This window comes from Trichogramma pretiosum, unplaced genomic scaffold (assembly GCF_000599845.2).
Source record: "Trichogramma pretiosum strain Unisexual culture from Peru unplaced genomic scaffold, Tpre_2.0 scaffold23, whole genome shotgun sequence".
Taxonomy (NCBI): Eukaryota; Metazoa; Arthropoda; class Insecta; order Hymenoptera; family Trichogrammatidae; genus Trichogramma; species Trichogramma pretiosum.
The window spans coordinates 1,670,382-1,731,329 of NW_019641629.1; the positions used below are offsets into that span (position 1 = coordinate 1,670,382).

Consider the following 60,948-nt stretch of genomic DNA (forward strand, 5'->3'; position numbering starts at 1 on the left):
CGAGCCATTGCATCTGTTTCCGGTTCCTGCGCGGTAATTGTCGCGCTGCCGCCGCTAGTCTACCTCTCTCTCTCTCTCTTATTTGCGGATCCTCTGCGGTGCATACGAAACCAGACTACGCGATGATGATTTTCGACGCGTAAATGTATAATAATGCAGTTGTTACGCGCTTGGAGCGCCGATTGGCTTTTACCAGCGCGTACAGTAGTGCTGCGCGCGCCTTATGCGAATTATGCACTGCGCTTGTTTACACCGGAGCCCGAGCTCGAAGCACGTGTAATTAACTTATTTAGGCGTGTACCGGCGCTGCTGCTGTACGCGAATGCGCGCGAGCCGAGCGCGGACTTTATAATGTTTGCATAATGAATGTGTATATTTGCAGCCGCGCCGCTGATGCACTATACACAGCTCGTTTCTGCCGGGAGAGCAGATCGTTGGGTGGTACACACTTTATAATCGATCGTAATAATTGACGAATCATCCTTAAATTTAGAATCGAGAATAACGAATGGAGCGGGTATTTGCCCTGATTGTGACGATGAAAAAAATTTTTTTTCGTAAAATGTGCTGTGCGTCGAGAGAAGAGCTGAACACATTTCACAACGATCGACGCGATGCGCGCGCACACAACGGCAACGGCGCAGCACACATACTCGAAACATTATCGTTAAATCACAAGCGCGCGCGCTTGGTCATACGCGAGAAGGGGCCGCGCGCGCTTTATTACCGTCGCGTATCGCTCGTAATTACCGGTTATTTTATATATAAAATTTTAGATCTTTATGCGAGGCACTATACACGGCACACATACGAACATTATGTTTAACGAATGTTAAATTATATATTATTATAATATGTAATTTTTCGGACATTACAGTCTCGATGTGTATGTGTGTGTGAGGAGTTATCGAGCGACGAGCACTTTACGAGGCGAAAATAATTGTTATTTCGAAAAATAATGACTATCTATATGCGACTAATGTTAAAAAAAATAATAAATTTTTCCGTAAGCCCTCAGAGATGTAAAGAAAAATGATTTCCTCCAAACACTTGCGTTTTATTATACGCGATCAAAACAAATCGTAGCTCGTTACCAGAAGCGCTCGTAATAACTTAATATGGAGCGCTTAAAAAAAATATTCACGCCTTAGCGAATCCTTCCACAAAGTACACATTGTTCGGAAGTTTGCTCCATCTTTTTTTTTTTTTTTTGTATAAAACGAGCTCGACTCCACCCGATCGTTTGCGAGAGAATGTCGGAAAAATGTAAATGTTCTCTCCCCGGCCGGGGAGAAGGCGCTAAACAGTGACGTCGTACGCCTCGCAAACTCATAAAACAATTTTGCATACGCATACCTGCTGTATGTATCTCATCGTCCGCCTCGACGCAAGAACCAACAAATCATTTGCCGGCACGTAATCACTATTGTGCGTGTGTGTCTGTTCTGTGGGTATATAACCTTGACAACGACTCATTAGCCGACGAGACTAATGAATTAACGTTCCGCGCGTGCATTATTATAATATGCGTAAGACGCTGTTGTACGCAGGCGAAATATATTTACGAGGCAGCAGCAGTATAAGCGAGCATCACCTGGTCATGCTCTTACGGTCGTGCATATGAATCCTAATTTGTCGAAAAAAAAACCGTTGCCGTATTCGCTCTCTGTCTTCGTCGTCAATTACGGGGCACACGCGACGCGACGAACAGCACCAGCAGCAAAAGAGGAGGACAAGGAAAGAGAGAGAGAGAGAGAGAGAGAGAGAGACGAGCCCGGAATGCATATGCGCGCGCTCGTTCACGCGAGAATCAGCACTGATAATGATCGACATATACCGCGCGTATATACTATATATATAATACACACATCCATCGCTCGCTGCAGCGGCGATAAAGCGCGAGCAGCGCGAGGGCAGTGCAGCACCAGCAGCAGCAAAAAAAAAAAAAATTAAAGGGCGACGTTTGGATAAATTCACGACCGTTATTACGCCGTTTATTGTTTATCGCGACGGGCGTGGAAGCTTTACCTGTTCTTTTTTTTTTTTTTATCGCTCGACGAGCATCAAAAATGTGTGCTGCTGCTGCTGCTGCTTTATGCATGAGCTAATGACGATCCGCGCGCTGTGCCACTGCTGCATCGGGTGCGCGCACATATAGACTCGCAACTTTTTCGGCTCTCTCCCGTGTTCGAAACACGCGAAATGCATTCGCATGTATGTACAGGAAGTGCGGCAGTGTATATATACATATACCGTACCATACATGATGGGTAGCCCCGGAGTTTAATTTTTCGGCTCAGCCTGATATTTATGGCGTGTTTACTATTGACAGTGAGCCTTATCGGTGGCTTTTATCGCTTTTTGCGCGGTGCTCGGCCTGATACTTTTGCTGCTGCTGCTGTGGCACATGCATATATAAATATTATATGCATTTTCATGCTTTTTTAGCCGTATCTTGATCGACGCTGTGTGTATTATACATATTTTCAGCCGTAGCGATGCGCGCACTACCGCACTCACTTCGGGAATAGAGTAATTTTTCGTTGACGAGCCGACCGCCGTGCAGCTCGCGCATGTATAAACCTGGGGCTTCTCATTTTTTTAAATTAATTAATGTATTATAACAACTATCCCGGTAGAAATTTTCAACATTTTGGTCAGTTTTTGGTCAATAAATTTAATAAAAAAAGCTTTACATTTTTTAAGTTACCATACTTTGATTTATACAATTATTTTAACTCTGACACTAGCAGATTTACATGTAAAGCCACTCGCCATCTATCGGTGAACGTTAGTTTTAATTGCAATTAAATTTTCATACGTTTTCTGTACGATCAATGCAAAGACCAAATCAGTAAAGAAGCATTAATTATCAATAGAAATTTTTAAATTTGATTAAAATATTCAAAAGCAGTATCCCTTATATAGAATAATATAGAACTCCAAAAATAAACCCGTTTGACTTATACAATTATTTTAACTTTGTCACTAGCAGATTTACATGCAAAGGCACTCGCCATCTATCGGTGAAGGTTGACTTTAATTGCAATTGAATTTTTATATGTTTTCTGTAAGATCAATGCAAAGACCAAATCAGTAAGAAAGCATTAATTTTCAATCGAACTTTTTAAATTTGATTAAAATATTTAATATAAACATTAAACACTAAAGATAAAACGATAGAAGTGATAATTTACCCTATTTGATTTATACATTTATTTTAACTTTGAAACTTGCAGATTTACATATAAAGGCGCTCGCCACCGAGAGGTAGAAATATGTTTTAATTACGATCGAATTTTCGTAAATTATCTGTTGAAAATATTCACATTAAAGTAATATAAGAGCGAAGGAAGTTTTTTCCTTCATATGGGGAAAATAAATTGTACCAGATTTAATTGAATACTATAATTGTTTAACTTAAATCTGCAAGTGGTATAGTTAAAATAATTGTATAAGTCAAAGTATGGTTTAACGTACGTACTATTTTAGACATAAGTTAAACAAACACTTTGACTTATACAATTATTTTAACTATAACACTTGCAGCTTTTTATAAATAAATGTTACTCGCCCTCTAGTGGTGGATGCTTAAAGTATCGTATTCCAAGCGATTGAACTCTAAGTCTAAATTTCTTCGAAACAGTTAAATTATCACTCTCTGGTCATTTAAAATGCGCTCAATATTTTTAACATAGTTTTATAACAAAAATGAGCCAATCAATGTCATAATGTACATTTCATTAGCCAAGCGAAGAGCATTCTCGCGAAAATTGTCCTCTCTGGGATGCGCTCGCCCATCGCAGTAATGATATCGATAATAATGCGATTAAAAAGCCGAATCGCTTTAAGCCGATCGACTCCGAGAAGTCAGACTTTGGTCGATGTAACATATACACACGCGCGAGGATGATCGGGCGCTATTGTGCCGCTGCTCCGCAGTCACGAGTTCGACGTATTTTTCCCCGAGTACAACAGCGAGAGAATATCAGTCGATGGTCATAATATGGATCATATATAAAACACACATACATAGGTGATAGCTGCGCGGCCGATAAGCTAATATAGCGCGCGTGCGGATCGCCGAGGCCATAAATCAGCCCCCGGAATACGTATACACATACACAGAGGCTGATCCATCTTTCGGAAGGTTGACACGAAGCCTCGTGCGAATTCGTTCGCTAATCCTTTTGGATCGCGCGCGCGAGCCTCGAAGCGGTGGTGGCTCCTACGCACACGCGTACTTTTGGGCGTGTTTGTTTTATGCAATTTAAGTCTTTTATTATTCCTCGAGAGCCAAATCGAGAGAGAGAGAGAGAGAGAGAGAGAGAGAGAAAATCTCTTTAACGGATTTCGGGCGCCCACCCCAGCAGCCTCGGTAGCTTCTTAAATCACGCGCCTATAGCGATATTATGGGCAGTTTATAGAAGTCAACTTTCCCATGCTACTGGGCTGGTAATGGTGGTGGTGGTGCGCGCGAGCGCTCGAGGAATTAGGGACCCCCGGCCCGGCGCGACAATGACGGGGCAGATCCTGTACAAATGACTTTGCTGTTATGTTATAGTTGTGATATGATATATTTATGTGCGACCCGATCGAGCGAGTCACTGGTCTCATTAATACGACGGAATTTATTGGATTATTGTTCCAAGTATACAACGTTAAATATTCTACTATAAACTCACTGCAATAATTGCTATAGTGTATAGTAAAAATTTCTCTGTAGTAAATTTTATTTAAGAGTAACATATTATATGGTAATAAACATAATACGAAATAATATGATCATAGCAAATGTTGCTGTTACAAGCACGAAAAAGTACATTTTGTTTAGCAAAATTTGCTACCCACTATAGTATATTTTCCTGTGTGAGCTAGGACGAAAGCGCGACGAGCACGCAAAAGTACCAAGTCGTTTTTGACTAAAGTAAATCACTGCTCGCTATGGTGAGAAACTTTCCTGACTTTCTCGATTTCAAGTTTCTTGATAATTTACTTGAAGCTCATGAGTTTTCAAATTTTAATTTAATTGTTTATAAGTTTCATATTTTACGTCTCCGTATTTCACTGCAATGAACTTCCAATATCATGGCTAGATGTCGCTTTGCATACCCGCAAGCCCTTCTGCAAGTTTTCTATATATAAGTGTGCATTACTTGTAATGTTAGGTTTGTTAGCGTGTCATAAGTATTGATACGACACAAGTCCCGAAAAGAATAAATTACAAAATTATCATCCGAAACATGCGGCTACAAATCTCCAATTAGATCAAATCAATCAACTAATTTGAAAAAATTTTTCTACACAATTTCACATACCCTCGGAAAATGTATTAGTTTATTTCAATAAAAACTAATCTGTATAAGAAAAGTTGCTATTGAAACAAGAAATATTTCTACTCATAATATAAAAATTACTGTAATAAATAGGAAATTTTGATAGAATTCAGATAGAATTTTAAACGATTATGATAGAAAAAGTTTTTTCTATATTAAATAGTAAACATTACTAAAATGTGCCGATGTCACCTCCTTACTAGATATTATTACTATGAATTCTAACAATATTTGTTATATTTTTTCCTCCGTGTACATACGCAATTGTCAAATTTTACAGTTGCGGATTAAACAAGCTGTTTAGGTCGTGTCCGACCAGCAATTCGCACGTTCCATCATTAAGGACAACACACGAAACAGCCCTGCACGATGGCGAGGCATCGAGTGGCTCTGCGTATACATAATATCGAGAGCCGGGCGCGCGCGTGCATTAATGCACAGGCACGCTCGTCTCGACTGCTGCTGTTTATTCGCGATCACACGTATATACATACATATATAGGCACGTGGACCTACCCAAGCACAAGCGATGTAGGTACTAGAGAGACGAGAGAGAAAAAAAAGGAAGCATGAAAAGGACTCACGCTTTAATGGGCCCTGCCCTTTCATAATTCATATATGTATAATATATAATACGAATTTGATCGTCGACGTCGTTGTGTGTACTGCCACTGGTGTTGCTATTTTTCAATTCCGTCGCGCGTGTACTGCGTATATAAGAGGGTACTATACGGAGCGCCGCGCGACAGCTCCTCGAGATCTGCAGCGGGGCCATAAGGCCACCGCATTGGCTCATTGAGAACAAAAAAAAGCAGCAGCAGCAACAACGACTCACCGGCGCACCTATGTATCGTTATTGTTATTATTGTAATAATATTTTAAAACGTCTATATGCCGAGCGCACTCGAGCGCCGATATATAATATAATAAGTGCATTATATGCAGCGGTACACACGCGCCTATAGCCTGTTCATTTGCTTGCTTAAGTGTGTGTACCAATTATTATTACGTGTGTTTTCTCGAGTGCCTTTCGGTCGTGTGTTGCTCGGCTATTGTGCGCGCGATCGAGTGCATACGTGTGTGCATAGTTATTCGGTCACTATATACTTCTTTCTTTGGATAGTATAAGAAAATTAGCAGGAAAACGCCGAATCAATTTACAGGAAATTCGCGTGTACAACAGACCAATATATAAGTAATATATCGAGCTATGGGGGATACTCTCGGGGGTGCAGAGATTCCCACTGCGATCGAAAGGCTGCGGATCGTTGTCTCTTACGTTACAGTATACAAAACTCGATACACACATGCACGAGAGTCAGTGGACACGTCATGAGCGCGTTTAAATACGCATAAAAGAGAGAGAGAGATACATCGACTCGTGACCGCATCCAAGTTTGGTGAACTGTGCGGTTCATCTTTATATTACATTATGTTACAGTTACGTAATGATCTCGCCACGCATAAATAGGAAATGTACGACGTATATATACTTATTATACGCGTGCGGTCGATTAGCTCACATCCGAGAGAGCACGAACGAAGAGAGCGACTTTTAATGGACTCGAGCGTCGTCGCCCCATCGTCGATATTTAATGCACATTATATATACGCATACGCTCGACCTTTTCCCAGCCCTGCGCCGAACTTGGCCCGAAATTTTCGCGCGCGGGACACGCACACACATCTTCCTCGTTCGCATTGTTCGGAGGCGCGAGAGCGTAAGTTTGTACAAAGTCGAGAGCTTGGGAATTATATATAACATCGAAGAAAGATGAAGAAGAAGCGCGCGTGTGCGCGGGTGAGCACCGCAAATTAGCCGATAAGCTCGCGCGCGCGCGTATTGGTATCAATGAGTGCACAACACAGCCACGTGCAGTTATATCCTCGAATCTAATAGCAGATTTGAGAATTTAATCGGACGTGTACGCACTTATGTTAGACGCGCGCGCGCGCGCGTTTCTGTCGGGATACAGTGGAAATCGTGCGACTCGAGTTGAATTTTTTTTCTGCATTTTTCAAATTACAAGATATGGTCAACCATCCAGTGAAGAGTCAAGTGCACTCTATTATTTAATTAATATTATTTGAAAACGTATTTTACCAGTAAATGAATGATGCTGAACCAGTAAATGAACGTGTGATATTGTCATTTTATAATTGTATATTATGTAACCATCCATATGAAATAACCGGGTCACATTGAAGAATTTATATTAAGTAGTTTACTTTGAGTAGTTTAACTCATTAATGATTGTAAAAATCTTCCAGGAGTAATCGATTCTTGACGATTAGACTCGATGAATTCATAACCTCTGCAACGAAGATATCTTAGGATGTCTATTAAATAACTGAGTAAAATATTGATTATGCCTATTTTACCCAGTGATTGAATGATTTTATGCACTAGCGTATAATATAAATAGATTTACTAATAAAAAAATGGTTTTAATTAAAATTAAACTGTTGTTGTTAAAAGTGCTGTTACCCAAGAAAAGATGAGTGGTTGTTAAAAAAAATATTAACAAAATATTCATTATTTGATTAATTTAATGTACTAGCCATTCATTTACTGGTGATCGTTCATTCCGTTGACCTGTGGGCGACGTTGATATTTTTTTTCAAAACTGTCGTCGACTTATACAATTATTTGTACTTAACTACTTTCAGATTTACAGATCAAAGTACTCGCCATCTACCGGTCGAGAGTTAAAGTGATATTATTATACTCAAATTCGTCTCAATTTTTCGAAAAAATCAAATTTTCGTAAAATATTATCACAATATTCATTATTTAATTAATTTAATGTACTAGTCATTCATTTACTGGTGGTCGTTCATTCACTTGTCAGTTGATCCTATTTCACTGGAAATTTAATTCTTTTTTCGAATTATGGAATAAAAAAAACTTTTGATATATATTAAATAAAGCTCTAAAAGTATTTTTAACATGTTGTACTGTTGCAAATAGTCTTCTTTGAGGCGTTGGTTAGTAACTTCTTCCTTATGAAGCGAAATGTCAAATGGTACCTAATTTCTTTCTAGATGGCGCACGCCCGAATCCACGAAAATCATAAGAGAAAAGACAAAGTTTTAGAAATAAAGCAAATTGTCGTCGTCAAATGAATTTGATGTTTTTTGATTTGTATTGTGGAAATATAAACTCTTCCCCGTGAAAAAATTATCGATGCATTGTGCTTACACTTTCCTGAACATGACGGCGCTTTCAAGATCGTCTTCTTATTTTAATATCTTAACTTAACATTGAAAAGATAAATTTATGGCATTTATTTAAATTCAATCGATCGATTGGAGCACTTTCGTTTCTATAATATAATCAGACCTCGCTAAAAAAATTATTATTTCACGATCTTTTATCGCAATAAATAAAATGATCAATCAAAACTTTGTCTTATAATTTCTTCATAATTTATACGTGAATTTTTACTTTAATTTCACGACGATAACGCGCTTTTCAGCCTCGTTTGTGTGTGAATATGCATCGATCGAGTGACGGAGAGAGAGCAAAAAAGTGTAAACTTGCGTGCCCTTATTATCGATTCGTTCTAGAAATTTTTTCCAGGTTAAATTTGATCAAATTGCGTCCGTGCCGCGCTGCGAAAATGATTTTCACGACAGATAAAAATTACGCTTTATAGGACACGTTTTGATACGAGTGGCTCTTGTATATTATGTACGGGGTGGGTGGAGGCATATTAAAAACTTTTTCGCTTCCAACCTACCGCCAACAGTATGGCCTCGAAGCTTTGCTCGGAATGTACGCGCGAGCGTCTCGTGTCGTTGCTAAAGTTTAAATTGTGGAATATCATTTATTCGAGTCGTATAACTAATCGAAAAGTGCGGTGCTAACACGAGTTGTGTCGTAAATGAGGAAAAAACAAATGAAAATCTGCTTGGTGATAGTAATTCTGTTCATTCGGAGCGAGTCCGAAGCTGGTAAGCGAATGATTTTCTCGTACATCTCGTACTTACGAATTATAAATTGGATACACGATTTCAAGCCGCCACCGCCACCACTACCACCCCCGCAGCCACAGTCGCTCGCGACAAGAGAATAATCGGCGGCGTCGAGGCGGCCGACTCTTGGCATCCGTATCAGGCCTACCTGAGGCGCAATGGCTGGTCGAACAAGTGGTTCCCCGGCTGGTTCGTCTCCTGGTACCCGACCTGGTTCGCCTCGGACTACTGCTGCGGCGCGTCCATCATCAGCGAGCGTTACCTGCTCACCGCGGCTCATTGCGTATCAGTGTGAGAGCCAAAAAAAAAAACATTTATTTCCTGCGCATTTCGCGAATAATAATCATCTCTCCATCATGGTGATCTTATTTTTCTCGTGTTCAGTAACGTCAACGTCGGCGACTTTGAGGTGGTCGTAGGCACCAACGAGATCGGCGATCCCTACGCCTGGATCTACGTCGCCGAGTACTTTGCCATTCACTCGGATTACGAGGTAAATGTACTTTTATAACAACCCCTAATTGTCGAGCCCATGAACGATCGGCTTTTGTGATATAATCGTGTGATATATCCCCCCCTGCAGCGAGGCGGCCTGCCCGAAAACGACATCGCGGTGATTCGGGTCCAGGGCAGCATACAGTTCAACGACAGGGTGCAGCCGATCAGATTGCCACCCGCGGACTACGAGATCCCGGACGAGAGTCTGGTGACGGTGACGGGTTGGGGCTCCCTTCAGGTATTTTGCTGCATCGACTTTTTCCTTTTGCCAAATGCATGATTTCTAGTTAGCTTGTTTTTGTTCAAAAAGATAACAATCAAACTGTTTCGAAAAATGTAGACCAGTTTCCCACCACTTTAAGCTTCCACCGCTAGATGGCGAATACCTTGATTTTTGTAAATCTGCAAGTGGTTGAGTCAAAATAATTGTATAAGTAAGGCTGTTTTAGAGGAATTTCGCAGGGTTATAGCTCAGCATTTCTTTGCGCAGATAGAGGGTGGCATCAAGCCGAGCCGCCTGCAAATGGCTCGAATGAAGGTCCAGAATCACGAGAAGTGCACCGACATCTGGGACAGCGCCTACAACGAGTTCCTCGCCAATCCTTACAACATGGTGTCCGTGATCAAGGACGGCATGATCTGCCTCGAGCGCACCACCGCCGAGCAAATGTGCGACGTAAGCTCTAAAATTCGAAACAAAAAAAAAATTATTTTAAAATACGGTAACCGCGAGGATATAGCGAGTATTTTTTTTCGCGCCCACACACAGGGTGACTCGGGCAGTCCGGTGGTCGACGAAGACGGCTATCAGATCGGGATCATAACTTTCGGCGGCGAGTGCGGACCGTACAACGATCTGCCGGACGTCGCCATGAGGATCACGCACTACGTCGACTGGATTATGGCCAGCATGCAGATCCTCGAGTTCGCCCAAGTTTTTACCGGATAGAGAAAAAAGTCGTTCGATGCCAATCAAATGTCAGCAATAAAATCGTTCGATCGATCAAAAAACGTTGTGTTTTTTACCTACCCTGCTCGCTGTCGTTCCGCATAAATATGCCTTTTTCATACACGATTGACTGGTGCATAAATAAATTTAAATGGCAAAACGCGATAATAGACCGATAAAGCATCTGAAAGTTTTGAAGTGAATTCATTTGCTTCCACGTATACAAGATACATAGATTACATTATAAAACGCGTGTTGCAATAAAAAAGGCGCAATTTTAAAGGGAAAAAACGTTTCCCACAATCAGGAGTGCCACGATTTTGAAAAATGATTTCAGCGCTCATTTGAACGAGCCTAGTTACACACGTACATACATACATTGAACAGGAGAAACGACGTGCGCGCGTGTGCGGAGATTTGATGGGTTAATAAATAAGAAACCGAACACGGACCCGAGCCGAGTGCGCCAAAGCCAACCCTTTTCAACGCTTTAAAGTCTTTGAAAGTGTATTATGTATAAAAAGGGTTCTCTTTCTCTCTCTCTCTCTCTCTCTCTCTGCGCCTTCGCAGTCCTATAGACACACACGCGGACGGTGTGAAATGCTTCGATAGGATATTTCACGGTGGGCGATGTCGACATTATGTTTTTCTTTGCTATATAATAGTGCCACGACGGCGGCGGCTGCCGACCCCTGGTATAGGATATGTGTGCATGCTCATTTTAACGAGCTTTAAATCAATCTCTGCCCGTGTATCGCACCCACCCGACGAGAGTCCGTGTATATATACAGCAGAGAGAGAGAATATAGTTACATAAAGATGTTTTGAAACGACATTTGAAAGGATTTTTCATTGGAACTTGAGGTTTCGATTTACCCGGGCGGTGCAATTTATTCAGCGCCGCGCGTCGCGCCGCTAAGTGTCGAAAATCACACGGGATAAATTGGATGTAGCTTATGTGCTCTTGATAGATGTCTAGTTGGCTGTCTAATCGAATGAATTCGGAGGATTATTGATCTACGATTTAGTAATTTTTCGAATTATGCGGTCGATCGAAGAATGGTATCTAATTTCTCTCTAGATGGCGCACGCCCGAAACCCCGAAAAGTCACAAGAGAAAAGGCAAAGTTTTAAAAATAAAGTGCCAACAAGAGAAAAGGCAAAGTTTTAGAAATAAAGTGCCAACGTCGTATTTGTTACTCACTCGCGAGTTTGCTTTAAAAAGCTGTATAATTGAAAATGGCCGTATCGATCAGCTACCAACGATATAATAAAGAGTTTACGGGACAGAACGACTAGTGCTGCAGCCCAGCCGATAACAATTATTACTTATTGTGCACATACAGCACGATATATCATCGGGCGTTCTACAGCGCCAAAAAAAAAAAAAACAAATATACATAAGAGTCGCGTATTGTACAGTCGAGCCTTGAAATGTGCAGCAGTCAGCCAGCCCGTACTGGGCATGCCCATCAAGCACGACACTGCATATATGCGTATATATATACCGACAGGCGCGTGTCAAAGTGCACATCTCGCGCGCATTCTCATGAGTATCGTGATACACATGCACGTACACTATAAGCAAGGGCACACACACACATACATCTACGACGCGTTCGCACTGCCCATTGAAATAAATGCTAACAGCTGGGGGCGTGCATACATTTGTATCTAGAGGTCCTCGTCGTTTACGTCGACAGGAGAGCTCGAGACGTTGCAGACGCGCACACGCCTCGTCGCATATACAACTCGTCGAATTACAAGTAGCAGCAGTACACACATGTGCATCGGTGCTGATCTCTACGTACGGACGTGCGAACTTTGGCAGAATCGTGTGCGAGCTGCTATATAGCTCGTGACTCGTGACTGCCGACGTAATCCAATACTTCGCCTTCGCGACGAGGATGATTTTTCTTTTTTTTTTCGCGAAACACGTACACCTGTATCACATACAACCGTACACTTGCGCGAGCTTAGATGACGATAGGAGTAAGACGTGATTTTGTACAAGAGAGCATCTCGTCTTACCGCGAGTATAATCGTGTACTTATATGCTAATGGCTAATTCCGCTCTTCTGCGTATGTAACGTAATAATTATCCTCGGCGCACACGTATATATACAACTCAATCGACGAGTGATATCCCCAATCGAGTATATATACATCCATCCATCATCGATCGCGCGTCGCGCGAAGATCGCCCAAAATTTGCAATTCGATTTTCTACAAATTATTACGAGTAAAATTTCTTCGTCCGCGTAAGAAAGTGTGTGCGAACCGTTCGAAGCTCTCGTACTCGAAAAAACATCCGAGTCATCCGAGAGGCTCTTCTCGAAGAGACATCGTCCTTATATTATAGTTATATAGCGCAGCGAGGAGCTGTTTTTCGTCTCTCCCGATTGAGATACATCGATCATCCTACATAGAAGTACGCACGTTAACGCCAACGAGCAGCCTATTGAAGAATTTCTCGCGCGCGCGCGCGCGTCCCTCTTTTAAACGTCAGACTGTATAATACAGCGGAGAGAAGAAGCAACAACAACAACAACGAGGACGACGACGACTCCCCCGTTTTATATAATGCACACGCACGAGCTAGAGAGAGCTGTGCATTACTCGCAGATCGAGTGTGTCCGCATTGTCATTATACAACCCCTTAGCGTTTATAGCTGCCCCCCTTATACTATATAGCTATTTGGCAGCTCTCGCTTTTTTTCACTGCTGCTGCTGCTGCTGCTGCTGCGCGTCGAGTTGTCGAACTCGTCCTTATGTATACACGCACACTTACCTGCATAGCGCCTCGGCTATTATAGTCATCGTGTGTGCGCTTATACGCGTGTATTATTATATAAACGCACTCGACGCATTGTGCGTTTACGCGAGGCCTCGATTGTTTTCGATACGTTTTTCTCCGCGTGTATACACGCGTACTTACGATCACTTTTTTTTCTGCCTTTCCTCGACGCAAGTATATAACGATGCTACGCGCGTGGGCTGGGCTCTCTCTCTCTGCTCCAAGTTATTGTTACGTAGACGTATCGGCAGCAATTTCGATGCTGCACCGTAGGTATTATTATAGGCCCATCTCTCCACACAATTTCTGTAAATACACCCGTAATTCGTCGCTTTTCTGGGCAAACACTCCAACATTTTCCTTCGTTTGAAATTCGTCGAATAAGTGTAAAATGTACACACAAAAGTCTGAAATAAAGTACCTTCGGTTATACGTCCGAAATTATTCGCCAGTGCCTTCGACATAAGCGGCTAATCTGGCCAGGCTTATCTCTCTCGACTCCGCGCGCGAGTTATCGCGCTTGGTTATATACGCATCAACGCCAACCACCCTCGCCGGCAGCTCTCTTTCTCTCTCTCTCTCTCTCTCTCTCTCCATCGCGCGTTATCCCTCGATGAAAAAAAAAAAACAAACAAGGAACGAAAAAAAGAAATTTAAAATAAAAGAAGAAGACAGAGAGAAAAATAAGAGATGAGAAAGAGAGAAAAATTTGCATAAGGATCGGCTTACCTTCTCGCATTCGTCGTAATAGCGTTTCCACGAACTAATCTGCTGCTCTGCTCTGCTCGCGCTCACGAAAGAGAAAGAGAGAGAGAGAGAGAGAAAAGTGGGACGTTGTATGCATCGGGTGCTGGCGCAGAGTGCAGCTCACCTGCTCCTTCTTCTCTTGTTCGCTTCTCTTTACTTCTCAGGCGTGCGCAGCACACGGGCAGCTAACGTTTTCGATCGTAGCTATATATGTAACGCACCGAGCTCCGAAGAAAAAGCCAAATCCGAATCGAGTAAGTTATTCTAGCATCTACCAACTATTATCTTCGATCGCGAAAGACGAAAGGAAAGCGAGTTTAATTTGGCCCCGAAAGCGCAACACTCGTAAAGGACAATTACGTACACACAGCTGCGTGTGTTTATATGCTTTTTTGGCAATCCGACAGAAGACAGAAAACATAAATATGGATACACAGATCATCGCTCGTAAAACCCAACTCAACGGATCTCTCAGCGAAGAAGAGAAAAATGAATCAACGTCCCATAAATTATATATCGAGTAGTATATCGAGTATAAAAATAACGCGAGAATGCGCATTTTTACACGCGGCCATGCGGTTGAAATCTCGACATCTTGACGTTCTTCGCTCGATCGACGGATGAAAGTCTCGCGCTGGGTCGGATATAAACTCTCGATATAGTTTTATTTATCTTTTTTTTTTTTTTTTTTGGTTAGTCAGGGCCAGTAACAGCAACGCCAATCCCACAGCGTCGGACGTTTCTCTCTGTATCGAGGGGTATACTATAAGCTTTATACCGCCTCGATAAAGCTCTAGATGTTTCGAAGGGAGGTATACTACTCTATAGTGGTAGAAACGGCGCTGCTGCTGAGCGACGGCGCGAAGAAACTCGCGTGAGAGGCAAGACGCCGTTGCAGTATATATACGCTGCTAAGCTAAACGACTCGCCTACTACTACTACAAGTAGAAGTCGCCGGAAATTACCTCCACGGCTTCCATCTCCGGCTGTTGAGCTGCTGCTGCTGCTGCTGCTGCTGCTATGCTACGTCGAGTCGAGTCGAGTCGCGCGAGACTACATTAAAGTTTCAGTTCCCGAAGCTGCTGCTGCTGTTGCTCTCGACGATGATGCGCGTTTGTATATAATAACTAAGCTCGAGTCTCTCTCTCTGTCTCTCTGCGCATCAGAAGCAGCAGCTGTATACTATTCGTTTGAGCAAAATGCAATTGCGAGTCTCGGAGTCCCGCTGCACACACGCTATATTTATTCGTACCGGATTATACATAACGCGGGGCAAGACAAAGGGGGTTGCAGTACGTCGTCGCCCACGCGATCCCATCGATCGTCGTCGTCGTCGTCATCGTACAGCGAGTTTATACTCGTTGTTCGACAAACTAATTTCCAGAATTCCAAGATGAACGCGTCGCCCACGAGGATCGTCGGCTCATTGTGTCGGCTTTTAACGCTGCGTTTAGTACACATCGAATCATTGGTCAAAAAGCTCTGTACGCAGTCGCCTAGATGTTGTCGCACACATTGTAAACGTTACATTTATTTACGATATATGTATAAATTTTATACCAAGCATCTCGTCGTATTAGCGAGACGATAAATTCGCCGTCTAAGCGAAGAGCTGACTATATGTATATACGTGCACGAGTCTAGAGGCAGCGGTTGTCTTCCGCGAAAGAAGAAGCAGAAGAAGAAGGTGGTGTACGACGACGACGACGACCCTAGCTCTCGAGTCGTCGTCGTCGTCGTCGTCGTCGTCGTGCCTCGGTAATAGCCTCCGTATTCAGCTGCTGCGAGGGCAAAGTCATTTCCTCAAAGTTGATGCCGCTGCTGCTGCTGCGGGAGGGTAATAAAGCCATCTTGAGCGCGCGATGTGCCCAGCCCCGTAGTGCGCCGCGCGCGGATAGCGATCTATACGGTTGCTAGGTTACCAGGCAGCAGCAGCAGCAGCAGCAGCGCCGAGCCGTGAACGGGTTGCTCTCTACCTCTCTCGCTATCTTTCTCCTACGTTGCCCCTCCGCAAGCTCGGTCGCTAGCTGCTGCTGCTCTGTGCTCTGTATATATACGTATATACAGATCTTGGGAGCGAGCACTGCCTGCGAGATTGCGCTCTCCGCTGCCTTATCTCTCGACAGATATGACCGACATCAACGGCCAACCGAGGCAGCAGCAGCAGCAGCAGCAGCAGCTAGCAAGCTCGCAGGCAGTTGCAAGTTCCTCCTCGGAGACTCTCTCTCTCTCACTGCTGTATACTCCCAAGCTCTCGTCGTAGTCGTAGTCGTCGTGCTGCGCTCCCAACATCGATCTGCAGCAGCAGAAAGACTCGCTAAGGGTGGAGTCGATCTATGTGTTCGCCTCTCCCTCTCTCAACCCCCCCGCTCGCGCGTATATCCCGCATCTACGTAAACTATATATATATATGTATTATACGTTATACTGCGGCGGACGCGAAGCAGCGATCGTAATTCGTGTATTATTATTGCCCGACTCGGGCGCGAGATCGTCGAGGCTTTAATCCTTTATGTGGAACTTTTGCTTTATTAGTCTCGAAAGCTCGAGTATATGATTTCTGATGATTCCGATCGACGTTATTATCGATGACCAAAGTACAATATTTAGATTATTCGGACTCGCGAGCGGAAAGGAAAAAAGCACGAAAGCTCGATACAAGAATACACGTATACTTTTCATCCTCATTGGTCGCACACACGAGCACGCGGCATATATATGCCTCTCCTCCGTTCCGAATCGCCCTCCAAACGGCGGTGGCCCTTCGTATTATACGTATATATACACGCCTATATGCTACGTATCCGGTGGCTCATGGCGTAGTTGCGCTGCCCATGTGTGTATATGTGTACGTATATGTACTTGGTAGATGTAGGTAGGCAGAACAGAGCAGAGTAGAGAGCAGAGCAGGGTGAAAAAGAGAAAGACTATAACTGCCGTATATAGGCGGTGGCAACGTTTATACTACTACTGCCTGCCTGTGTGTATGTGTGTATGTATGTGTGTGTGTGTGTGTGTGTGTGTGTGTGTGTGTGTGTGTAACGAAAGGGAAGGAAAAGCCTGACTACGTGATAAGGATTTGATGTATGGGCCAGTGGCATCACCGGTCGAGGGTGTATTTTATACGGACACATTTTTTCTCCGCATTTCACTCTCGTATACGCGTTATACACATACAAGTTATATATATATATATAGCTATATACATTTCTCTCAACTTTTTTTTTTTTTTTTTTACTTCTTTTCTTCGTCGCTGCCGGAGAAAGCACTATATACGCGTGTGCTCGCGCGAGCAACAGAGAGAGAGAGAGAGAAAGAGAGATTACAGAATCGATACCGGCTTTATCCGGAACAAAGAATATACCTTTTGCACTCTCTCTCTCTGTGTGTACGTGTGTGTGAGCCGAACTGCTACCGTGTCTGCTATAACTGCCTTTGCGAGGACTGCGCGCAAATATATATATATATATATATATATAAAATTGCGTTTTATACGCGCGGTGCGCTTGCGCTACTGCGGGCACCCTGCTCGTCGACGCGCGCTTTTATGCCAATTTTCACGAGCTTTGTATATATACAAACGCAAACACGTAATTCCGATCGATGCGCGCCGCGAAAACGACTCGCTGATTATTCGCCATGGATATATATATAACGCGTGTATTGGATGCTAAGGACAGCTTCGAGCTTTATAGCCCGTTTTTAGTCATTCGATCGATTCGTCGTCGTTGTATTATAGTACAAACGTATATAGCTGAGATAAGCTACGTTTCGCGCTGGCTACCGATATCGTAACCCGGGTTGAACTTTTTTGTATACAGCATTTTCGTTTTATTCTCTTTTGACGATTTTATATATATCTCGTCCAAATAATTACCGCGTTAAAAAATGTTAAGAAAAATTGTCGTTATATTTCGTGCGCAAAGGTCACAGATAGATATATATATACGATACTCCTTCCGTTCGGAGCATCGGCTTCAAGCAGCAAAACGTATTATATACGAAGAGCTCTCGGGGCTAGAGAAAGCTCGCGCGAAAAAAGATATAGATTCGAGCCGAGGATTGGAGGGATGGTGATTTAGTAAGATGAAAAGCTATTTGCTCTCTCTCTCTCTCTCTCTCTCTCACACACACACACACATATACACAGCAGCAGCAGCAGCAGCAGAGATTCGAGTTCTCTTCTAGCCCCTTATACGGAGGAGCCGTTCTTATCTAACGCAAACCAGAGATTGCCCTCCTCCTTTTGCCTTATGCGGAAACTCCCACGCGCGCGCTCAAGCTCATGCTCGACTAAGTCAGAGAGAGAGTCGACGAGCAGCAGCATACAGCAGAGATCGCTTAGCCTTCGCGTATATATACCTTATTATTGTTATTATGATACGTGGAGATGTGTGTGTATACTTGTATATATCGGATTGCTAATGCCTCGTGCTTAACTCTACGTCAATCTGGAGACGTGTGTGTACACACGATGTTCGGGAACTTTTTCAATTACGTATATTACTCGTAGATTTTTTTATAAATTTCAAGTAAACAATGTCCGAAATTTATACACAAACTCGAGGGTCTGAATTAGCGACCTTTTCCCTCTCCCTTTCTCGCCCATAGGCCACACGTATGGAGCATAAAATAGTCATTTCTGACGTTTCACGACCATAAAGTCGGGCAGCAGGCGCACTAAATATCTATATAGGTTCGTTCGTGCGCCGGGCCCAGAGAGAATACAGAGAGTCGAGACTCGGCACGCGGATAAGACTCGCGTTTTTACGAGGGATTACAAGCTTTACGACTTACCTATATAAGCGCGGGGCAGCTCCCAACTCTTCTTCTCCTTTATATATAATATAATACACACACACAATCGCGCTGCAGCTCCTTCTCGGTTTTTATCGTCGCAGCTGAAGCGCGGGGCTGGGGCCGCCGCGCGGCGCTGCCCTTCCACCTTTTTGCCCCCGCCCTCAATTCTCCTTCTCGAATCCTCTCTTCCTTACTTTTCTTTCTCTGTCTCTGTCTCTCGTTGGCTCTCGGTATATATAGCTCGGGCGAGGATCGTTGCACCGAAGGAGCTCAGCTCTCTCGCGATTCGATTGTTTCGGTTAATGCATTTTGTCGACTCGCGTCCATCGCTCGACGATCGCGCTCGTAAAAAAATTCGACTTTGATAATTGATATCGCAGCAGGATTAAACGATATCACTCCTATTTCTCATTTAAAGCTTATACACATAGAGAGAAAGAGAGAGAGAGAGAGAGAGAGAGAGTGCCAGAGAGAGAACAAAAAGTACATAAAAATTTAATTTTTTCTCCCCCTCGAGGCCGAGGCAGCGTAAATTTTCCATCCTTCCGTGTGCGTGCTCGGCGCATAAAAGAAGTCGAGTATCAAGTTGGAGAGGAGAAATTCACGTTTAACGTAGAGAGTAGTATAGTCGTAGCGGAGTCTCGAGCGCGCGACGAACTCACGGAGTAGCTGCTGCAGGCTTTAAGCGCGCACAACCATACCCGCCGCTGCTTGTGATCTATAGAGTGCCAAGAAGAAGCAGAAGCGAGCAGGGAGATATTATATACGAGCTCTGCTTTTTTTCTCCCGTGCCCTCCGCGCAACGAACGAGAGCTTTTTTTTTTCTTTTTCCCCACCCCCCTGCCAGTTCGCCCCAAAGAATTTTCCTTTATCTCATTCTTTGAAGCAAAAAAAAAAGAAGTAGAGAGAGAATAAGGAGATAGAGGTAGAAAAGACTTGCGCTCGCTTTCTCGCATGCAAAAGGCGGGGCAGTATTCTTCAATAGTCCCTCTCTCTCTCTCTCTCTCTCTCTCTCTCTCTCTCTCTGTACACCGTGAAGACGCAAAAACTTCACTTTTTGCCCAGTTTAATGGAGTTGGAAATAATTGAAACCACGACGGCGTCTTTTACGCTGCGAGCGCGCATAAAGTTGTTCGCGAGAGCCCGACGACTAGACTCGCCTGCGCGCTGCAAAATAATTGAAACATGTCGGTGTGCAAGTGGTGGTACTTGCGGGAACATTATTTTATCGTCGCCCTTGCGCGATGTATATGTAACTGGGTAGGTTGTAAAGGGTATTTTAGAAATTACTTTAAAGTATATATATGAAATAAAGATATCTGGGTGAATTTTAATTGCGAAAAGTATCAGTTGGAGTATCATAGCGACGATTTCGTAGTTTCGAAACATTTAGACCAGTTTAAGTACGATGATATATTAATTAAAGCCGACGCCGCTAGATGGCGAGTAACTTTATACGAAATTCTGCAAGTGGTAAAGTCAAAATAATCATATACAAGCTCAAGAACGATTTTGAACCGACAGCTAATGTAATGCTGTTCTTCTAAAATTAGTTTGACTAAATACACCTACTTCAACTTAAATACCTAATAAAATCGGATGATCAGATTCAATTCAATTGACTTGTTAAAAGTAGCAAAGTTTAGCTAAATAGCAAATTGTATAAGTCATACGACGGTTTTGAAATTAAAAAAAAAAAAATTACTACTGAAAATTTTATAAATGGTAATACGCGAGAATTTTATATAGTTAAAAAATGGTCATTTAAAAAAATATGAAACATTATATGTCCATAAATTTGAAAAAAAAACTCAAAACTTTCGTTTAGTACGTGTTCAGATCTAATGGCTCTTTCAATTTTCATGTCCTAGAAACTTTTTTATGGCAAAAAATTAGTCAAAAAACAAGAATTTTTACATATACTTATTGTAGGATACCAGCCTTCATCTTTATCGCAAGCTTGACAGCATCAAAGCAATGAGTTTGAATAATGATACACGCATGGCTCACCCTAAAGTTAAAACTCCCAAGTGCTCGGTGAGACTTCCAATAATCTTTTTTCCAGATTAGCGTTTTGGTTCCCATAATAATTCTGTAAGATGAAAATTAACATTTTCTTTCTCCGTCGTTCAGTTAAAATGATTATGACAAATGATGAAAAAATATAATAATACTCTGAGTTTGAAAAATATTACTTACAAAAACAAAGTATCAAATTTTTCTCGAAACTCACTCAGCATAATAACCCGTTTCATTTTATGCTATCGAAGCACACGGTAAATAATTGAATTCCCATTCAGTTTGCCGCGCGTGCTTCTCGCCGAGGAATCTCACGAATTTATTAGCACGTTTTTCGAAAAAAAAAAAAGGATCGATCATAGTGTACATACACAAACGCTCCGCTCGCCGGGAATGTTGCAACGTTGAAAATTTTCTCTCAAAACAATGTGTGCATCAGCAGGCATGCACACACAACGGCATAACTAGCGCTGACGATGAAAATCGCATTTATTCAGAATTCATATATTAGCAGCAGCAGCAGCAGACTCTCTATTGTGCAAAAAGAAGTCAATCTCGCATCGCGAGCGCGCGCGATTTAAAATAAAAGCTCCGCCTGTGTACCGCAGAAACGCCAATACCAGGAAAATATATTGCATCGAGGGAATGAAATGCGCTCTCTGCTGCTGCTGTGTGGCAGGCATCGTTTGCTCATCGGTGGCATATCGCAAGGAGAGGCGTAGAGAGAGAGAGAAAGAAAGAAAAAAAAGACTTATAATATGCGCTCGCGCATGCACATGCATGGAAGCGAAGCTCGTAGACTAGTATAAGTCCCGCAGCAGCAGCGGCTTTTTAATACATAATCAGGATAGCTGCGCAGCGTAGCTTAGTGTGTGTGTGTGTGTGCATGGTGCAATGGCTATTGCGGGAAGTAGCTATGCAGCAGCAGCAGAGGCTCGGTGTTATCAGCGACGATCGCGCGAGCTGCTGCCGACGAGGGTAGCAAACCAGCCACAGCAGCAGCACAAACATTATAGCAGTTAGAGAGATGAAGGCTGCTTTGTGCACACACACATACACACACATACATACACGTGCATACACACGAGGGCACGGGGAGATATCGCTTAGCAGAAATCACGGCCACTGGGTGGCTACCGAGAACTTGCCAACTTCATTAAAATGTAGAGAGAGAGAGAGAGAGAGAGAGGCAGAGAGGCAGAGGCAGAGACAGCAGCAGCAGCAGCAGAGAGAAAAAGCCAACGATCAAGCAACTCATTGTTTGCCGCCCTTTTTGACTTTATACTTCTTATAAGCTTGAGACAGAGAGAGAGAGAGAGACCTGAGAATGCCTAGAACTTTTGCGTTGCGAATCGCTCGTGGGCTTTGGCTGCAACGTTATATGTAGTGTAAGAACCAGGCAGTTGTGAGATTTTAATTATTTCACTATAAATATTCGATAAACGGGGGCAGTCTGCGTAATTGTGTCGGATTTAATTCGATCCGTAAACCAGACGTGACTTGATAATTTTTTTTTTTTATCTCGATCCGAATCGAGTAGCAGCAAAAATTTACCGCAAATGATATACAACCGTTTAATTTTTTCAATGAATAAATATATGATTTCTTTTAATAGAAAATCGATTGGAATCTGCTCGAGGGTTCGCAATTGTACCAACAAAAAGAAGACACAAGATCGATACGGCAGTGATAATCGATAATTGCGTATACGAGTCGTAATAACGCGCGAGATAAGCTCCTGGAAAGCTTTGCATTTTCTTGCCCGGTCACTTGAGAGCCCTTTAAAAACAATAAAAAAAGTTGGTTGGCAGCTTTGTTGGATACGCATACAAAAATAGTCCATAATAGCCGCGGCTCAATGGGGCGTCGCGCGCGAGGCACACGCACGAGCCTAGGTATATAGGCAGCAGCAGCAGTAGTAGTAGCCTCCCTCTCGGTACAACGGTAAAATACAGTGAGCCAACTTGTGTCTCTGTTGACGACGACGACGAAGAAGAAGAAGAAGAAGAAGCCCTCCTCGGCCTCGGTTCGCGATAAATCACGCGAATTGAAGGCGCTTCTGCACGAGGCGTAGCAGCAGCAGTAGTAGTAGTCTCGAGGAGGCTGAGAGAGAGAGACCACTCGCGTAGTACGGAGAAGTTGGGCTTCTCACGAGCAGCAGCAGCAGCAGCAGCAGCTCATCTCACCTAATTGAGCATGCTCGACGCTCATCTCATCTATTATGCTGCTGGGCCCTGAATAATGTATTGCCTACATAGGCTGCAATCTGCATCTCTCGCCCGAAAAATATATCATACGTGTGTTTGCTTTGCGTATACGTGCATACGTACCGAACTCGACGTCGGGTTCAATAATATTTGGAGCAATTATTCAACTTTTTGTTTTCTCGAGAACTATATTCTTCTGTCGTTGGTATATAATTAGTTATTTGCCAGACGCGTACGAGGGAATGCGATCAGTTATCGATCGATTGATAATTTTTTATTTTATCGATGTCAATGTACATAATACGGTCTTTATCGGCTATTTAATCGAGACTACGAATTTTAAAACTCAATCAATTTGCATGCAACGAGAAGCAAATTATCAAAATTATCGAGATTTAAAGTAAATATTCATTTCCATGCAGAAAAAGTGCCGAGTGCTTGTGAATTATGGCCATTCATATTCATTAGAGCTGCTGCGTATACGGTATATTTTTGTACACGCGCACACACAACGTTCGCGACTGTATTTGCTTACCGAACGGATCGCTCGAGTAACGCCAGGCGTCTACTCTTTTCACGGCTTATTGGGACCACACACACACGCGCGCGCGCGACGACAGAAAGGGAAAATCGACCGAAAAAAAATCATCCATCGCGCTCGTAAAGGTGTCTCTCTCGTTCGACTACATTATTCTTTACTTTTTGACGTGTACGATGATGTATTTTTGTCTGCGCGAAATAAAATATGCGAAATTGCGACGCTTGTCTGCGAATAAGAAACGAAATGTGTAACGAAAATGTCTTATCGTATTCATGATTACAAATTGTAAATGAAATTAATTTTATGAATCGATAATATTATGTTCAAAATTAATTTTTAATCAAATATATACAGACTAACTGAGATTTACAACTTGATTTACAGGCAGTAAGCACCATCTGTCTGATTTAGCGTCAAGCTCTCGACAGATTTCTTTTCTACCGATCAATTTGAATTTCATACCTGATACGGGGTGAGTCGTAAACATTTTAATCTTCATTCGTCAAATTTTTATTCATATGTGAAAATGAAAAATTTTTCTCATTCGTCAAACTGAAATCATCGCGTCAGTTCGTAAAAAATATAAGCAAAAGTGCGCGAAAGCTCGAGAACAGTGCCACTCGTTGGGTTGTATTTTTTTCATTATTTTTTAATTTATAAATACTTGTATTGTCGCGTATATGCTGAATAAGTAATAAATGATCGTTAGAATACTAGAAAAATAATATGATTTTCATTAGCATCCGTAGCAACAATTAATTTTATAGCTTTGAAGCTGTTGAAATAAAGCATCAGAACACATAAAGTCACTGCTTAAAGTTAAGTACCGTATCTTATATTAATTAGAAACCATTTTTTTAAATATTTATTCCATCGAGTTTCATTGTCAAGATATTCAAGTAAGTAATAAACAATTGATGGTTTTCGATAGATATGATACTAATCTGATGGAATCGATACTTTCATAAATATTTGACATTCTCTCTTATAGCGATTATAAATAATTCCTTTTTCTACTTTTTAACCCACGCATATTCAAATTATTACTCCAATCGATAATTAACAAAAGCAATTAGCGAAACTGTTTCGAAAAACAGCCTGTAACGCATCTTACCCGGCGTACGCGAATGCGACCAGAACATGTGGGTAAGTCGCGCCGCGTCCGCGTGGTGAACAACGTAACAACTCTCGGTTTGTAATGATACTAAAAAGCGCCGGTCGTGTCAAAAACTGAAGTGCGGTTAACTGCTGCGACGTAAATATAAGTGTAAACATAAACAAAGAGTGCACACATTTTTCCGAGGATGGATTACTACTCGACGCCCAAAAATTTAAAGAACGATGGTGAGTCTTTTGAATCCATTGACGCCGATTGTCGCGATGGAAAAGTCATTTCTTCCTTGAGGTTAGGGTGGCGATTGAACACCTGCCAAAAATTATGATGCAGCAAGATGAATACATAATGCAACCGCATTGTGATGACTTATGTATTTTTCTTTGTTCGGAGTTTAAAGTTTGCAAAGTAACTTTGTTATCTATTTTATTTGAAGTATCATTGGATTTATTAAAGTGAAAAACTCGTCGGCATACATATTTAAAAAATACTTCAAATTTTATTAAATATTTCAATCAATAATAACAATTGATAATATGATTATTTGTTTATAAATTAACTTTAAGCAAATCGTAAGTATTGAACTCTTGTCAAACTGAAAAGTTCTTGAGCTTAATAATTTTTAAATTAATTTTTTTTAAAATTAGAATCCTTCAAATACATGTAAAAATTATGTTTTCACCAAAACTTCTTATCAAACGATTTTTCTTTCAATTCTCAATCAAAGCATTTGTAATCTTAATGTATTTCATTTAGATAGATTTTTTGAAAATTTACATGTTTTTTAAATTGACAGACTTGGCAGTTACTGGTGTATCAAGAAGTGGTAGAGTAAGAAAGAAGTCATCAAAATTAGTTGATTTTGAATCCCCAGATGATATCACAGAGCAAAAGCTCAAAAGGCAAAAAGCTCAACAACATGCACATGCTCAACAGTTATTACAGCAATTTGAACAAAAATTGCAAAGTACCAATTCTCCACTGCAAAGTACTGCATTTAAACCAAATAAACCTGTCCAACCAGCGAAACCTGTACAGCAAAGAAGTACTCCACAGCCAACAAAACCCTTTCAACAAAAGAATACTTTCCAAAAAACTAATTTCTCACCCCAGACTATTACTATTCAAAACAGAAAGATCATTCAAAATACAAATGTAAATAATCTTCAAAGGGCCAAAGTTGCTCAACAACCACAAAATTCTTATCCAGTGAATAATTTTCAACCACTTGTTAAAAAAGAAGTGCAAGAAAGCATCAATGAAAAGGAAGAATCATCAAGCGAAGAATCTAGCTCAGATGAAGAAGCAGAAGTAGCTAATGGATCTAATTTTAATGCTCATGAAATGAAACAAGATCATGGCATGGGTGTAGAATCTATGAGCGATGAAAATGATATTGACGATATGGATGTTGATGACGATGATGATGATGATGATGATGAAGACAACATAACTGCTGAAGAAGAAGAAACTGAAATTGCAACAAGTGGATTTACAAAACTTGAACCACCAGGTCAAAACACCAAAAATAGTTTATACATGTTGGAGAAATATAAAAAAAAAATTGTTATTAAAGATGGAAAGGTTATTAACAAAACTACAAAAACTCAGCGTAAAGACAAAGGGGTATGTTTACATTCTAGTTTTGTATATTTAAAATATTCTTAACAAGTTTTTTCATGAATATTCAAATGAATTTAGAAATCTCGTTTCACTGCATACATGCTATGGGCCAAAGAAACCAGACAGCAATTACTTGAACAAAACCCAAATCTAGGTATCTTACTCAATCTAGCAAAGATTAATTATTTTTCATGCATGTGTTTATTTATCTGTTTTTAATCTCTTTCAGATTTTTCTACGTTATCGAAAAAGTTAGGAGAACTCTGGAGTCAAGTTCCTCAATTAGAAAAGTATAATTGGGACAAACGTGCTAAGCGAATGGCTTTGACACCTGCTACAGGAAGCAAAGATAATAAATTACCTCCTCCCAATTCAAGAACATTTATTAACAAAACTAACAGTAAGCCAAAATAATTTTGAAAAATTATTGAAAAATTTTTATATGAAATTTTAACTACTTTAAATTATTTCAGTGAATAGAGATTCTGTATCTCCAAAAAAAATTATACATCTAGAGCAACCCTCTATAGGAAAGAAAGTACCTGAATCACCTACAAATAAAGACTTGATGCTAAATGAAGCTTATTTAGGAACAGGAATGTACAAAGTTACCGGCACCCAACCAATCGATGCAGCTGCTCATTTGACTCTGCTCGGAGAGAGTTTGACAAGTATTGGCAAAAGCCTAGAGGAAAACGAAGGACAGATAAAAGTATCTGGTAGCCTTTCTCTACTTTTAGACTCTTTTCTATGCGCCATAGGACCGTTATTATGTCTCACGCAACAAATACCTGAAATGAATGGAGCTACTCCCGAAAGTTTATCTACGACGCTCGAAAACGTTGCGTACATAATGCCAGGAGTATAAATAATGAACTTAATTTTAAATCGTGATCAATAGCAAATGAATTGTATTTTTTTCTTATCCAATAGTCGTTTCATCATTTCATTATATACACAAACGACAAATAATTGGCAGGTTTTTACCCGTTGAAACTTAATCAATTATAAAATCGAATGAATTTTATAGTGTAAAATAAATATAATTTACAGTTATGAAAATAGCTTTATAATTACATTCCTCAAAAATATGTATAATATTTACAAATGTTATCAGGAATATTTGTTGCTTTAATATACTCTTTTTATCAGATAATCACTTGACTCAACTAAGTAAAATTACGTAACTATTTACAAGTAAAAATTATTCTAAATTTATGATTGCTGTGGTAAAATTGGTGGACAGGTACAGAACAGATTTGTGTCGCCGTAAATGTCATCGATCCTCCCCACAGTTGGCCACATTTTTGTACTTCCCTTAACGAATGGCTAAAATAAAACGATACATTTTTTATAGTTGGGCTCAGCTTTTTGATGAAAAAATATGTGTTGAAATACAAGAAAAAAAATTGATCTTACCAGTGGAAAAGCTGCAAGTTTTCTTGAGTAAGGTCTGTCCCATTTATCGCAGATCACCTGCTCCTGAGTATGCGGTGCCATTTTCAAAGGATTCACATTCGGGTCCATCTTTCCGTCTTCGATATCTTTTATTTCTTGTCTTATAGCTGCAAAAAATCAATATTATCAAGTTCGATTCAAACTCGACATTCCAAGCAGTCGACGAAAAGTAACGATTCCCATACCAATAAGAGCGTCGCAAAATCTATCCAGTTCGACCTTGTCCTCGGACTCGGTCGGCTCGATCATCAGTGTACCGGCCACGGGCCAGCTCATGGTGGGCGCGTGAAAGCCGTAATCCATCAGTCTCTTGGCTACGTCGGCGGCCTCGATGTTGGCCGTACGCTTGAAGTCCCTGATGTCGAGGATGAACTCGTGCGCCACGAGGCCGCTCGAGCCCTTGTACAGAGTCTTGTAGTGGCTGTCCAGACGCTTGCTCATGTAGTTGGCGTTGAGTATGGCCACTTGGGTGGCTTTGCGCAGACCCGCCGGTCCCATGAGTTTGATGTACGCCCACGAGATCGGTAGGATGGCCGAGGAACCGTACGGCGCAGCAGACACTGCTCCCAAGCCTTCGTTTACCTTTTGTAAGAAAAAAAATATGATGTCATTATTGAGTCCAATGAAACGGAAATACCTTGACACATAGAGTAAGCGTAAACACACTTGACAACAATTAATCACGTAAATAGTAAGATATTATATTGTGCCTATTGGATAAAAAGTAAAAGATTAACTACACACACAAATGTCCAACACCAAATTAAAAATGTTACTTCGTAGCTTTGTCACACCGAGCACATACCTGGCCAAATGGTTGCTGTGAACGAGCCGATCGGATGAAAAATTTTCGAATAAAAAAAAAAAAATAATAAGTAAATAACAGCGAATAAATGAGCGAATATGTTTCATTAAAATATAATAATAATCTCGACGGTGAATCATTCGTTACCTTGATCTCTCCGCTCGAGGGCTCGACGATCGGATGATTCGGCAGGAATGGCTTGAGATGGCTCTTGACGCCGATCGGTCCCATGCCCGGACCACCGCCTCCGTGCGGTATGCAGAAGGTCTTGTGCAGATTCAGATGCGACACGTCGCTGCCGTAATCGCCGGGTCGGCACAGGCCCACCTGGGCGTTCATGTTGGCGCCGTCGAGATACACCTGTCCGCCGGCCCGATGCACCAGCTCGCACACGTCGCCGATCGTCTCCTCGAAGACGCCGTTCGTCGACGGATACGTCACCATCAGGCAGGACAGCCGCTCGTGAAACTTGTCCAGCATGGCCTTGAGGTGCTCCACGTCGATCGAGCCGTCCTTCTTCACGTTGATCGGCTCGACCTTCATGCCGGCCATCTGGGCCGAGGCGGGATTCGTGCCGTGCGCCGACACCGGGATCAGGCAGACCTGCCTCGCGCCGTCACCCCTCGACTCGTGATAGCACTGTATCGCCCTCAGGCCGGCGTACTCGCCCTGCGCGCCGCTATTAGGCTGAAAGCTGATGCTGTCGTAGCCCGTGATCTCGCAGAGATCGCGCTCGAGCTCGAGGAACATCTGCTGGTAGCCGCGCGACTGCTCGCGCGGCACGAACGGGTGCACGTCCGTGAAGCCCTTGAAGCTGCACGGCATCATCTCCGTGGTGGAGTTGAGCTTCATCGTGCACGAGCCCAGCGGTATCATGGTGTGCACGAGGGAGATGTCCTTGTTCTCGAGGGACTTCATGTAGCGGACCATGCGCGTCTCCGAGTGATACGAGTTGAAGACGGGATGCTCGAGGTAGGCGCTGGTGCGCAGGAAGGGGGACGAGTCCACGAGGCCCACGCCCTTGGTCAGGCCGCTGGCCAAGACCGAGTCGACCGTGGTCGGGGCCTCGAACACCTCGAACAGGTCGTCCACGTCCTTGGTCAGGGTCGTCTCGTCGAGAGATATGCCGACAGTGCCGTCGGGATTGTACCTGTGAACAAGCACGCAAAACGTTACTTCGTGTCAAATTCCTTAATTGTATGCATCATTTGAAGCAGTAATATGTTGTTTCGCGCGCTGCTATCGAACAAAAGTCTGCTCGCTCCCCCTACCGCGACATGTGTAGCAAGAACGACTAGTTCTCGGCATGCGCGCTTTTGTAACGTTTCTGTAACGTTGTATATCTTTGTCTCTCTCTCTCTCGCTCGTGGCATTGCGTGTTCGAACAAAGAAGCTCGCGGCGCACATTTTTACCCGCAGTACACGTTGCGACGCCGCAGAGTGAACAGTGAAGAATCAAGACTGCATCGAGTGTATAGCGTTGGTGAAAAGCGAGCGATACGATGTCCAACGACGAATTCGACGTATACATGAGCAATGGCGGTGTCGGAGGCCAGTACGACTTCGATTCCGAAATCGATAATCACCATGTCGATCCTACGATAGTCTTGAATTTCCGTCGATTGAAGATGATTCGCCAATTAGTCATTCAAAGGATCGAACAAGGATACAAATATACCCTTGCTCTAATTATTTATCACTTGATCAGAAATTGGCAGGGCCCGCTTCCGGATCTTCGCAAGATGTTCAGTCGTGAGCAGATGGATTGGCTTCTCGCCGAGTGTCAGAAATCCAAGCCTGTACTCGACTTTATCATCGGTACCGGATACAAAGACGAGCCGGAGGTAGAAGACGGCAAGCCATTGTCGCTTCGCGTCACACCCCTACACCATGTAGCTAGACTCAAGTTTTGGAAACCCTGGAAAAACGTAGCTCGCGAACTTTTCAAGGTGTACGACAGGTTCGACGTGAACTACAGCGACGAATCCGGATTAACGCACTTTCACGTGGCCTGTATGGCTGGCCTCGTTGAAATCGTCCAGAAATATCTCGAGCTCGGCCAGGTCGATCCGAATCTCCTCGTGCCGATAACGGACGACTCGCCGCTGCACTTGGCTCTGGCCGAGGGCAGGAAGGAGACGATGGAACTGCTGCTGAGACGAGGCGCCGATCCGAACGTGGCCAACGACGAGGGAACGACTCCTGTGCACTTGATTTGCAAGCATTGCTACGGCGCCGCTGAATTCATCGGACGATTCTTCGAGATCGTCGACGAAATGCAGAAGGCAGTGGAGATGGATGCCCGGGACAAGAAAGGCCGAACGCCCCTTCAGTGGGCCGTGGCGTATCCCCAGCCAGATTTGGTCGACGTACTCTTGGATCGCGGCGCCGATCTGTCGAGCTTCGTTTTCCCCACCGAGAGTCACTTCGGCGAGATATTAAAATCGCGCAAAGTTTCGTTGAAGAATAAACTTTTCATCGATTTGCGGCTGATGTCTAGGGCCTTGAGCGTCGTCGACCGCCTAGAGAAAAGAGGCTACGTCATGGACCTCGGCGCAGCCCTGACCGTCATGAAATTATCCGCCGATCTCGAGCTGTTCGAGAGATCCCCGAATCTCGGCGAGCGTTGGTACGAAGAGGAGAAGTTCGCGAGCGCAGCGAGGGAGCACACGATCGAGCCGAACCTCGCGCTGTACGACTTGATCAGGCTGCGACCCGAGAAGGCGGCCAAAAACTCGGCCTTGGACCACAACCAGATCCTGTACACGTTCCAGCACGAAGATCGCCTGCCCAAAGCGTGCCGCCGGCTGGAGTGTTTCGCGCGCCTGAACGAGATCGCCACGAGGAAATTTTGCCTGCGATGGGCCTGGGATTCGTTCTTGGAGCTGACCCGCGGTCGGCTGCCGTTCGTCCGCTGCGACGCCATCGTCGAGATGCTGACGAACGAGGACTTGTGGCGCATCTGCTTGGCCACCGCGGGCCGAAACTCGGTACGGAGCGTCGATTGACTCTCAAAGATTTTTGTTTTTTTTTTTTTTCGTTTCATTTCCCTTCTGGACAAGCTTTGTTTACGTATAATATGTGAAACTTGATTTATAAAACGATGCAATTGAAGTCAATTGAAAATTTAGGTAAATAAATGAATTCAATTGAAAAATTAAAAACTTGATATGAGTGAAATTATCTAATACCCAGATACCATATTCTACTTTATTCTTTGCTTTCCTGTATTTTAGTTACCTTTATTTCTATTTTATGCTTTTCATTGTTCTTAAGGAGGTTCGGGGGTCTCATTCAAAATGCAGCTTTTCAGCGTAAAATTTTGTTAAAATGATAAAAAAAATTGTTTGACCTTTTAACATGGTTTCTTACGAGAAATCATAAATTTTCGACTTTCAATGAGCATAAACGTAATGTAAAAAAACAAAAACTAAATAGAAAAAAATACGTACTTGTAGGAAATTTAATAAGGAATAATTTGACTGCAAAAAAAAGTTCATCGACCATTTAGATATCGAGAAATAAATTGTTATGTGTAAAAATTCATGGGTCATTTGTGCGTATCCTAATCAATAAATGAGCTAGAACAACAAAAATATGTGCTCTTTGGACTCTAATGGCAAATAGAATATTGTTTTACGCCTAGAACATCGAAAAGAACTCATCAAAATGATATAATTATTAATAATAGCTATAATTGCGTGCCAGTTCATTGAAAAAACGTATAATTTTGTGTTATTTCGAAGTTGGCAGGTCTGATTTTTTAACACGGTGAACATAGGAGCCCCTCGCGTCCCGCTTCGTTCCCCTCTGAGACCCCCGAACCTCCTTAATTTCCGTTCTTATAAAGCTAATTTGTTTATCGCAAATTCCAACGTAGACGTAGATAATAAAAGTTCAAAGTTAACCGAGATATAAGCAGCACTCACCTGAGATTGATCTTTCTCGCCTCGGCGTTGGCCTTGACACGCTCGATACCGATCCTCGGCTTGATCGTCAGCGTGTCGAAGTAGCGCTCGTTCTCCAGCTCGTTCCCCAGGCTCTTGAGTCCCTGGGCCAGGGCCACCGTCAAGCCGTGCACCCTGCGCGCGATCGCCCTGATCCCCTTGGGTCCGTGATAGACCGCGTACATGGCCGACATGTTGGCCAGCAGCGCCTGGGCCGTGCATATGTTGCTCGTCGCCTTGTCGCGCCTGATGTGCTGCTCGCGCGTCTGCAGGGCCAGCCTGTAGGCCTCGCGCTCGTCCGCGTCCCGGGTGACGCCGATCATGCGGCCCGGCATGAGGCGCACCAGCCGCTGGCGACAGGCGAAGAAGCCCGCGTGGGGTCCGCCGTAGCCCAGTGGGATGCCGAAGCGCTGACTCGTGCCCACGCAGATGTCCACGCCGAACTCGCCCGGTGGCTTGGCCAGGGCCAGCGAGAGCAGATCCGTGGCGGCGCACACCAGGGTCTTGTCGGCGTGGGCGCGCTCCACCACCTCCGCGAAATCCTCGATGCTGCCTCGCGTGTCCGGATACTGCAGCAGTATACCGGCGACGTTTTTCTTGCTCGTGTCGACCTTGAAAACGTCGCCTATTTCCATCTCGAGGCCGAGCGAGGCCGCCCTCGTGGCTATCACGCTGATCGTCTGCGGATGTACGCGATCCGAGACGAAGACCCGTTTGCGCTTGTTGTGACGGTGGCAGAGACCGAGGGCCTCCGCGGCAGCGGTGCCCTCGTCCAGCAGCGAGGCGTTGGCCACCTCGAGGCCCGTCAGGTCGCACACCATCGTCTGGTAGTTGAGCAGAGACTCGAGACGGCCCTGCGCGATCTCAGGCTGGTACGGCGTGTACTGCGTCGTCCTAATACATTTTTGCATTTAAGTTTCGAATTTACAAAGAAAATCTACGGAATGCTCTCTCGATAAATATTGTCATCGATGGAAATTTACGACGTTGTGTAAAAATGAAAATATTTTCGATCTTGAGATTACGTAATACCAACATGTTAACGAACCACAAAGAAACGTATCGATCCTAAATTTTATCAATCGACTATACTCACCATCCAGGATTCTCGAAGATGTTTCGCATTATCGTGTGGGGAGTGCAGCAATTGTAATATCCCATGCCGATAAAGCTTCTCCATACTTGATTCTTATCGGCGATCTCGCGTATCCTATTGATTAGCTCGGACTCGGCTGCAATTCGAGAGCGAAGGAAAGTTTGTGATAATAAAAGAACATAATTCGCATCGCAACGTCATATATTATTATATATATGTATTGAGAAATAATCATGCACGAATGTCATGAATGGCATCGCGCAACACGCGAGGCATCGCATCTTTGCGGGGGACAATATCGCGCGCGCGCGCGCGCGAGAGAGAACACAGTTTGCGCAGATTAAATAATGCGTGTTATTACAATGCTCCTCGAGCGAGATAGTGTGCCTCTCGATGATGGAAATTCGTAATCTCTCGCTCTCGAACGAAAATAGAATTCGGATCGCGGGCTCATTTTAATTATTTTTTTTTCCTCTCTCGTGCCGCTGCCGCTGCTGCTGCTGCGCGTGCTTCAATTAAATGAGAAAGAGAAGATGATCGCGCGCGAACGTCGTGACCTTTGATAAGTGCCGAGCTATCGGGCACAGCACCACACACGCTCTTTGCAATCGATATTAAAATACGTCAAATTTTTTTTCAACTTTTTTTTCCGCCTCTTCTTCTTCGAGTGCATCTCGCGTTTGTACGCGGCAGCAGCAGCTGCAGCTGCAGATTATATTATATACGACACGAAAACGCGACGCAATTTCCATCGACGTCGAGAGGAGTGCAGCACGAGAGATTGTTTATCGGAATTTTCGTCATCGACGCGATGGGACTGCAATTATCGGCGTGGAATTATTTCGATTCTTTTCTCGCGCGGATGCATCAAGTTTGCGATGATGATTTACGAAAGCTTATGCAAATTTTCAACGTTTTTCGATTTTTCTTTTTTTTTAATCTTTACTTACTGACTGGCTTCTCGATGTCCAATGCTTTGTTGAACAGTATGTTGGCGGGGACGGCTTTGGTGGTCAACTCTTCCAGAGACTAAATCAAACGCCAAAAAACCGTACCGTATAATAATAACCAGTCAACTATATCGATTTTTCATTTTCGACGAACCTTTAGACCGAGAAATTTCAGCATTTCCTCTTGCTCGTGCTCCCTGGGACCGATGTGCCTGGTCTCGAATTTTTCCCTGTCGAAGAGACCGTCGCTGATTTTGGCGCTCGTTCGGAAGCAATGCGCGTGTCCTCGCGCCTTTTTCCTCTCGACGAGCAGCCTCGTGCATCGTGTCAAACGCAGCGTCGAGAGCATTTTATAATTTTTACTATTTTTTTTTTCGTCTCGCTGTTACGCTATCGGCTCGTGATGCGTCTGCAATGGAGAATTTCATAGATTACATAATACGTTGAACATCGGAGTACAAGATCAAAGTATGATCGGACTGTATCGACATTTGAATATTTAATATTTTAGAAATGGGACACATTCGATATGGGAGTATGGTTCGAATGCACGCGGGTAATCACCTGCGCCGCGCATGCGATTTTCCAACACAGCTGTTGCGGCTTCTGCTGCAAACTGACTACATACGTATACACATTTACCCAACGAAGTGACAGTTTTGTCACACTTGCACGTTATTCGCATGATACGTATAGAATACATGGGATGATTTTAATGTACGATTGATTCTGTGATTTTTGACACAAGTTTGTTATTTATAATTAAATGGATCCGAAGCTCTTTGAAAGATTCGTGTGCATTCTTATTACGTCGACTCAATAATAGTCGATTGATTTAATAGAAAATAGAACGTGAAATATGGAAATACGAAGCTTTTTGGATAGATTGGTCGCTGACTCGAATTCGATGCACTTACCTTTGAGAATCAAGCGGGGAGAAACGAGAGACGACTCGGCGGTAATGAAATATAGCCAGCGAAACACGTGCTCCGTTGAAAAACGTCAAAGTCCAGTACGTGCCGGCGCGACTGGCTTGATACGCGTGCGAAACGCGACTGAGGCCACCACCGCGACGAAACGCGTGCATCGTGCTATGTATGAGCTCGCGCGCCTCCCACTCGACCAGCTCTCGAGCGCGATTTTTATTCCGATGACTGATGATTGTGCAAAGCCCGGATATAATTCCCTATATATGTTTTGCACTTCGTCAGTGATGATTTTGTGTACCCCACGCGCATCGAAGCCGATGATCGCGTCAATGGAACAATTTCGTCGAGATGTCGAGAGAATGAAAAAATTGAAATTTTAATTTACTCGTAAAATGAGAGCGACGACAGAAGCGCAAATATTATGCTTACGATAGATAAAAATAATTATAGTTTTTTTTAAGGTAAGAAGATCAATAGAACAATATTTCATATAGGGCAGTTTGGTATTGGCTTCATTAATTCATCAAAAGTTGGTATTTATGGTGTAATTTTTATTACAATTAAAGCAATTTACAACTTAGCGTTTAAATTAAATATCGTCAATATACATGCATCATCTTTGTTTTGATCAAGTGTCGTAGCAAAAGAGTTAAATGTATGTTACCGTTTCTTATTTTACAAAAATAAAAATAAAAATTTTTGCATTTTCATCAAAAATTTTAAATTTTTCACTAACAACTATATATTTCCTATTAAATTAAAAGTCAACTTAAAAGACAATAAAACCGAACTATGATTTAGCTTCAATTATTTCATGAACTTGTCCTTATTTTGTGATAGAATTTTAGCCGATGATTTGGCATCCAAGAACAAAGACTTGACCTCTTCGATATCTTCCTTCTTTATACTTGTTCTTCCATTGATTTTAGCCGTCAAGGAAGCTGGAGTCAGAAGTTGTACAACGTATCTGAGAGTTGACTTGCTTCCCAGATCACTCAGCTCTGTAAGGGCATCATCTTCAAGTTGTAAGCCTTCTGTAACTGCTCTCAATTTGATAATTTGTTCGATTTCTGGTTTAGAATAAGGCAAAGTTTTGATGATGAGAAGTCTATCCAAAAGGTCAAGTGGAATTCCGTGAGGGGAAACTATATCTTCAGTTCCACGAATTACACATTGGCCACGATTTGTAGCAAAAATGACAATGGGAGCAATAGCAGTTTCAAGAGCTCTGTGGAGATATGTGAAAGTTTCTATGTCTAACATGTGCACTTCATCAATAAAAAGTACACCTGGTACCAACTCCGCAATTCCTTGATCAATGTACTTATTAACAATTTTGTTGATCTCCTTCCTCAGTTTGTCTAAAACGTAATAGATTTGGTATTAAGTAAATTGTTAATAATGAAATAATATTTTGTTTTTAAAAAATGTTCATTTTTAAAAATTACCTGTAATTTCTGTCTTTTTTGGCTTCATCAATTGACCCATCATTGACATAATATCTTGGCCACCTTGTGGTTTAGCATTGGCTACATCTAAATCATGAAGCGTAACATCTTGAATAACTTCTTTTTTTTTGTGTACATCTCCTTTGGGAAGTGGCACGTACTCCTCAGCTTCCAAGTCAAATTCAGTGGCATATGCATCGCATCTACCCTGTCTTTTGACAGCTCCACTATTAGCTTCAATGTAAATAACATCTCCCACTTCTACTTTTTCTTTTTGAAGAGACTCATAAATTAAAGGATCGAGCTTCAGTTGTTTAGTTCCTTTAGCTGTTTTCAGACCAATAATGACAGACGAGACTGTTTTTCCATAACCACCCATTGGATTTTCAGTCTCTACTGGTGAGAGTTCGGTAACTTCTCCTTCGTAAACTTCTTTGGTCTCTTTGATTCTCAAACCAATAGCTCTTCTAAAGTTTTCCATTAAAACTTCAGTCTTTTTGATTTCTGAACTGTAAACTTCTGAACCTACCATAGGGCAAAATGGAACTTTATTCCCAAGCTCTTGAGCTATTGCTAGAGCTATAGCTGTCTTGCCAGTTCCAGGTGGTCCAGCGAACAAAATTGCCCGACCTGACATTTTCTTAGTTCTGATCATGTCAACTACAATTCCAGCAGCCTATAAAAAAAAATTATGTTAAAAATTATCATAATTGTAACAAATAATATATGAAGTTATGTTTAGAAGAGAGTTTTTAAGTCGAATGGACTTTTAAATGAAGAAAATATCTCTTTTAAAGTTAAATTCAAGTATTCTAACCTCACGAGCAGCTTGCTGGCCAACGAGACCTGCCGCAAATTGCAGGGCATTTCCACTTTCATCGAGACCTAAGCCCTTGATATGGGTATGGGCCGAAATCCTCTGGGTTTTGGAGGTACTCTTAACTTCTTCGATCTTCATGATTGATTTTTTTTTTTTTTCAGAAAAAGCACGACTACACTTGCACGAGGATGATACTGACTTGTTTGATAGATAAATAAGTCTGCGTTGTCCCGGCGGCCGGTTTGGTGGTTAAGCGCGTGTTTGTCTAGTTACAGCTGTGGAATGGGGAGGGGGTTTGCGTCGCGACTCGCGTAAGTCACAAAACTCACACACCGAGCATATCGGAGACAAATCTCACTAAACGCGCTTGATTCAAATTGTAATGATAAAAAAAAGAGAGTTTTCTTTTGTACACATTTAACATAGCGATTCTCGACAAAAAAAATTAATTCTGCTCTATTTCATGGAAATGCGACATTGGGCTTTGCAAAACGAGAGAACTATATAAATTTACAGACATCTCATAAAAATATAAGTGATGAATAAACCTTTTGCGTTTCCACAAAATAATGCAGGATAAAAACATGTTGAAAAAAGTTCGGAAAATCATTTTTCACAATCATGAAGAGTCATGCAAAAATGTTCAAATACATGACGATCCATGCCGGTATCAATACCATTGCAGCTATAATTCCATTTTTATAATCCGATATATCATTAACTGAACAATCGAACATTGGTTCAATTCCCTCTCGTTAATGATGTATTAAAATCTGTGCACGACGAAATAAACCAGCATTACATGATCAAAAAATTTATTTAGCAGAAAAAAATTAGAAACAAAAATTAGAAAAAAAAATTTTTGAAATTGAATTATATTTTGTTAAAATGAAGAATTAGTGGAGGTAAAGTGAATGATGATATCAGAAAATTGTTAAAAAATCATTTATTCATAAAATAATTTGTTGGTGAATTTTCTTAAACTTTACACATTTTTTACATATAGATTCATATTTACATTTATTCGTATAAATTTGCTTATTACTATAAATTTCAATTTACACATTTTTATTTAATATTAATTAATCGTTGAAGAAACGATTTGAAAATATTTTAATTATTTGTCCATCCTAAATTTCATTTCTATCACATTTTGAGAACTATCATCTAAATGTAGACCACAAGATACAAAATTAGTGTCTACGTTGTCCTAAAAGTAATAAAAGAATTAACAAGTAGGTATATTTTCAGGATATTCTGACTACCTTTCTTACTAATTAGAACTACTCGGATTTAACATTCTTACTTGTTCAACAAGAACTACTGATTCTTCATTTGGTATATTCAGACTTTCTACATCTTCTTGAGTTAAGACAATTACAGATTCACTGGGAATTTGATTTTCATTCACATAAGTATAGGCAGCATCCAAATTTTCATCAGTCTATAAATTGAACATTAAAATATTGAGTTAAACAAAGATTCAATTATATTTAATAACATATACTATGAAAGATTTATATCCAAACCTGATCTAAATAATCTTCAAAATTGTCATCGATGTCTTCACCGTTCTTAACAAAAGTTATGTTGTTGGTTTTACATGTATGACCTTTTCCTGTATTAGAAGTTTTATTTTTTTGAAGCCTTCTCCAAATGGTGGTTTTTGGTACTTGAAATCTAACAGAAGCAGCACTTTGTGACATAATACCGTCTTTACAAGCTGCTACTGCCTCTTCTAAACGTGAACTTTTGATTTCTTCTTCTACTTTACTTCGCTTTTTATACATCGTTGATGGTAATTTACCTTGATCAATTAATTTGGTTTTATCCCTGAACAATGTTGTTTTTGGTATCTATTTAAACAAACAAAAACTTTAGAATAAAATTGAAATGTATAAAGCTAAAAAATAATTTAAATTTTCAACTCATTACTTGATACTCTTGCGAAACTTTACACAGTGGTTCGCCTTTCTCTAATGCTTTTACAGCTGCCTTTCTAGATTCTTCTGGATAAGTTTTTTTGTCTCTTCGACTTCTGTAACACCCTTCTTTTTGAATTCTTCTCCATAATACAGTCTTTGGAATTCCATAACAGTCTGCTGATTGTTGTAAGCTTGATCCAGCTGTAACAAAAACTCATTAGACTATATTTTTTTTTTTAAATTCTAATTAACTTACCAAGAACTAATTTGATTGCAGCTCTCATATCTTCATGTGTGTAGTCATTTTTTGTTGGAGCTAAAGGTATATTTAAGACTTTTGCTCTCACATACAAAGTAGATCTTGGAATCTTATGTTGAATAGCAGTGTCTATCAATGATTTTCCTGCTCGAATATCAGCAATTGCTGCCTCTAACTGCTCATCAGTGTATACTCTTTTAAGACTACTTTTCCGTTTAGTCAATTTAATTCCCAATGGACAATCAGACAACCTTCTTCTTTTTGTTGGCTGAACGGGTAAACTTGGGGCATCTTCAGTAGTAGCAATCGATTGAGATTTCTTAATATTGGTAGTTGATAAAGCTTTTTTAAAATCAGTAGTTGATGGAGTTTTCTGATTATCAGTAATTGATGTATGATTTTCTATAGAAAAACTTGGTAAAGGAATTTCAGTACTAGTATTTGAATCTGATATGTGTGTATCAGTTAAGTTTGCTTCACTAGAGGTATCAAATTCACAGATATCTTGATCATTCGACGTTTCACTTGATTCTTCAAATTCAAATCCTGCTATCTATTAAATGAAAAATTATCTTCAAATATATTTCAACAGTAGGATTAGGTATTAAGGTTCAAGTATTACTCACATTTGAGAATCCAAAAATTTTTAAGAAATGACAAGCCTCCAAAAATCTGTCAACATATTTTTCTTCGATCTGAACTTGTCCATAATAAATGAAATGGATGAGTGACTTCATATCTTCAGCACACACATCATCAATTATAAATACAGTCTCTTCATGATTGGTTTGATTAAAAATTTCCTATAAAAGAAGTAACAGTTGATTAAGAAAAAATACAAATGGAGACCAGACCAAAAGAAATAATGAATGTATCTACAATATTTGATCATGGAGAGAAAATAAACCAATAGCTTGAACAATCGAAAATATCGACAGCAGTAATCGTTACGTTTTACAGAAAAAACAAATAAAAACACCACTTTACCTTAAAAAATTCGCTGCAACCATATAAAACGGGCCGATGGGCTCGTATTCGTTCTCCTTGGACGCACAATGTCACATCCAGCATATCCTCTCGCTCGTACGCTTCTCTAATGACGTCGCCCAGTTGATCCTTCAGATCATCTTCCGTCACTTGAAAGCAAAACATCTGATTGTCAGATGGATCGCCACCGGGCACGGCTATTCCGTGCGCTGACATATTATGCTCCAATTAACGTATTCCTAGGGATGATAATAATTTGCGTTCCGTTCCTTTTCCAACTTTATCTTTCTGACTTTTTGGTATGTCGTCCGGAGACTCTCGACGACTCGACGGGAATGCTCGTGGTTTTGTTTCACGGCGGAGAAAAGGAAAATGGAGATAGTATCACGAGGAACGAGCGAACGAACGACGTTATTACGCGTCTTTACACGACGAGCGATACGTTAGCAGAGAATCTACGAATGGACGGCGTTCCGCAAGACCCTCCAATGAAACGGGGACGCCGACTTTGAAGTTACTGAGCATGCACGATGCGCACGAACGCCACGGCGGCGGCGCAGTAAAAAAGCTTCGGAACGTTCGAAAAGTAATTGAAATTTTAGAATTCTACAAAAAAAATTTTTTTAATCTTATTTATCATACATTAAATGTAAAAATTGTCCCCCCTTTTTTTTTACTTTTTTTGTGATAATTTTATAATTCGACGCGAGCCTCCAAGGATTTCTTGACGTACAATCAAGCCATCCAACACATCATTATTAAAAATTTCTGAATTTTGGCAATAAAATGGCTTCGTAGTTTCTACGAGGATATTTCGAATGATTCTAAACATTTTTCTAATTTTCTTGTGTATTCCAAATCATTTTTTGAGATTATAGAGAATAGAGATTGTCCATATAGAATTATGAAATTGGTAGAGGTGGTCGCACAGTAAGAAACGTGTTCGCTGACGGCCGGAATTCTACAAGTCTATAGTGTCAGTAGTATAACGTGTGAATGTTTTTCTCGCCAGTAGAGTGGTACCCGCACCTTTAGGTTAGCTCTTTGTGTATCGCGTTCAAAATCACGTTTTTTCTACATAATATTCGATTTGACAGGTGAAATTTAAAAAACACAACAATGCCAGTCGATCCTTTAGCGAGATATCAGGGCGATGCCAGATTAAATTACAAGCCCACAGAAGAAGAAAGATTGGTTTGTACTATTTATCGACATCGGCACATGCGAACGTTTTTTTCAATTTTCAAATGTATAATTCTGTCTTTTAGAAATTAGCGAGTCTAGAAATACGTCTGAGGCATCAACCGTTACCACAACATTGTGTTGAAAAAACAGCCGGTACTCGAACATTAAAGCCGTTCGAAAAGGAACAGTTCGAGCAATATGTAAAAATCAGAAATGGTCCCTGGAGTGAAGATGAAGATCTGGAAATTAAGAGAAATTGGAGAGATTTTTGTACGGTACTGATGCCTATTCTTATTAATTTCTGTTTACGAATAAATAGAAACTGTACAATAATTTTTTTTAGGACCATGATTGGGATCCCAAAAATCCAAAACCATTTTTGCAAATGAAATACAAGAATAAAGAATTTTACATGAGTCTGCGAAACCGGAAAATGTTCATGAGATTTTTAGCTAATGGCTTAGATGATCGAACACTGTACAGTGTTTTTCAGAGATTCAAAGTTCTGTATGACAAGCACAAAATATCAAAGTAATAACCATTAACAAACAATAATGTTCATTTGACCTCTTCACAGTATTAATCTTATTTGTTTTTTTTCACAGGTACTCTGAGTTCGAAGATCAGACTATACTTGATTATATGAAAGATTACAAAGTGGAGCCAGAAGGGAGAAACAGAGTGTTCGCAGATTTAGCCATTATACTAAAAAGAACGAGAGCATCCGTGTGGCGCAGATATCGTGCTCTATGTAAAGCAAGTGAAAACGAACAACAAGCAAACAATTAGCACTTGAAGTAGTTAATCAAATAGGTAAATTTTTACTTAATAGATAAGTAAATTTTAGCTCACATAATAGTAATAGAAAGGTTAAATATCATTGTATAAATTTATGATGAATTCTATTTTCTAAGAGAATGTAAATAAAAGTCAAATTTTATAAATTAACACCACAAAAAATTTTTATTCTTATTTTAAAGTATTAAAAATCGTACTCCAATGGCAGTCGTATAAAATTATGCCTCGTTGGCAAAATTCATATAAAATAAAATAGTACAAATCAATATACAACAATTATCATATATCATTATTGAATAAAATCATAACTTACGCATGAAGTTACTTTCGTTTGTACAAAAAATTAAACATTACAATCTCGACGAGTCATTACATTATAATTCACATATGTCGTAAACCTTAATAAAGCTCAGTAATAGTCACACGATAAAAATTATCCATATACACAGTTATACAAGTGAAAGTAAAATGAGTGATAAAAACGCTAAAGCTAAATGGCCAATTCGCGAGCTTAAAAAACTAAAAGCGTGTGTGATGTAAAAGTCGACCGGCGGGGGAAGGGGGAGACCCGAAATATCGTTTTTTTTTTCGTTTTTTTTTCAAATTAAAACATGGGACCTATCACAGCGAGCGCCCGAACGGCCGATTGCACGTTACTGACGTGTATGTGATTTATTTGCAAAGACTGTACATTTTCGTCCTGAGTATTGACAGGCAGATTGTCGTCGGCCGGCGGCGCGTCGTTGTTGTTGAATTGCGCGCCGCCGCCTCCGTTCAAGCTAGCCGCGCGGCACCTCTTCTGATGGGCGAACAGACTGCCGCTGTGGCTGTAGGCCGCGCCGCAGGTCTTGCAGATGTAGGGCTTCTCGCCCGAGTGCGTGTACGTGTGCTCCTTCAGCGTACTCAACCGCTTAAAAGCCTTGCCGCAGGTCTTGCACAGATAATTGGCCTCGCCCGTGTGCCTGGTCAGGTGGCGCTTGAAGGCCGAGCTCACGGCGAACGCAGCGCTGCAGACGTGACAGACGAAGGGCCGATCGCCCGTGTGTATGCGCATGTGATTGGCGAGCGAGGTGGTGGTGGTGAAGCCGCTGCCGCAGGTCTTGCAGACGTGCGGCTTGACGCCCGAGTGGGTGCGCATGTGATAGGTGAGCGACGAGTTGCTCGGATAGACCTTGCTGCAGATGTGGCAGAGGTACTCGCGCGCCGGCTTGTCCTTGGGCTTGTGGGTGCGCAGATGCAGCAGGAGGCGGGCACGACTGGCGCAGACCCTGCTGCATACCTCGCAGACGGCCGGCTCGGGTTTGGGCTTGTGCATCGCCACGTGACGGCGCAGGCCCTTCTTCGTGGCCATGATCTTCTCGCAGTGCTGGCATTTGTACTCGCCTGTGCCGAAAAAAAAAATTTATGATTCGAGATTTGGTCGTTGTATTATACCGATTTCGAGATATCGCGAAACTCTTTGCCGATTTCAAAAAATTGAAAAAAAAAAAAATATATATATATAATGATCCAATAAACCTGTATCGAGCGACGGACAATTTTTACGTTCGCCGCGAGATGTTTCATCCTCGAGCGAAGCCCCCTAAAAAACCAGCTTTCGAAAAAGAGACTAAAAAATCGGTAATCCCTTCCCAACGAGACGCGATTAGTATTCGCGCGCGCGCGAGCGCTGAGTGGCACATCCATGAGAGAGAACGCATATGAATACCTATATACTATATGTATACGTTAGAGTTTCATCGCGCGCTTATATAAGCTTTTTCTCAATGCAAAGCAAAACTAGTTTTCTGCCTTATACCACGGCATTCCATTAAAAGCCCTGCACTCCCCGGGATGCCTTATGTAACTCTCTCTCTCTCTCTCTCTCTGCTTTGCGTGTATAGAATTTCCACACGTCGTAAAGAGGCGTAAATGTACCTGCTCGACTCGCGTTTCTCAATTCACTCGCGGCAATTTGAATATTAACGTATCGAATGTCCTCTAAGCACTAGTGTCTAAAAAAAAAAAGTAAATCGACCCGCGCGAAATTCAAATCGATCGCGAGAGACGACTCACCCTGGGCGTTCTCGTCGCCGATCGTGCACTTGCGGCTCTTCATCTCGTCGCTGCTGTCCTCCTCGTCCGACTGGTAGAGCTCGTTCTCGTCGGCTAGATTGTCGAGCAGTCCGTGGCCATGGCGCTCGGCGTGCTTCTTCAGCGTGTCCGCCCGGAAGAACCACTTCTTGCAGACGGTGCACGAGTACTTGCGCTCGCCGTGTATCAGCTGGTGGCGCTTGAGATTTTTCAGCGTCGAGCACTTTTGGCCGCAATCCTCGCAATTGAAGCTGCTGTTCGTCGTCGTCGACGACGTTGTCGTCGTGTTGACGTTCTCGAGTTCACTGACTCGGTGGTGGTCGTTTTGTAGTCCGCTGCAAACGTGACGCTCGAAATTCTCCAGTCGACCGAACTCTTTAACGCACAGTCGACACTTGTGCGGCTGCTGCTGCTGCTGCGACTGTCCCGACGACTGCTGGTGCTCCGACTGCAGCTCTGCCGACTGATCCGTCCCCTTGGAAGTATCGTATTGCTTTGACTTTTTCTCCTCTCCACTTTTGCTGCATTTTTCCTCTTCTTTCTCCAACGCTGCGGCGCAACCACCATCGAAGTCGTGGAACTGCGTCGATTCTTCGCTCTTGCACGCGACCACGAACTTCGTCTCCTCTTTCTCGTGCTCCGAGCTCGACAGCGAGCTGCTGTTGTTGTCCATGCTGTTCGACGGATTTTCCATGTTTTCCACCACTTCCTTGGCGATTTCATAAGTGAAGTACGTTACACCCTTGTTATTGCTTTCCATATCGTCTATGAGAGGAACTGACAGTAATTCTTGGGAATCGTTGATTGCGTCGCTTTTTTCTACGCCCACTACAACTTCTTTAGGTAATTCCCCATTGTTTTGATGATTATGGAGATGAGGCTGATCGACGAAATTCAAATGACAATCGAATGAATTGTCTTCCACCGACATTGTTACACCTCCAGTGTCGGTGGCTTGTGTTTGAACAGTATAATCTTTGGTAACCATTGTATTATGGAATGACGAGTGGCTTAAAGATTCTTCCACTTTTGGAAAATATTCTTTTTGGAGATCTGATAGCTGTGGTTCAACCAATAGACTCGATGCAGTTATCATCTGCAAATGTTCTGTTTGTGTTTCAGAGTCCTGAAATTTGATATAATTACGAATTAAAAATTATATAAGATAATACAGAAAAAAGTCAACAAATAATTGAATAACATACTGTAGCACTGTATTTGGCTGGCTTGTTATAAAAAACTCTCAACCGAGTATCCGAATGCTGAGATAATTGTCTAAATTCATAAGCCACTGTGGCTTTATAAATGCAAACATCACAAATATGAGAAGGTAAACCATCTTGTTGATTGCATTCAACACCACCGCATATCTGTATCTTTTGGGACAAATCTGTCATATTGCTCAAATTTGGATCATTTCCAAATATTGGTGTTAGATTAGTATTTTCTTGCAAACATATCCTACAGACCCTGTCCATGTTCATGGGCATGGCAAAGTAATTATCACTCAAAGCCATTGTGAAAATGTAGTTTTTATGTACAGACTACAATCTGAAAGATAGAATATAATAGTAAATTGTGGAGTAAATATTTATCATTCATTATTCTAGCAAGTTTTCCCCTATTATTATCCATGATCAAATCAATAAACTTTTCACAAAGTATCATCTCATTTTATTTCTAAAATTATAATGAGTTTTTTGCAATGATGAACATGGAATGTGTGATGTAACATGATATGTGCAGGGGAAATGCAACTCCCCATGAGATTAATAAGATTTGCATAATTTTAGATAAAGTTTAGCATTGAAATATCTTTAATTAGATAGTGAAAAATACATCTTGGGAAAATTACGTGATAATTGCAATTAAATAAAAAATAATATGTAATTTGAAACTCGAAACATTTTCCCAGAGTGTCAAAAAGAACATTGTTTACGTTCGGATATCTGAACCACTATCTAACCTCTAGTCATGCAACATCGGTCAGGTTAACATAAGAATTTGCATTCGCATTATTTTGAACTTACATTTGCCGACAAAATACATCACGAAAATACATAATTGTGACATATTTCACTATGACACAATTCCATCATCATTAATGCATTAAAACCCTAAAATTAAACAGACACGCATAATATTGACACTTGTGCTGATATTTTTTCCCGCAAGACGAAAATCTGTCAAAAAAGTCGCTACCTCTGAATCACGAGACGAGCACGCACCATCTCTTCGTATTTACAAAAACTCGTTCATTTCACTGGTTTTTTTTTTGCGGCATCTCAGCCTATTATTGCTACACGTATTATTTATCACTCGGAGCCAAAAACGGCCCCGTATCCTTGTCCCTTTGTCTTGTTCACAAACACAGTAACACACATTCGCGTATATAAAGCTGACATCAGTTTCCACTATATAATGCATGCAGGCAGGCTTGCACAAATTATTTTCTCTCACAAAGCCTCATGCAAGCCTCGCTCTCTCTCTTTCTCTCTCTTCATGCCGACTGCCAGCCTCTGTCTTTTTCTCTCTTTCGCTCGCACACATAATTCGGAGACGGACAAGCCGTGCCGAGGCATAATTGCAGACGGACAAGTTGAACTGCATGAGCAGCACCGATGTAAGCGCGCACGCACGTGCCTCCCAAGTTCTGTCATATAAGCATCGGATTGTAAATAAATCGAGACGTTCGCTACAAACACTGTCAAAGTATGTACCCATATGGTCTCTATTTACTTCAATCTTGCATATTAAATTATATTATTTTTATTTTATGGTACACTAAGATTTACTTTTTGTCTGTTGAATTTGTTTACTCTCATAATTGTACATTAACCTTGCTTACATCAATGTATGTGACAAAATAGTAATAAAATATTTTTATTGCAGATACTCATCACCATGGTTGAACCAGAACATTGCCACTTCTATGTTCAGCGCAAAATGCGTTACTGTAAAATGACTGTGAAAAAAGGAAGGAGTTTCTGCGGTGAACATGAACCTACCAAAGGTGTAGCAACTGTTGATGAACGCATACCTTGTCCATTGGATCCTGGACAGTAAGTACCCATTTTCTTCTCAAATCAAATATTTCCATTATTATCAGTTAGAACTTTATTAAATTTTTAGATCATTTACAGTACTATTTATCGATCTAAATTATCCAAGCACTTGAAAGTATGCAATGCAAAAATTGAACCAGAATCACAACCGTCTTACATTGTTAAAGGCATAAACTTAGGAGAGCCTGTTAGTTGCAATAATGATCAACCATTGTCAAATATTGATCAACAAATCATTGACAATGTGTTAAAAAAAATTGAGGATGCATATGGTAGGTTGAGACATAAATTTTATTTATGTTAATATTGTTACGTGGGGGATAGGAACGCGGTTCCCCGTGACAATATATTATTTCATTATTGTTTATTTTTCAGCCAAATTACCAGCTATAGAGGAAGAAATTTTAACACATGAAGTTCTTAAAACAGAATTAGAAAATTCAACTTATGGAGCAGAAACAAGAAGACATTTATTACAAACAGCATCTTTATTAGGGCATTTAAAACAAGCTGACTTGGTTAATCAAAATACCTGTTATATAGAATTTGGAGCCGGTAAAGGTAAAAATATCATCCTCACTGGTATTTAAGTTTTTAATAAGTGTATTGCTGGCAACGTTTTAAAAAAAATATTATTTTAGGAAAATTAACATATTGGTTGGGACAGTCTGTACAGAATATTCCAGACTCTACTGTTCTCCTTATTGATCGATCAAGTCATAGGCACAAAAAAGACAATAAATTAAAAAATGATGATTATCATGTAAAAGTGATAAGAATAAGGGCAGATATAGCTGATCTCAAATTGAACAATATTTCAGAAATTAAGGAAACACCACACAAGGTAGCAATAGCTAAACATATTTGTGGTGCTGCATCAGGTAATGAGTTTTTAGAAATCATTCTTAACCATTACAACAAACTTGATTTTAATTTAACTTTAATTTAAAATTTAATTTATTTCAGATTTAACTTTGCGCTGCATGACAAATTCAATCAAAGATGACAAAACTACTAAGGCTGGAGTTGTTGTAGCATTTTGTTGTCATCACAGATGTGAATACTCTCATTATGTTGGTTACGAGTTTCTTAAAAAAGAAGGTTTTACTCCAGACGAATTTCCTATACTTTGTAAAATAGCTAGTTGGGCTACATGTGGTATTAAACTAAACAATGAAAATGACAGCACTGAACGAGAGAAAATAGGCCAAAAAGTTAAAATGTTATTAAATTGGGGAAGATTGGAGTATCTCGAGTCATTTGGATTTAAATGCAAGCTAGTGTATTACATAAAATCCGATTCTACCTTAGAAAATGTATGTATTGTAGGCAAACTCAATAGAAACGAAGCAAGTGACCAAAGTAAATAAAAAAAATGTATAAAAACAGTTAGAAAATAAAAAAAAATTTTTCATTGTAGAATTGATGAATCCAGTCAAATTCAATCTCCTAACCATCGCAACATTCCTTGCTCTTTCGCAAGTCCTCCAATGTCATAATATATTCGGAAATCATAGTCCGAAAACGAAACTGTAGATTTTTTGATACACGTTATGTCCACTATACACGCGAGCATGGGACGCTTACATCGTAAATTATATACGCACAGCGGCGACGGCGCCCCGCCCCATACGCGATCGCTATATAGTGCGAAATGCTGTATACATGTATACACATATATACGAGAGACGCGGCGATTCGCGGAGTTGCGTTGCGGAGTAACGCTCGGCTCGGCAGTGGCGAAGTCGCGACATCGGCATTCCATTCAGTCGGTGTACGTTGTGTTGGCGTGTGAGAATCCTTTTTTGCGCTCTCCAAAAACAGTTATATATGCCAATCAAAACATCCTCTTATCAACGGACCATTGATGTCACGAATGTTGACAGCGGCGACTGTTTAATTACTAGGTAAGCGCTTTGATTTTGTTACCAAGCTTTGATAACCCATTCGATCCTTTAGAAAAACAGGTGTGGTGTGTGTTGGTATCGTGCGCGTATGCCGCGCAAGTTGTCGTACACGTTAATACTAATTATACGATTGGGATGGGCTGAGCGTACCTTTTATGATAAAACTTTATTATTTTTTTCGATCTACGTGACGTTGACTGATAAATTAATAAACTCGCATTATTCGTTGTAACCGCATGAATGCAACTATTCGCTTGGAAATTGCAATGCTGCGAGCGAGTAGTATAATTAGGGCGGGAACGCAAAAATCATTTAATTATAAAAGATTAAGTTCAGCAGTAGACGCGCCCAACACGAAATAGAAATGAATCTTCTTGAACGCTTTTTAGTAATTTATTCAAAATTTGCATGAAGTAATTTAAAGATAATTGATCTGTGACTCAGCATGTGACCACTTTTTAGAAAAACTTTCATTTGATTTAAAAAAAAAACGTGATCAAATATTTACAATGTTTATTTCATCTTGTTTTGATTTGTATTTTGATTTCTCTTTTTCAAAAATTGGTAAATTGAATGATAATACTAAATTCTAATTTTGGTATAACAAGTAAAAAGAATAACCATCATTTTTATTATACTGTATTTTAGTAATTGCATAGCAAAATTGAATTCTCAGTAATTGAAATGTTTGATCAATTTTTTTTTCAGAAGTAAGAGTTAAATTTATGAAATGTCTTCGTCTATTCTAGACGATCGTGAGGCTTACAAAAATAATCCTTACTGGGAAGATTACACACCCATCACAGGAGATTTTACGCCATTTTATGTTATCATAAGTATCTGTTCAATTATTGGTGGTGTTATTATCATTCTCAACGTTGCCTTTTGCTACTGCTCACAATATAGGCACTATTGGAGGGATAGAAACACTGGTAAATATAGTCATCATTATTATTAAAAATATTATAGTGTTTGAAACATGAGTCATGTTAAATTATGAGCTAGTTTTTTCAATTCCTATCACTAGCTTAAGATTTGAAATGTTGTATTACTTTCTGCAGGCAATCGTTGGGTGCAATCACTTTGGACTGTAACTCCACATAATAATCCACCGCTTGATTTATCGGAATTAGAAAAAGCAAGTCAAATATACAAGCAATCTGTTGCTGTTGACGATTCAGTGCAATATCATTCAGAAGAAAGTGAAACTAGACTTCATCATCAACCTCAGCAATATATGGAATTACAGAAAAGAGAGAGTGACATTTAAGTCCATCCACTATTTTTAATTAAATTTACCAGTAAGATAATTCACCATGAGCCTTTTCACGTTTTGGCCTGTCGTTGCTTTGTTTGTAGTAGGGGTGATAATGGTCATATTAAAGTATGGTTCACGATTTTTGAAATTAAGGCATGATACTACGCCTCCAGAAGATGATTGGGAAGGAAAATCGTACTCGCGTGAACTTTCAGTATCAATAGCTTGAAACGCTTTACTGCCTCAAAGAAAGTAATAATGTATTTCTACATTACATATCAAACATAATCTGTTCAAAAGTATTTAAGTAAGTCAGTAAATGTGAAAAAATTGAATTAGTATTTTGATATCAGTATTTTTGTAACTAGTACATCAATGATTCCGTCCATGAATTCAAATTTTAATGATTACTGACTCAAAACGTATTTTTTTTATTTTGTTATAAAGCCTTATATCAAAACTCTTACTGTAAGTGAATACAGAAGTGTTAATTAAAGTTTTATGTTACATTATTATTTTTAATGTAGTTTGCAATTGTCAAAAAAATTGTAGAATCTCAAGTAGGATTTAGGATAATCTTTCAGCTTACCATTTTTAAATTTTTACTATGAATTTGTATGAATTTACCGTTTTTATATTTATCCAGACAATGCTTGTAAAGTATTTGTATGACCTTTACTTTGTTTAACATGCAACAATAAAGTAATGTTTTACCACTGATTAATTTAATCGATAATTCATTCAATGACTAATAAAAATGAAATTTTAATCATTTTAGATTTTATTGATAAATAACATTGGATTTTCATTACATGCGTAATGGAATATACACTTTCATTAAGGATGAAGGTGATTTTGCACATTGTCATACATGTAAGTTTTATAAGATAAACTTCCATAAATAATTATCATCAGAATACATTTGTATATTTGTATTATCACGAAACGATTTATACACGCGGTTCAATCAATTTTTGTAATTTGTCTCATAAACAATGTGACACCTATGTCTTTAAAACAATTTTTAACGATTTTTCAATGCGAGATTGTTTTTCTCGGCCAGGGCACATGAGCTTGTATATTTGCAGGCCTGTTTGTGATCCATTTCCGATTATTTTTCATGAAGCGTCTTATGCTTTTCAACTAAGAAATCGATCGAATATTTATGCCAATAAACATATTCTTTATTAAAGTTTAGTCATTACCCGGCTGTAAAGCTTTTGTAAAGTATGTACTTCAGTCTTTTGGAAAATATTCAAGTAACTTGGACCAAGATTCTAATTTTGCTTTGATGATCTTTAATTACTAGTTTTATTATTAAATAACTATAAGTTGGCATAAAAATATAATTCAATACCAATAATGTATTATGACTCAGTCAAAACTCAACAATTTTGATTTTGCTTTCGCATTTTCAACGCGATGTTTCAGGATTTTTTATTAAAAAACTAATCAATAGATGCAACAATTGTATGTCAAATCGAGAGTATTTTAAAATTGTAATATTAATTATTACTTTTAAAAACTGCATGTTTTTATTCATCCTGAGATGACGCTTCAATACCTCGATGAAAATCACTGCACTCCACGCACAGAGTAGATGTCAAATAATTTTAAAGGAAATTTTGATAATTTTTGTAATTAACATGTTACATGAAAACTTTTGAAATGTCTAGACTTTATTCACAACTGCTATTTTTCTAAAAACTCTAAAGTTTTTGGAATATTTGAATTTTTATTCCCTATTATACAATGAGAATGATTCTATATTTTTATGCAAAGAATCGCTGCTTTTGATAAGTTTTTTAGATTAAAAGTTACGTTTGATTTCAATCATTGATTACGTAAAACTTACGTTTTTTATTTATACATTTAATTACTGAAATATATGTAAAACTTTTTCGAGTTCTTACACTCGTGGTACATTTATATGAGTATTTTAGAGATAATCGTGACCAAACGAGTCATTCCCTTTTTTTTAAGAAGAAGAAAAAACATTTATATTCTTTACCTGGATTATTATCATTGTTACGTCAATAGTTAATATAATGATTTTGTTTTTTTGATTTGATTTTTATGCTCAATGCAGTCGCGCAATGTCTCGTGCAGAAAATTTGATATCGATGAAACTCATATAGAATATTATTGATCTAGAATTGTTATTCTATTTATGCAGTTTCCTACATTCGTTATTTAGCCGTAAAATCTACACGTCGATGCTATTCTAGCTATACATCTGCTCGCAAAAGTTATTAGCAAAAAGGAAAATACACCTATTTAACGATAAGTCACACTTCAACCATTGGTACCTACCGTTTTGATTCAAGACAATGAATTTTGAATAATGCATAACAAATAGTGTCTCAACTTTAACAAAGTTGGATCGAAGGAAAGGAAAGAAGATAGAGTATTGATAAAGTTAAATGAATTTTATGCAGTATATATTGCTCTGTGCTGATTTTTTTAAACTTGTATCTGGATTAATAAACACTTTTAATAATTTTCCTGTTGTTCAGAACATGATTTTTAATCAGTAGTTGCTGATACTTGGTAATACACATTGTCATGTAAGAAGTACAGAGGAAATGATTCAATAGCCGATTAACACAAAAAAATCTGTTTTATAGTGAAATACTGCATTCACTTTATATTTTGCACATCGAAAATAATAGAATAAATGAGCGTACAACATGTAATATATAAAAAAAACATACAAAATTACTTTAAACAACTATAATATTAAACTAGTAAAAGAAATTGAAACTATGCGTCGAGAATATAATATAACTTGAAAAGTTGAATAATGACAAATAAGTATTCATCTAATTAAGATATTCGGTCATTTGGAAAACTCACACGATCGATTGGGGTGTTTGCAACGATATAACAACAACAACAAAAAATATTACAATGAAAGCGAATCGTCAATGGAATTGAATTTTGAAACCAGCCCAAAATGAACGTTAATTCCCCTTACTTTGTAAGCGCGTCGATTTTTTTTTTGTATCCATCAATTTTACAATCATGTCGGAGCATTCGATCGTTGCACTGAACTATAATTATATACTTATCGATTACATTGTAAATTGCAACACAAAAAACTTCTGATTTCGTCGATACGGTAGTAGTATACATTATATTTATAAGTCGAATTTTTTGGGCGTTCTGGAAATTGCGGAGAAATCAGTCGCTGTTATTTATTTGGCTCGTTTGTTCTTTTTTTTTTGTTTTTTGTTTATATTATATATCTATAATAATGTGGATCGTGAATGGGCGCGCGCGTCTCCGTGTCATCGTCGTCGCTTAAGTATGTTTTATTAATAAATAAAAAGTTAATGTTTTCTTCTTTGACGTCGCGTCTTTGACTCGTGCGTGTGTGTGTGTGCCTCGTCCTCCTCCACAACGGGCGTCGCGACGATTGCTCTCGATAAAAGCCTTCTTATTGCTGCTTTCCGTTCTTTTTGTTCGACCGATCTGCAAGTTGAAAAAAAAAGAAAGAAGAAGAAATTATAGTCTCGGCTCATTCGTCAAAGTTTACACGCCGATTTAATGCTTACGTTCCATACCTTTCGACGCTTTCTTGATGTTGGTATCCGGTTTGCACTTTTTGGTGATGCGACGCGTCTTCTCGCACGAGAAGTCGCTGTTGGCCTTGAGATTGTCGACTCGCACCATGTTGTTGTTGACGCAGCTGCTCCAATTGCCCTTCTCGTATCGACAGGCTGCAATTTGAATAGAAGGAACGAAAAATTAAATCAAATAGAAATCAATTAAAGACTGGGGAAGATTTTCAATAACACAACGATCTCAATTACGGCGGCTATGTACATTCGTTACAGCAATAGGAGTGGCTTATTAAGCTCTATACGGCGCGATCCCCGCAAAGACCCGAGTTATTCCGACCACGGGCATGTGATCTTACCACTACTACTACTACTACTCCGAACGGCTGAGGCTTTCCTTCGGTGTGTGTGTGTGTATGTAAGCGGGAGAGGAAATGGATTGGCCAGACTAATCGGATGCGATTGTTATACCCCGAGCCAAGAGAGAGATAGAGAAAGCTCCGATATGCAGCTAACAGCGTTTGCCACGTCGCGAATCATCAGCATATATATATATATAGTTACTGACCGAGACGAGGAAGGAGGAGGAGGGACGCAAGGATTACTTACTACTACTACTTTATACCACTACTCGGCGCGTCTTGGGTAATCCTCGCCTGATTAATGCCGGAAACTGATTTTGCGCGAGCAAGATCGACGAGTCGAGACAGGAAGCTATATACATATATACTCGAGCTTGCGACGCGTATAATATATATCGATGATTTTGGAAAAGCTCTGATAAATTTGATTTTTCAAACTATATACATACCCGGGGAGCGTGGCGAAGAATTTCTTAACTCGTCAACGAGAATTATATATTATATGTATATAGGAAAAGTCGATCGAATTCGTACGGGAAGCTGCTGAGGAAGTGCGCGCAGATTATCTCGCGAAAGCTCCCAACTACAGTTGATGAATTTTAATTCAACAGCGCGGGCAGGGAATGGGCAATCAAAAATGCAGACTCTCTGTATTCTGTGTAGCCTGAAAGCCGGTGTACGTGTATTATGAATACGTAATACGATATAATGCGAATCTCTCTTGAGCTTTTTTTTTTGGACACGATCCAAAAATCATCATCGCCGCGCCGAGGTTCTTTCAATTTTACGTATTATCCACGATGTTTATTCGCGCGTGATAAAATATTACGTAACGATTCTCAAAATTAGTATATAAGCACGAGGGACGAATATACATAGGCGATAGATAAGTAAGTGAACAATATAACATAGCATCGCATTTACCTTTACCTTTCTTGCACTTCTTGGTGATGGTCTTGCTCTGCTCGCAGGTCTTGTCGCCCTTCTTGAGGGTCAGGCTGCGCGAGCGCATGTTGGACTTGGGATCGCACTCGGACCACTGGCCCTTGGTGTAGCGGCACGAGGGTGATCCGTTTGCACCTGTATAGCATGGACGAGTACGCGAATTAAATTTTGTAAATCAGGACACGTAAGCTCGAGAAGCTCGACTGTGATCGAAGCTCTCTCTGTACAGCTTATATATTATTTATATTATTGAACGTACCGCGATCTTTGGTGCCCCGAATCGTCCTCACGAGGATCTCCTTGTCGTCCTCCTCCCAGAGGTTCTCGTTCTCCGAGGCCAACGCGGGCACGGCGACGACTGCCAGCACTACCACCAGCGCCAGTAAGCTCCAAGACAGCTTCATGCTTTGTCGTTGTTGTTGTTGTTGTTGTTGTTGTCGTTGACGGTTCTGCGTAACAAAAAAGAAAGAAAGATATATAATGCATCGCGAGCATCGCTTACGTATATTAAATTTCAGTGATAAATGATTTTTCTCGTATAATATAATACATCTCTGGCACGCGTTAAAGGCAGCCCAGAGAGGAAAAAGTCGAGCGTTATAGCCGGGGCGGTGGTAATTTGCACTTATTATCGTCGTGTATACACACACAGACGGAGAGCCTTACTTGCGAACGGCTCGCCCGAGCAATCTTCATACGTCAAGCCCTGCCTCGACTCGGCAATAACATTCTCAGCTCCTCGCGCTCTCTCGTCGTAGCAGCCATTTGCCTAATCGAATGAGTTTTTTCACTCGCGTATCGTATGCATGGTATACATACTTATGTATTAAAATGCTGCCGAGTGGATTCGTTCTTTTTTCCCGCGTGTAACGTGTGCACGCACAACACTTTGTAAGCGGGCCAAAAAAAAGGCGAGCCAAAACTCGTTCGTCCTGCGGCGCCATTATAATACATGCACGGGCGCTATCATATACGTACACGTTTTAGAGAAATTAGACTTTGGTTGTGTATACAGATGCGACAACAGCCGAGCTGCGATACGATGTATATTATATGCATAGCAGCACCTTGTCGACGCCTCACGAGTATGCGCGCGACGAAAACGATCTGTGGGAATTATAGATATTTACCCTGAATGCCGTATTAGGCGTTAAAATTAATATAGTAAGAAGAGAGAACATCAACGGTTGGTGATTTGAGAAACCGTGCTTTGACTTATACAATTATTTTTACTTTGCTACTTGCAGATTTACATACAAAAGCTCGTCGCCATCTATCTTAATATTATGTTAAAACATCTAAAAACCATGCTGACTTATACAATAATTTTGACTTTTCCACTTGCAGATTTACACGCAAAGGCCATTCGCCATCTAGTGGCAGAATCTGGCATTAACTATGACCGAAATTTCATAAATTTTTTGCTACCATAAACGCAAAAAATACAGCATTTTTAAAACATTTATTTTCAATCGAAATGTTTAACTTGAGCATAGGATTGAATCTTTTTTTGCTTATCTATGCATTTTTTGGTCAGTTATGAATTTCATGTTAAAATATACCTTCAAAAAAAGTCAAAGTGTCGGTTACTTCAATTTTAGTATACTTGATCTTGCATCGAAGGCTCCTTCAGTTTAAAAAATCAACATGTGCAATCGATCGAATTAAGGGCGCAGCCAAGTAATCCGTAATAAATAAATCGTAACAACGACTTATCTTACCACGCGAGTAATTATACGAACGATCGATTCTCCTTAATGCCTCCAACAACGTGTTTCATTATATCGAATTGACGCGCATAATGTATACGGCTATTATAGGCGCGCGATATATATAATTAAGGAAAAAGCGGCGCCTATTTACCACGAGTGTGTGACGAAAATGAATTAATGTTTTCTCTCTCTTGGCACTCGGCAATGCATACAACGAGAGAGTGGTAACTCGTATAAAAGCTCGAGACCAACGTGCTCCGCTTTTTTTTTTTTTGTTATTATACGCGGGCGTTAACGCGGTAAGAAAACATCGCGTAACAAATATTAATACGTCGTCGTCGTCGGGGCACGTCTGCAAACATGCGGCTATATAACGCTATTAGCGCAGAGGCGCGAATTTTAATCAACGGGTTTCGAGGCTATACGTAGGGGGGTAGGACTGAGCTATAGAGCTTAAAAACGATTGCCATTTTTCTCCACCGCCACCGCAGCAGTAGCAGCAGTAGCAACCATGTAGATGACGACGATCGGTTACGGTGATTAAGTGCACGCCGAGACGAGAGAGAGAGAGAGAGAGAGCTCGAACTTTTTCGCGCGTCTACCGAGCGACGACGAACTTTTTGGCTAATACGAAATCGCCTATGGAGTGTGTGCATGTCTGCTGCGGTCATGCGAGTTGCGAGCTTTGCGAAAGTATATAATATAGGGAAAAATCACTATATGTGCGCAGAGAAAGAGGAGAAAAACGAGCGCGTCTCGATGCTAGCTGCTTCTGCTTTTGTGGATGTGTGCGCGTGAAGCTGCTACGTTTCATATATAGGCAAATGAACACAGAGAGAGATAAAGCTCGAAATGAATATAATTAGCTTTCGGATTAAGTTGTCAGAAATGTAATTATTCGGCGCAATTTCGCGCTAGGCTAGTCTCTCTCTCACTATCTCTATCTCTCTCGTGCGTGCGTATAGCAAATCATACAGAATCCTCTGCATGCTACTGTACTATACGCCCAGAGCAATTTCAGCGTGAAATAAGCAAATAGCCGCCGCGCTGCTGTACGCGAGCGTGTTAATATAAAGCCAGGGGGGCAGAGAGCTACGAAAAACTTCCTTTTTCTCTCGCGCATGGCTCAAACGGACGATAGCGACTGGCTAGACTACGTCTCTGTGTGTGGGTGTAGTATAAGTTGGACCGTAGTACGACGCGATAACAAATCGCGCGGTACTTACACGAGAGTAATATGGAGAGAGAGAGAGTAAAATAAGCTGGAGTATATCCTACGTGTGCGTTGCTGCTAAATTAAAGCTTTTTTTTCGTTGCGTTGTTTTGACCCTCGTATACATACGATTACTCTCGGAATGAAGAGGCGATTTCTGCACTCGCGATGAACATGTTTGCACGTACTTCAATCTGGCCCATCGTCAACCCCACGCACACACACACACACCTCTCTATCTCATTAATTACCAATGGCGAGGTAGGGAGGGACGGACGGTATACTGTGTGCAATTTATTTTCTCGATGATGAAATTATCCGGCGAGGGTGGGCGGGTAAAATTGAATTTTGAAAAGATAATGAGATCGTAACGAGGGTGTAATAGCATTTCGACGCGCGCGCCAATGTATAAGCCTGCAATAAGACTGTACACACACACTTCGTATTATACTTTATAATGGATAAGATAAGAAAGAGATAGAGAGAGAGAGTAAGCTCGCTGATGAGATGCTTTAAAAATGCATTTCCCAAGAGGAATCGAGCTCGTATACAGCTTCTTGCTATGTGCTTATATATAATGCGAATAATAGCTCGCGAGCCTGTGCTAGTGTACCAATACTCGTATACCATCCTATATGCCTGGGCTTCTTGTTTATTATGTGCGCGCACGTATACACTTTGACAGTGTAACACACGTCTTACGTACAATCAGAGCCGCTCGTCGTCGTCGTCGTCTCTGGGCGTTAGGGAGTTTAGCAGCAGCAGCAGCAGAGCTCGCGGGTCAAAGAACCGACAAGTGTGTTTAAGTGTGTACGAAGTGTAGGTAGTACACGACGCTCGTAAAGGAGAGATAGAGTAAAGAAGATGCCTGTGCTGCACCGAGAGCGGCAACTATGTGTGTATAGTGTACGTTAGCGCGTGGCAGTGCGTTAAAGTAGGCACCTCTTCATCTATCTCGCGCGTACTTTTTTTTTATTATTATTACTTTCAAAGGGGGGACGTGTTTGCGAATAATACATTTTGTATCGATGTACACACACACACTTGCAGCCTGGCGCGTAATGCAGTAATATGAATTTTTGGGGATTTATCATAGCGTGAGATGAGATTTTGGGTATAGCTTTGAAATAAAAAAATGTGCTCTTTTCTACGCTTAAACAATTTCGACAAAACGATAAATTGTCCATTTTCATTGTCGTGTTTACGCGATGCAGCTTTTATATATGATACAGTCGAATGCACATCGGATGCGCCGCAGCACTGCATGATTGACAATGCACACAGACGCCGACATTATGTCAAGCTGCGGGTGGTGGACGCTAATCGATTGACAATTTCGCGGAGCCTCCGGATCGATACTTTGAAATTCTAAAAAATAGAGAGAGAGAGAGAGAAATACGCAGTTGCAAATGATGTTTCGTATGCGGCATGTACGTTTCCGAGTGATTATGTTTAAAATCAACTCGATGGGCGTCGTCGTCGTCGAAATCGATTCAATCGCCGCGCAACTGCGTATATATACGAAACTACTCGTGAAATAATTACATGTACACGCGTATACGAAAATCTCCCCATGAAAATTCGAATATACATCCGCTTCGCCGCAATTTAAAGCGCCTGCCAAACTGTATCTG

At 40.7% G+C, this 60,948-nt stretch overlaps 10 protein-coding genes across 14 annotated transcripts; 5 read left to right on the forward strand and 5 right to left on the reverse strand.

The window, feature by feature from the left end:
• The first annotated feature begins 9,223 nt into the window (after positions 1 to 9,223).
• Positions 9,224 to 10,761, forward strand: LOC106654584 (chymotrypsin-1-like). The gene is made up of 6 exons (XM_014374507.1): positions 9,224 to 9,293; positions 9,359 to 9,605; positions 9,699 to 9,807; positions 9,898 to 10,050; positions 10,303 to 10,488; positions 10,582 to 10,761. Exons 1-6 carry the CDS (start codon positions 9,224 to 9,226, stop codon positions 10,759 to 10,761), a joined length of 945 nt encoding a protein of 314 aa, XP_014229993.1.
• Positions 10,762 to 25,075: 14,314 nt separating this feature from the next.
• Positions 25,076 to 27,498, forward strand: LOC106654930 (HMG box-containing protein 4-like). The gene is made up of 5 exons (XM_014375081.2): positions 25,076 to 25,216; positions 25,783 to 26,612; positions 26,688 to 26,763; positions 26,839 to 27,009; positions 27,083 to 27,498. The coding sequence occupies exons 1-5, from the start codon at positions 25,177 to 25,179 to the stop codon at positions 27,475 to 27,477; spliced, it is 1,512 nt and encodes a 503-aa protein (XP_014230567.1). The 5' UTR covers positions 25,076 to 25,176; the 3' UTR covers positions 27,478 to 27,498.
• A 301-nt stretch (positions 27,499 to 27,799) lies between these two features.
• Positions 27,800 to 35,919, reverse strand: LOC106654929 (glycine dehydrogenase (decarboxylating), mitochondrial). Its single transcript, XM_014375080.2, has 9 exons — positions 35,783 to 35,919; positions 35,020 to 35,274; positions 34,866 to 34,944; positions 33,916 to 34,051; positions 32,802 to 33,713; positions 29,020 to 30,022; positions 28,253 to 28,649; positions 28,029 to 28,174; positions 27,800 to 27,938 (listed from the first exon to the last, which is right to left on the reverse strand). Exons 2-9 carry the CDS (start codon positions 35,212 to 35,214, stop codon positions 27,825 to 27,827), a joined length of 2,982 nt encoding a protein of 993 aa, XP_014230566.1. The 5' UTR covers positions 35,215 to 35,274; positions 35,783 to 35,919; the 3' UTR covers positions 27,800 to 27,824.
• A 405-nt stretch (positions 35,920 to 36,324) lies between these two features.
• On the reverse strand, positions 36,325 to 38,200 carry LOC106654666 (ruvB-like helicase 1). The gene is made up of 3 exons (XM_014374636.1): positions 38,060 to 38,200; positions 37,243 to 37,918; positions 36,325 to 37,155 (listed from the first exon to the last, which is right to left on the reverse strand). Exons 1-3 carry the CDS (start codon positions 38,198 to 38,200, stop codon positions 36,602 to 36,604), a joined length of 1,371 nt encoding a protein of 456 aa, XP_014230122.1. The 3' UTR covers positions 36,325 to 36,601.
• Positions 38,201 to 39,145: 945 nt separating this feature from the next.
• Positions 39,146 to 41,714, reverse strand: LOC106654809. The gene is made up of 7 exons (XM_014374837.2): positions 41,234 to 41,714; positions 40,873 to 41,049; positions 40,244 to 40,799; positions 39,998 to 40,188; positions 39,592 to 39,918; positions 39,369 to 39,506; positions 39,146 to 39,272 (listed from the first exon to the last, which is right to left on the reverse strand). Exons 1-7 carry the CDS (start codon positions 41,447 to 41,449, stop codon positions 39,180 to 39,182), a joined length of 1,698 nt encoding a protein of 565 aa, XP_014230323.1. The 5' UTR covers positions 41,450 to 41,714; the 3' UTR covers positions 39,146 to 39,179.
• A 465-nt stretch (positions 41,715 to 42,179) lies between these two features.
• On the forward strand, positions 42,180 to 43,366 carry LOC106654811. Its single transcript, XM_014374840.2, has 5 exons — positions 42,180 to 42,268; positions 42,331 to 42,427; positions 42,502 to 42,693; positions 42,762 to 42,949; positions 43,024 to 43,366. The coding sequence occupies exons 2-5, from the start codon at positions 42,353 to 42,355 to the stop codon at positions 43,205 to 43,207; spliced, it is 639 nt and encodes a 212-aa protein (XP_014230326.1). The 5' UTR covers positions 42,180 to 42,268; positions 42,331 to 42,352; the 3' UTR covers positions 43,208 to 43,366.
• A 58-nt stretch (positions 43,367 to 43,424) lies between these two features.
• LOC106654808 (zinc finger protein 479-like) lies at positions 43,425 to 47,572 on the reverse strand. Of its 3 annotated transcripts, XM_014374835.2 has the most exons (5): positions 47,492 to 47,543; positions 47,320 to 47,406; positions 46,495 to 46,840; positions 45,272 to 46,415; positions 43,425 to 44,599 (listed from the first exon to the last, which is right to left on the reverse strand). In XM_014374835.2, the coding sequence occupies exons 3-5, from the start codon at positions 46,804 to 46,806 to the stop codon at positions 43,821 to 43,823; spliced, it is 2,235 nt and encodes a 744-aa protein (XP_014230321.1). In that variant the 5' UTR covers positions 46,807 to 46,840; positions 47,320 to 47,406; positions 47,492 to 47,543; the 3' UTR covers positions 43,425 to 43,820. The 3 variants fall into 3 exon arrangements, with proteins under 3 accessions (XP_014230321.1, XP_014230322.1, XP_023314901.1); XM_014374836.2 differs by lacking the exon at positions 47,320 to 47,406 and having other exon boundaries at positions 47,492 to 47,572; XM_023459133.1 differs by lacking the exon at positions 47,320 to 47,406 and having other exon boundaries at positions 47,518 to 47,555.
• Positions 47,573 to 47,911: 339 nt separating this feature from the next.
• Positions 47,912 to 49,770, forward strand: LOC106654810 (tRNA:m(4)X modification enzyme TRM13 homolog). Its single transcript, XM_014374838.1, has 6 exons — positions 47,912 to 48,001; positions 48,182 to 48,351; positions 48,433 to 48,626; positions 48,730 to 48,915; positions 48,996 to 49,235; positions 49,321 to 49,770. Exons 2-6 carry the CDS (start codon positions 48,194 to 48,196, stop codon positions 49,722 to 49,724), a joined length of 1,182 nt encoding a protein of 393 aa, XP_014230324.1. The 5' UTR covers positions 47,912 to 48,001; positions 48,182 to 48,193; the 3' UTR covers positions 49,725 to 49,770.
• Positions 49,771 to 50,052: 282 nt separating this feature from the next.
• Positions 50,053 to 51,625, forward strand: LOC106654814. Its single transcript, XM_014374846.2, has 3 exons — positions 50,053 to 50,261; positions 50,970 to 51,193; positions 51,323 to 51,625. The coding sequence occupies exons 2-3, from the start codon at positions 50,992 to 50,994 to the stop codon at positions 51,529 to 51,531; spliced, it is 411 nt and encodes a 136-aa protein (XP_014230332.1). The 5' UTR covers positions 50,053 to 50,261; positions 50,970 to 50,991; the 3' UTR covers positions 51,532 to 51,625.
• A 1,203-nt stretch (positions 51,626 to 52,828) lies between these two features.
• LOC106654813 (midkine-A-like) lies at positions 52,829 to 56,837 on the reverse strand. Of its 3 annotated transcripts, none has more exons than XM_023459139.1 (4): positions 56,649 to 56,837; positions 56,375 to 56,524; positions 55,077 to 55,241; positions 52,829 to 54,993 (listed from the first exon to the last, which is right to left on the reverse strand). In XM_023459139.1, exons 1-4 carry the CDS (start codon positions 56,791 to 56,793, stop codon positions 54,959 to 54,961), a joined length of 495 nt encoding a protein of 164 aa, XP_023314907.1. In that variant the 5' UTR covers positions 56,794 to 56,837; the 3' UTR covers positions 52,829 to 54,958. The 3 variants fall into 3 exon arrangements, with proteins under 3 accessions (XP_023314907.1, XP_023314908.1, XP_023314906.1); XM_023459140.1 differs by having other exon boundaries at positions 55,086 to 55,241; positions 56,369 to 56,524; XM_023459138.1 differs by having other exon boundaries at positions 56,369 to 56,524.
• Positions 56,838 to 60,948: the final 4,111 nt, after the last annotated feature.

Bases quoted from the DNA above. Each gene is read 5' to 3' on its own strand.
- LOC106654584 (XM_014374507.1), top strand. From the start codon at position 9,224: ATGAGGAAAAAACAAATGAAAATCTGCTTGGTGATAGTAATTCTGTTC. The intron at 9,294-9,358 runs GTAAGCGAATGA...CACGATTTCAAG, and splicing joins TCGGAGCGAGTCCGAAGCTG to CCGCCACCGCCACCACTACC. The intron at 10,489-10,581 runs GTAAGCTCTAAA...GCCCACACACAG, and splicing joins CCGCCGAGCAAATGTGCGAC to GGTGACTCGGGCAGTCCGGT.
- LOC106654930 (XM_014375081.2), top strand. From the start codon at position 25,177: ATGGATTACTACTCGACGCCCAAAAATTTAAAGAACGATG. The intron at 25,217-25,782 runs GTGAGTCTTTTG...TTAAATTGACAG, and splicing joins CAAAAATTTAAAGAACGATG to ACTTGGCAGTTACTGGTGTA. The intron at 26,764-26,838 runs GTATCTTACTCA...AATCTCTTTCAG, and splicing joins TGAACAAAACCCAAATCTAG to ATTTTTCTACGTTATCGAAA.
- LOC106654929 (XM_014375080.2), bottom strand. From the start codon at position 35,214: ATGCTCTCGACGCTGCGTTTGACACGATGCACGAGGCTGCTCGTCGAG. The intron at 34,945-35,019 runs GTTCGTCGAAAA...CGTTTGATTTAG, and splicing joins TGAAATTTCTCGGTCTAAAG to TCTCTGGAAGAGTTGACCAC. The intron at 30,023-32,801 runs GTGAGTGCTGCT...GCTTGTTCACAG, and splicing joins GCGAGAAAGATCAATCTCAG to GTACAATCCCGACGGCACTG.
- LOC106654666 (XM_014374636.1), bottom strand. From the start codon at position 38,200: ATGAAGATCGAAGAAGTTAAGAGTACCTCCAAAACCCAGAGGATTTCG. The intron at 37,919-38,059 runs GTTAGAATACTT...TTTTTTTTATAG, and splicing joins GCCAGCAAGCTGCTCGTGAG to GCTGCTGGAATTGTAGTTGA. The intron at 37,156-37,242 runs GTAATTTTTAAA...ATTACGTTTTAG, and splicing joins AAAAAAGACAGAAATTACAG to ACAAACTGAGGAAGGAGATC.
- LOC106654809 (XM_014374837.2), bottom strand. From the start codon at position 41,449: ATGTCAGCGCACGGAATAGCCGTGCCCGGTGGCGATCCATCTGACAAT. The intron at 39,507-39,591 runs GTTTGGATATAA...TTCAATTTATAG, and splicing joins TTGAAGATTATTTAGATCAG to ACTGATGAAAATTTGGATGC. The intron at 39,273-39,368 runs GTAAGAATGTTA...TATTACTTTTAG, and splicing joins CAGTAGTTCTTGTTGAACAA to GACAACGTAGACACTAATTT.
- LOC106654811 (XM_014374840.2), top strand. From the start codon at position 42,353: ATGCCAGTCGATCCTTTAGCGAGATATCAGGGCGATGCCAGATTAAAT. The intron at 42,428-42,501 runs GTTTGTACTATT...TCTGTCTTTTAG, and splicing joins CCACAGAAGAAGAAAGATTG to AAATTAGCGAGTCTAGAAAT. The intron at 42,950-43,023 runs GTAATAACCATT...TTTTTTTCACAG, and splicing joins GACAAGCACAAAATATCAAA to GTACTCTGAGTTCGAAGATC.
- LOC106654808 (XM_014374836.2), bottom strand. From the start codon at position 46,806: ATGGCTTTGAGTGATAATTACTTTGCCATGCCCATGAACATGGACAGG. The intron at 46,416-46,494 runs GTATGTTATTCA...ATCAAATTTCAG, and splicing joins CAGCCAAATACAGTGCTACA to GACTCTGAAACACAAACAGA. The intron at 44,600-45,271 runs GTGAGTCGTCTC...TTTTCGGCACAG, and splicing joins CGGCGACGAGAACGCCCAGG to GCGAGTACAAATGCCAGCAC.
- LOC106654810 (XM_014374838.1), top strand. From the start codon at position 48,194: ATGGTTGAACCAGAACATTGCCACTTCTATGTTCAGCGCAAAATGCGT. The intron at 48,352-48,432 runs GTAAGTACCCAT...GATCATTTACAG, and splicing joins TGTCCATTGGATCCTGGACA to TACTATTTATCGATCTAAAT. The intron at 48,916-48,995 runs GTAAAAATATCA...ATATTATTTTAG, and splicing joins AGAATTTGGAGCCGGTAAAG to GAAAATTAACATATTGGTTG.
- LOC106654814 (XM_014374846.2), top strand. From the start codon at position 50,992: ATGTCTTCGTCTATTCTAGACGATCGTGAGGCTTACAAAAATAATCCT. The intron at 51,194-51,322 runs GTAAATATAGTC...TACTTTCTGCAG, and splicing joins TTGGAGGGATAGAAACACTG to GCAATCGTTGGGTGCAATCA.
- LOC106654813 (XM_023459138.1), bottom strand. From the start codon at position 56,793: ATGAAGCTGTCTTGGAGCTTACTGGCGCTGGTGGTAGTGCTGGCAGTC. The intron at 56,525-56,648 runs GTACGTTCAATA...CATGCTATACAG, and splicing joins TCGGGGCACCAAAGATCGCG to GTGCAAACGGATCACCCTCG. The intron at 54,994-55,076 runs GTAAGCATTAAA...TTCAACTTGCAG, and splicing joins AGCGTCGAAAGGTATGGAAC to ATCGGTCGAACAAAAAGAAC.